The sequence below is a fragment of the Vigna radiata genome, chromosome 8 (assembly GCF_000741045.1).
Source record: "Vigna radiata var. radiata cultivar VC1973A chromosome 8, Vradiata_ver6, whole genome shotgun sequence".
NCBI lineage: Eukaryota > Viridiplantae > Streptophyta > Magnoliopsida > Fabales > Fabaceae > Vigna > Vigna radiata.
In genome coordinates, this window is record NC_028358.1 from 14,139,898 (window position 1) to 14,211,986 (window position 72,089).

At 32.7% G+C, this 72,089-nt stretch overlaps 2 protein-coding genes across 3 annotated transcripts; both read left to right on the forward strand.

Annotated features, from left to right (window-relative positions):
* The first annotated feature begins 2,437 nt into the window (after nt 1–2,437).
* Nucleotides 2,438–13,418, forward strand: LOC106772542 (myosin-11). 2 transcript variants are annotated; one of them, XM_022784657.1, is made up of 10 exons: nt 2,756–2,802; nt 3,442–3,553; nt 3,645–3,842; nt 3,963–4,085; nt 5,053–5,090; nt 5,173–5,332; nt 5,792–8,698; nt 8,776–8,859; nt 9,035–9,168; nt 12,578–13,418. In XM_022784657.1, exons 2-10 carry the CDS (start codon nt 3,524–3,526, stop codon nt 12,810–12,812), a joined length of 3,909 nt encoding a protein of 1,302 aa, XP_022640378.1. In that variant the 5' UTR covers nt 2,756–2,802; nt 3,442–3,523; the 3' UTR covers nt 12,813–13,418. The 2 variants fall into 2 exon arrangements, with proteins under 2 accessions (XP_014514490.1, XP_022640378.1); XM_014659004.2 differs by lacking the exon at nt 3,442–3,553 and having other exon boundaries at nt 2,438–2,802.
* Nucleotides 13,419–54,395: 40,977 nt separating this feature from the next.
* On the forward strand, nt 54,396–65,066 carry LOC106772366. The gene is made up of 19 exons (XM_014658738.2): nt 54,396–54,934; nt 55,662–55,739; nt 55,864–56,068; nt 56,225–56,333; nt 59,711–59,809; nt 60,197–60,289; nt 60,398–60,479; nt 60,548–60,607; nt 60,705–60,757; nt 60,893–61,059; nt 61,671–61,881; nt 62,074–62,131; nt 62,319–62,375; nt 62,469–62,714; nt 63,633–63,697; nt 63,784–63,840; nt 63,924–64,017; nt 64,449–64,589; nt 64,777–65,066. Exons 1-19 carry the CDS (start codon nt 54,569–54,571, stop codon nt 64,879–64,881), a joined length of 2,346 nt encoding a protein of 781 aa, XP_014514224.1. The 5' UTR covers nt 54,396–54,568; the 3' UTR covers nt 64,882–65,066.
* Nucleotides 65,067–72,089: the final 7,023 nt, after the last annotated feature.

Sequence of the window (72,089 nt, forward strand, 5' to 3'; positions counted from 1 at the left end):
CTTTCGTAGCAGTGATTTTATTAGAATTTTTTAATTCTATTTATTTACTAAATCAATAAATGAAAGAATAAGAAATAAAATAATCAATTAATGTATAAATTATTTAATAATATAATGAATTATTTATTCACGAACATTTCTTTTATCCTTTGATATATGCATGTATAAAATTGTATTGAACCATAATCGTATTATTGAAAGAATGTTAACAGTAAGCGTTGGTCTAAGCGATTGTTTACCTTATATCACACTAATTAATTAAGTATACACAAAATTTAAAATTTGTTTTAAATACCATTTTCCAAAAGTTAAACGACAGCTTCCATAAACGAAAAATAAAAGCATTTTATAAACAAATAAATGGTAGACTAGTCGAGAAAATACCTGATACTCTAACAGTGCCGTTTTTTTTACAGCCAACTTTCTTTATTTGATAGTTTTTCTTACTTTTAATTAAAATAAGTTTTAGAACAATAAAAAAAAACTTACAAAGATAGCGTTGCTTAAATTTCATATAAATGTTTAAATTAAATTTAATGTTACCCTCATATTACTTTTTTATTTTTTATTTTTTTTTCCTTATTTTCGTAATTTTCTGTCTCTCAACTCCATCTTCAAATATAAATAAAGAAATAACAATCTTGCCTTAACAAAAGTAGTAGCTAGTTACGAAAGATAAATAGAAAAAATAATTAATATAACAAAAAGTAAAAATAATAGCTTGAGTGTTATTTAATTTGATTAAAAAGCAATTCATAATACGTCCAAGGAGCATTTCACAAACTGAATTTTCAACGAACGCAGACACCAAAACTTCTCAAAAGTTCATCATTATTTATCGACAGATTAGTTTGGTGGACATTTTCAAAATGAAGAATTGGGTTGAATGAAGAAGGACTTGACTAAAATATTTGGTAGATCTGATAAATTGCCTTGCGTTTCACTTCATTTGGGTACAAATACACAGTATTAACCCTAATCGTGTAAACACATCATAAACAGTACAATGAATTCAACCAACGAAATTTAAAATCTGAAACTGTGTCTTAATAGTAACTAAAAGTTAGGAGAATAAAAAAGTTCCCTGTTACTCATTTAGGGAAGAGTTGGTGATGATCTGCCGAAAACGAACCGTTTCACCTAATGCAAACCTACCACATAATGTGCCGTAAACTCTTGCTTAATTTCATAAATCAATCTCAATTTTTAAAATATGAAGAATATACTCGTAAGTCCGTCCGTACGAGACTTACAAAGACTAACTTGTGTAAAAAAATTTAAATATTACACGATGCTTTTTCTTATTCCCTCAAAAAGTGTTAATCCCTATGCCCATCTATGTCACCAGATCACGATGCGACCAAGTCATTGCTTAAATCCATAATCTTAGTCGACAATAATTGAGATAAACACATAAAAAAAATAATCAAGTATTTTTATTACGAGGTTGAGTCATTTCAAACATTTTTATAATTTTTTTAGGTCGTCTAGTTTTCTTTTTTTGTCTTTTTTTTTTACTTATGTATTTCTCAAAGGTTCTTTTATATCTCAGTTGATTGTTAGTAGAGAGTTCAATACAGTATATATGTGTAATAAATACAAATTATCTATCTCTTACTTTTAACCTATATTTATATTTTTTTATTATGAGTTTGAGATTAGCGAAATCTTAATCATAGTTCAATTTCGATCCAATGCTTCTAATTACTTCTTACCTTAATCCTGATAGAAATACTTGATAATGGATTCTGGTTGACCATTTATCTTCTACCGTCCGACCAGGTTGGTTATTGGGTAGTTATATGAATGTCCGATATATTGTATAATAAAAAAGAAAATTGTTTAATACAAAATATAAAAATGAAATAGTCATGAGAATGTAAACTTTATTTTTTTTAAAAAAAATAAAAATAAAAAAATAATATCAAATTAATATAAAAAATTTATTTCTCTGAACAATATTTTTATTTATTAATAACAGATATTTTTTAAATACCTTGAATTTCAAATTATTCTATATTAACCTCCTAGGCAACACAGGCTGTAATATTTTTGTTTGCTACTGCCTCTTTGCTTCTGGTGGTTGCAGCGGTAATATAAGTTGCAACGCCTGCCAACCATCGTGTGCCACGTCAGCGAATAGAATCATTAGAAAAAGAAAGAGCAGAAAAAAGAAGAAAAAGGAAAAGATCCGATCGTAACCGTTTTCTCGCTGTTTCACTACACTGGATGTTACTCACATGGGCATGAATGAATATAAATTTATGGATATGGCTAATTTTTAAAGGATTTACATAAATGAATAAATTGTGCTTTGAATTTGACATGTATGATTTGTTTTATTCTAATTTATGTATTTTTCTTTTAAATTTAGTTTTTATCCGGAAATTTTACCAGTATGATAAAAAACAAGCCAAAGCGCTTCTGTCAGTTGGTTGTTTGTTTTCTGTGGGTTTCTTTTCCGTTTCTCTCTATGCGCGATGGTTTGAAGGAACAATAAAATAACACCCTTCACAACAATGACAACTGAGCTAACGCTCTTTCTCTCCCTCTCTTTCTTCGTCTCTTTCGCAGGTTGGTGACGGTGGTTGCGGAGAAGCTGATGAAATCATGAATATAGCGATATTTGGTAGTTGTCGAGAGTGAGTTAGTGATTGAGAAAGAACGTGCTACTACACACTCGCACACAGAAACATAGTGAGGTGAGAAAGAGAAAAGAGAATGTTTAGGTTGCATAAGCAGAGGGCGGCGAAATCAGGGGATAAAATTGACTTCAGAATCTCTCACCTCAAGGCGCTCCAGGTTCCTATGTCTTCGCTATTTTCTCTTCTTCTATTTCGTGTTTTATCTCTCGTTTCGTTTTACCACGATCAATGTGACTACTGTAGTGTCTATCTGTGTTTCGCTTTTGCTTAATGTGCTCCGTCTTCGAAATTATTGATCCGCATTGATAGGTGCAATGCATTATGCAACTGTAAATCCTTGATCCTAATTTGGAAATGCTAGCAGGCTTTGATGTGGAGATGTGATTTTATTTTAAAATAGAGTTTTGTTATATGAAGTGCTTCGTGTTTTGGAAAGAGAATCACCGAGCGGACTCAGAACATGTCTGAGAGTTAATGAAGTCCAGCTGTAGGTGGTTAGATAAGAAGTGAGATCTCACAGTTTTATATTTTCTAGTAAATTTCAGCTAATGACAAAGGGTATCACTAGCTTTTTGTCTTGTTATAAATAATAGCTAGCTGCGTTAGGTTTGTGGTTTTTGATAAAACTTGGATATATTTTCTTCGGTAATGTTTGTGTAGTTCTTTATTCAGAAGTAGTCTTACTAAAGGTTTACCTTAAAACATTTTTTCAAATTATCAAAACAAAATTTCAATTCTAATTAGATAAAAGTGTCACGGGTATCTACAGAAGTATAGCCAAATTTTTTTCTTGTAGTTTCTGCTCTCGTGGAATGTAGAACAGTACTACAGGTATGTTTTGCCACGAGGATAAATCAAGAGCCAAATCATAAAATGAAATGACTTGTGCTAATTTTAAAGATCAGGAGGTACTATCAGTATTACATCATTCCAATAATTGTTGCAAAAATTATTTTTAGAATTATATACAATAACGAAAGGTGAATCGCATGTTAACAGGTACCCAAAGGGTGGGACAAGCTGTTTGTTTCTGTTGTCTCCGCAGAAAATGGCAAAACAATTGCAAAGTCGAGCAAAGTCCCAGTGCGTAATGGAGGTTGTCAATGGTCAGATAGCTTTTCAGAATCTATATGGGTTTCGAGAGATAATTCCTCGAAGGAGATTGATGATTTTGTCCTCAAGCTTATTGTTGCAATGGTATTATCTCTATTACTGCTATGCACACCGTTTTGTTGTTCTTCTGTTTCTTTATTTTTATCGGTTTGAAATTTCTGTTAGGAATAGATTACTATATAAATAATCCTCGTCACCTAACAGGGGTCATCAAGATCTGGCATCCTGGGGGACGCCACTGTTAGTTTGACTAGCTATATGAGTTCAGATGCTGCTATTCCACTTTCAATCCCACTGAATAAGTGCAACCATGGGACAACTTTGCAAGTGAGTCATACAACTGAAGTTATATCTCTCTTGACTGGTTGTAGAAAGCAAGAAGGGGTGTCTTTTTTATTTCATGATGTGTCATTTTGGATTAAATTCATAGTTGATTTTTCTGAAATTAAGGGGACAAATAGAACTAGAAATCTGGATTTTTTTTTTTTTTGAATTGAATGAACAAATAAAACTTTTGATGCTTATAAATATAACAAATTGTCCTTTTCACATTTTTATTTTCTCGGTATAGTGTAATTTAACTATTTCACTTAATGTAGTCTTGGACAAACAGTATATCAAAGGGATTATTCCTTTGTGACAAATTTCTTTTTCATTTTCCTTACACATGATGATGGTATTGCTTTTGAGCCTTTTTAAGAACTTAATTTTCATTCCACTTTTCTTAATCGATTGAGTGGTGCACGACACTTGAATCTTATTTATGAAGATTTTGGCCCCATAAGAGTACTGCTATCACATTTTTTTTTTTTTTTTCATTTTATTCCTCTTACAAGACAACCGCCCAGTTCTTCACTTCGAAGACACGTGGTTTAATTTTTCGTTGGAACCACCAGTATGACAAAAAATAATTTACCCATTGCCCTACATTGTCGAGGACCCGTTTTCTTTGGTTCATCGTTTGCTCGTTCAAGCAGAACTCATTGTGATTCCTCTCTGCCAACAGGGAGAGAAACTGTGGGCTATTGTCACGAGAAAGAGTAATTTTATATTGATATCTTTTAAAAAAAAACAACTTATGAACTCCTTCTTTTACATATAAAATATATATATATATATATATATATAAATTAAATTCTTTTGTTATTATTATTATATGAATAAAAGAAGTATTTAGTTATTGTATTTTAAAAAAAGAACGTGTAAAATTATATTCTTCCTATTACAATAAAGCTGTTACAGAGAAAAGTTATTGAACTTAGAATTGGGAATTCAGTGGCTGTGCATTTTGCAGGTAACTGTGCAGTGCCTGACACCAAGAACGAAACATAGGTTTGTATTGGAGGCTAGTATTTTCATGTGTATTATAATGTCAATTATTCTAGACAGTATTTATCTCCTACACATTTTTCAGGGATCAAGATACAAATTTCCATTTGAAGGCCAGCAATGAAAATAATTATGATCTGCCTATCAAGTCCAATGAATCTGATTATTCAAATATCCAGAGTGTTGAATCTTCCTCTGTTGAAGATTTTGATTCTATCTTATCCCCCGGAGAAATTGAGACAAGGGTAAAAACAACATTTTCCGTCCATAAACATATCTGTTCTGATGTCTAAATGGTTAATAGATTTCTTCCCAGACATGCATATAGGTTAAAAATAAGTCTGTTCTTAATAATCAATTTTCAGGATGAGTTTTTCATACTCGAATAGTTCTCTAGTTTAGCTGTGTAGGTTTAGGTTATCTGGAGTACCAGGAACCAGGTACTATTCACGAGGTTTATTCATGGAACTTTTTAACCAAAAGACATTGCTAATCTCCACCGATTCCAATTTGAACTGGCGTTTTTAACATAGTAATTTAGTGAGAATTTTACGTGGAGATGGTTACTGTATTTCATCTTAACGGGTATGTTAAAGGCTATGCAGTGGAGCCATCGGCTTGCTTAAGTTTGAGTTGTGGCGTAATTTACTATTGGCCTGCCATTATCATGATAATGATGCCTTGCACTGGCACTTTGTCTGCAGGCAACAAGCTTCTCCGGATCTGTATCAAACTGCAGCCATTACTCAACTGAGGGTTCCACAGGAAGGGAAAATATTTCCTCTAGTATCAGTGACGGGCAGAGCCCGACTGGAATACAAGGTTCTGCCAGCTCCCAGAAAAGTGTATCCCATCACGATTACCCTGTAAATTCTTCTCAGTCAAATGATTCGTCATTTGTTTCCCAGAATATACAAGAGATTGGGTCATTGTATTCTAAAACGACAAATGCTTCCAATAATCGTCTGGAACCTGCAGAAGACACAACTGAAGAGCTACGGGCAGAAGCGAAGATGTGGGAAATGAATGCCCGAAAGCTAATGGGTGATTTAGACGTGTTGAGGAAAGAATTCTCAGATCAATACGAAAATCTGGCAGGTATAAAAACTGAACTTTCAGCGGCCCAGGCTGAGCGTGATAGTTTGAAAAAAGAAGTTGAAAAGTTAAAATTGTCGAGTGAGGATCCAAGAGCGAGAAAGCGAGCATCGGATGATTCACTATGTGAAGGTGAATGTTTTTCAGAAGTTGAGAATGCTCTAAAGGAGGAATTGAAGTTCGAAAAAGAATCAAATGCCAACTGGTCTTTGCAACTGAAGAGGAGCCAAGAAGCAAATCTGGAGCTCGTTTCTGTTCTTCAGGAGCTGGAAGAGACCATTGAACAGCAGAAAATTGAGATAGAAACCCTTTCATCATTACCCTCCAAATTCAGTGATCTGGACCAATCTTTCCAAGTAAGTACACAAGAAAACAAGCAGTTAATGCAACAGCTAGAACAACTGGAGGAGTCGAAGAAAAATCTGCTAGTCAAGGTGCAAGAGCTGGAAGATGCCTTGGAGGACAAAATGCGAGATACTGCACATTTGAAGATTCAAAATAACAAAACCCTTTCAGATATTGAAATGGAATATGAAGGACAATTAGTCGCTAAAGATGAAGAAATATTAAGTTTGAAAGCAAAGCTATCTGAATCTGTCCCAGAAAGTTGTAATGTGGAGACTGTGTCCAAAAATTTAGGTGATGCAGACCTTTTAAGAGAAATTGAATTACTGAAAGAGAAAGTTCAGGAACTTGAGGTGGACTGCAATGAACTGACAGAAGAAAACCTTGACCTCTTATTCAAGCTAAAAGAAGCAAACAAAAGTTTGAAAGATGGTGGAGCATCTCAAGACCTTTTGTCAGACAAGGTCAAAGATCAATGTTCTACTAGCTTTGGATCTGAGATAAGCAACAATTTATTTCGAATATTCCGTTCAGGAGACATGGTCCAAGGGGAAAATAACATCAAGATTAGTGATAATGATCACGTTTCGATTCAAGAGCTTGAGACTTCAAAATTAGCTCTAGAAGTCCGAATCACAGATTTGAATACGGAACTTACTAATAAATCATCTGAGATAGGAAATCTTGAGGCTAATTTATCAAACAAAGAAAAGGAGATCGGGGTTCTGCAAAAGCTACTGGATGAGCTAGAAGCCAAGGTTTATCATCTTGAACAAGAACATAGTCAACATGAGAAAGACATGGAAGCCATGAAAAAAGAAAATAAGCATGAACTGGAGCTCATCATATCAGAAATAGAACAGGAAAGGCAACAGTTGTCAACGCGCATTTCTGTTTTAGAAGCTCAGTTGAGAGATTTGACAAATGAAAGAGAGTTTCATTTAACAGAACTAGAGAACTCCAGATCTAAAGCTGCAAGGCTTCAAGAGAAGATTATGGAGATGCAGACTCAGATAGATTCTTCAACAGAAGACTTAGAGCAAAAATTAAAGGTTACACAATTTCGCTGGTCAGAAGCACAAGAAGAATGTGAATATCTAAGAGTGGCAAACCGGAATTTACAAAATGCCATAGAAAATCTTACAGAAGAATGTAGTTTTTTCAAGAAGATAAATGGAGATTTGAGGCAGGAAAAGTTGAAGGAACAGGAAAATTGCTCCCTTATGGGAGCCAGATTAAGGGAATCAGATGAAAGATTCGCTAAGTGCTCTGAAAGAGTTGAGCACCTGGAACAGAGCTTCACTTTAATGCAGGAAGATATTGCATCAGAAATGAAACATCTAATTTCAGATTTAGATGTTCTTTTTGATGAAAATAGGAAACAGATGGAACAGGGTGAAGTATTACTGAATCAGATGCAAATGGAGAAGATGGTAGAAACTCAAAACCTAGAACTAGAAGTTGAGAACCTCCGTTTGAAACTTTCGGCAGCATATGATGAAAAAGAGAGAATAGCTTCTAACGCTTTACTTGAAGTATCCACATTACGCGCTGATAAAGCCAAACTGGAATCTGCTTCTGAAGAAGCTCAATCTAAAGTGATTTTGGCTCAGAACGAGGTTGATGCGCTGCAGTCTCAATATGAACAAAAGCTGAAAGACGTAACAAATCAACTTGCTGAATACAAAATTAAAGTGGAAATGCTGACAACTGAACATGAAAAGCTGTTGAAGCTGGTGGAAGACAGCAAATCAAGAGAGCTAAAATTCAAAAGTACTATAAATGCTCTTGAATTAAAACTTACAGTCACTGAATATGAAAGACAACAAATCATGGACGAATCTGGAAATTTAAAGGTTAAATTGCAGCAGAACCATCAACTTGAAAATGAGAATATAGCTCTAAAGAATGAGCTCAATGCTTCTAAATCTGAGAAAGAAAGACTCGAAGAAACAAGATGTGTCCAGGATACTGATCTCAGTAACAGCAGAAGAATAAACAGGCAGCACCAACAGACCATACAACTTCTTGAACAGGAAAAAGCTGAGTTCCAAACAAAAGCCCAAGCCCTTGAAGAAGAATTGAAGCTGATTAAGGAACAAAAGAGAAATCAGGTTTCGAAGCTAAACAGGAAATCTTCACCTGTTCACGATGATCTGAAGTCATCAAAAGTTAGTGCTCTTTTTCATTAATGGTGTGATAACGTTGTGATGACAGGACTATTAATTTTTTTTCTTTGATTTAGCAGAATCTTGGGGTGAAGAATAACAATCAACATCGCATTAATAGGAAAAAGTCATTAAAGAATGACAGCATCAAACATTATAGTGAGGTGATATGTTTTGAACTTTGACTACATTGTAATTTACCTCCGTGTCAAAGGTTACAGAGTATATTTTATAATTACGTTTGTGTGGATGGCACCTAGTGATAATATCAAATAAGTGTAGTCTCACTGCAAATGGCACCTTACTTTCGATATTTCTGTTTCATGTCTCCTTATATAGGTAGAAACTGAACTTGGACTTGATGAAAATGTTCATGCTGTTGAAGTAGATCCACTATCGAAGACTCAATTGTGTGATAATGAACTAGCAAAAGCAAACGAAGCCAATAATAATTATGAAGCTCGATTTCACAGGTTAGAGGAACATATTTCAATGCTTATAGGAAAAAGTTTTTAATTTATTTGTATGACCCCCTTTGCTGATTCTTTTATTTGTTTTGAGCTTTCTCTTCTATTTAGAACAATCCATTAACAACAAAAGTTGTCTCTCACTATGTGGTTTATCCGAACAGGATAATTCCTGTTTTAAAAAAATTGTTTCAACATTGAATATATTCATGAGAATGAGTGTTCTACAAATTAGGATTGAGCAAATGACTCAAAACTAGACCGTCTAAAGAAGAGCTCAGGAAGATCGTCTACTAGACTCTGTTCATTAGACCATCTAGTAGTGTTGTGAGCTAAACAGTCTATTGATGCATAGACACTAGATGATGTAATGTTTTTATGGTTTTCTGTTACACTTGATCCATGCATATAGTCTTGTTTGACACTCTATGTATGTTTTGATACATGATCTTAGTGCGTACAACCTAATACTATTATTCAATATAATAGTATTCTCTTTACATGGAGAAATTGAAGAGGAGATTTACATGGAATTGCCCCCCGGATATAAGGGAAAAACAGCTTCCAACACTGTTTGCAAGCTAAAAAAGGCTTTGTATGGGTTGAAACAATCACCATGAGCATGACTTGGGAGGTTTACTAAAGTTATGATGGGTCTGGGCTTTAAACAAAGTCAAGTAGACCACACTCTGTTTATTAAACACTCTAAGTCAAGGGGAATAACCATGTTACTAGTTTATGTGGGTGATATTATAATGACAGGTGATGATGGGGAGGAGCAAAAGCTATTAGGCTAACATCTAGCCAAGGAATTTGAAATTAAGGCCTTTGGAAAATTGAAGTACTTTTTGGGAATTAAAGTGGCTCATTCTAAAAAGGGAATATTCATATCTCAACAGAAATACATCATTGATTTGTTGAAAGAAACTGGTAAGACAACATGCAAGCTTGCAAGTACACTAATTGATCCTATCATGAAATTGGGAAATGCAGAAGAAGATACTGTAGTTGACAAGGAAATGTATCAAAGGCTAGTTGGTAGATTGATTTATTTATCTCACACTAGACCTGATGTTGCATTTTCCGTGAGTCTAGTTACCCAATTCATGCACCAACCAAAGGAGGTTCACTTACAAGTTGCACTAAGAATTGTACCCTATTTGAAAGGAACCCCAAGCAGGGGAATTTTGTTTGAACAAAATGGGAATGTAAGTCTAGAAGCATATACAGATACAGACTATGCAAGGTCAATTGTGGATAGGAGGTCAACTACGGGATATTGCACTTTCCTTGGAGGGAATCTCGTGACTTGGAAGAGTAAAAAACAAAATGTGGTAGCCAGATCCTATGCTGAAGCAGAATTCAGGACAATGGCACAAGGGATATGTTAACTACTTTGGATGAAGATAATCTTGGCAGACTTAGGAATAAAATTGAATGAACCAATGAGACTCTATTGTGATAACAAATATGCTATTAGCATAGCTCATAATCGAGTGCAACATGATAGAACCAAACATATTGAGGTTGACAGACATTTTATCAAAGAAAAATTAGACAGTGGTCTCTAATGAAGGGGCTAAACAAAAACAACTTTGACAGTATTATTTCCAAGTTGGGAATGGAAAATACTTATTCACCAACTTGAGGAGAAGTATTAGAATCTGTTTTATTTTTGTCAGAATCTATTATATATATTATATATTTATCTTTTATCTTTAATTAGGTTGTTATTTTTTCTTATTTGTATTTTGGGCTTAGTCCATATTGTTTTTTTATTAGTTATATTTTTTTCCCTTATTTAACATATTATAATTATTGTGAATAATGGGAATATCCCTAAATCATAGGGATCTGGTTGTCTAGGAGTTATTATTATGCTTCCTAAAATAGCTTCCTAGCCTTGTATATATGGATTGTATTCTCAGCATAATAATATAAGATTCTACCCTAAATTGTGAGAATAATATTATAAAAGGCTAGTTGGGAAATTGATTTACTTGTCTAACACTATATTTGACATTGCCTGGGGTTGTAAGTCATTTCATGCATAATCCAAAGAAGACTCTCTTAGGGTTATTTATTGCATATTGCACTACTTGAAAGGAACTCCCTAAAAAGGAATTCTATTTACAAAGGGGAATGAGATGATCTTTAGAAGCCTACACAGATGCTGACTATGTAGGTTCTATAGACAATGAAAGATCTACCTATGTATATTGCACTTTTCTTAGAGGAAATTTAGTCACTTGGAGGAGCAAGAAACAAAATGCTGTCACGGACCAAGTGCAGAGGTAGAGTTAAGAGCCATGGCCTTAGGGATTTGTGAAATACTATGGTTAAAGATAATTTTACAAGACTTGAAGATTGAATAGAAAAAGTTAGTGAGACTATATTAGGATGACAACTCAAAATAAATATTGCGCATAATCCAGCACAATGGTAGAACTAAGTATGTTGAAGTAGACAGGCACTTCATAAAGGAGAAATTGGATAATGGTACAATATGTACTGTATTTGTATCCTCTGAAAATCAACTTGGAGATGTATTGACAAAGGGTTAAGTGGTGCTACATTTCTTGTTAGCAAGTTGGGAATGGATGACATCAACTCACCAACCTGGGGAATGAGAATTCCTTGATTTATGCTGCAGTTAATGTTTCCTTATATAGTTTTAATTACATAGCCCTAGATGTAGGTCCGTTGGCCTGGGGTCTTCCCTCACATAATCATAATCTCAAACCAAGTTGGGAAGGGAGGATATTTATTCCTGAGCTTGAGGGAGAGTGTTGAAATGAGTGTAAATATTGTACATTTACTCTACAGTAAGTATAGATTGATTTGTTTGTAAGAAATCCCTACAATTAAAGGATTGGGATTAAGAGTTTATTTGGTAGGTTTATGCCTGATTTAGAGTTTTATTTATGCAGATTTATTTCCTTCATTTAAGGAGGATGTTTATTTCCTTTTATTAGGATTTCATTTTTCGTTTAAATAGCTATTTTCTTTTTGAGATCAAGAAAAGTAATTCCATAATTATTGTTTACTAATTATAAGAGGAAAAATAGAAGAAAACAGTGTTTTCTTGCTTCCACTGATATGCACAATGAGTCCACATTACACATAATGTCAAATTCCTCAACAATTGATTATGTGTTCTTGATATGTAAGCAAAGGAGCCAATTTTCACTGGATTTCCTATTGAGGCTCATATTGTGTTCCTTTTGGTTAAACCCAAGTTTAAAACAGTTGAAGTCAAAATGAAATTGTCCATTTAGGGAGGCCGGAAGATTGGAACATTGTTGCAAAGATGTCGCAGTTACTCTGCTAGGAATTTGGAAGCCTTTTGTTTTAACGCTTGCATTATTGCTCGAAGTAATATTGTTACATAACCCGTTGTATATTTATTTTGCAGATCACCATCTAGAGGTCAAAAAATCCAGGCAAATGGCCCACTAAAATCAATGGCTGAAGAAGTAGTAACGAAAGAAAAATTTGAACGTATAAAATCTGTGCTAGAGGCAGATTTAAGAGATATTCAGGAGCGCTACTTCCACATGAGCCTTAAGTATGCTGAGGTCGAAGCTGAGCGTGAAGAACTTGTGATGAAGCTTAAGGCAACCAAGAACAAAAAAGGGTGGCTTTCATAGAACTATGGTTAATCCAATGACCCTTTCTTGGATTTGAGGCTGCCAATCTCGGGTAACTTTTCTAACGAAATTTAAGTGTCAGATTTTTCAATCAACTATAGGATGTACCATTTGAAAATGAATCATTCATTGAATAGTAGAATAGTAATAAAACTATAATGGTCATTGTACTTGTAAATATCAGAAATTTTGAAGGTAAAATTACACTTAGCAAGTGCTATTGTAATGGTTTTGGGTGGTCAACACTTGCTTTTTTCTTGTATACTACTCTTTTGTATCCCAAGGGTTTGAAGGTTCAATTTCCATACTCGCAAAATTCATTATTTGGGCTGCTATATGAGCTTGTATTATTCAATAAAGAATAAAGGAACACACAAAATTAAAAGATGTTTCTTCCATATATCCAGGTGACCAACTGACCATCCCACTAACACAGGAAAATAAGCAATTACATTTAGAAATACACCGTATGGGTCTACATCTCTACATTTACCTGACTTACTGGTAAATGCAGCCAAAGACTTTGCAATTTTAAACTATTGTAGTGTAGCCAAAGACAAAATTCCATTTGCATATTTGGAAGAGAAACAAATAGGACAAAACAAGTGCTAACTAGGGGTGGACAAATTGAACTCAAACATTACTAAAATCTGAATTAAAAACTAATTTTTCTATACTGAACTGTTTTTTTTTTTATCAAACTGAACTAAATTGAACTATACTAAATTGTACTAAACTATAAACTATAATATAAACTGAACTGGACTAATTTATTTTATTTATATTTCTTTTATTATTATATGTATATAGAAAGTATTACGTGAATATTCGAGTTGTTGCTCTCGTTAAAATTGGAATACAACTTTTAATACTTTTCCGTTTTCACAATAAAATATAGAAAATTTAGTAAATATAGAAAATTTAGTATATAAAAATAATTTAATCCGATTAGAAGTTATAAAATAAGTTATTATTATTATTATTATTATTATTATTATTATTATTATTATATACTAATTTTATATTATATTAAAGAATATGTTAAAGACTATAATATATTTAAAGTATTATTTTTTTATATAGTTTTTTTTCTTTTATGTCTATTACTTAATCATTTAATAAAATTAAATTTAAAAGAAATATATTTTACTTTTATTATTTTAAATAATATTATTTAAAAAGTAATATATGTTTATTGATAAAAAAAATATAAAAATTTGTGAAAAAAATTTTATCTTAAAAAATTAATTTTTTATGTGAACGGTTGCTTTTATTAATATTTTATTATTAAATAACATTTTCTTTGGTAAGATGAAACAGTGTTGAACTAGAGAAAAGGAAAGACTAGATACAATTTTCACAATTAACTAAATTGAAACTGTTATAACTTCAGTTTTTAAAAACTGAACCATAAAATAGTATACTGAATTTTTAGTAAAATGGATCAGTTTTTTTAGTATAACATATTATAGTTAATTATAGTACAATACAAATAAGTTATTTTTGCCCCGCAGTAGTGCTAACCCAAGAGATTTTGATCAAAAGAGTGCAAACCAAACTAAATCATACATAAATTACAACTTCCCAACATTCAATATTGTTGGTGAATAGTGAATGCCCTGTCACTGACCAAGTCTATTTATAACCATTTGAACGGTTAGGTTTTCTCTGTAACATTGTGTTAGATTCCTTTATTTAAGGAATCAAACAATAGCTTCTCTTCTCACTCACACACTCAACAATAGAAACGAAATTGTATGTATATGTATTTTTATTTCCTCTATAATGTGTAGAAAGAAAATACAAGTATAGATCTCCCCCAAGGAAGCTTCCCTTCCTCTACTGGCCAAGAGGTCCAGTCTAAACCCAAACAAAATATTTAATCCCCTTCTCAACAACTCAGCTTTTATTTTATACTATCTCTCTTCCCCTAACAAACTTTCCCGCTATTTACTTCCCTCCCCTTTTATTCCTTCTTACATAAACTTGTAACTTCCTAACATTGTCCGCTTCCTCAACATTTACCTTGTCCTCAAGGTTGAAATCTGGAAAATGTTTTTTGATATATTGCACTTCTTCCCAGGTAGCACCCTCCAATCCACCTTCCTACCATTGTATTAACACTTGGGGTAGCTCCTTTCCTTGGTGTTGTATGGTTCGTTTTTGGAGGACTTTCATTGGTCGATACACATGTTTATCAGCCTGCAACTCTACTGGTAGTGCGCCTTCAACATGATGTGCACCAATAGCCATTTTCAACTGTGAAACATGGAATAGTGGGTGTATTCTCTCTATTTCTGGTAGCTACAACTTGAAAGCCACTGGTCCTACTTATTTTTCCACTAAAAATGGTCCATAATAACGTGTTGACAACTTAGGATGTAATTTTGTAGCCATAGAAACTTGCCTATGGGGTCTGATTTTAAGGAAGACCTAATCCCCTTCCTTTATCATGGCTTCCTTTCTTTTCTTATTAGCATAATAAGTCATTTGATTCTGGGCCGTTGCGGGATGATACTGCAATTGTTTCAGTGCTTCGTCGCAGGTTTGCGGAATCCTGAGCGACTACTTCCGCTACTATCTCGCCTAGTATGTAGCCTGTGATGGTTGGTGTTGGTCTCCCATAAACGGACTCAAAAGGTGTGTATTTAGAGACACCTTGGTAACTGGTGTTGTATCAGTATTTTGCCCATGGCAGGACACTACTCTAAACCTTGGGTTGTTCAAAGCTAAAGTAGCGTAAATATGTCTCCAACACCCGGTTTAAGACCTCAGTTTGCCCATCTATTTCTGGATGGTAAGCGGTGCTCATACGGCGTTGTGTTCCTTGAAACTTGAAGAGTTCTTTCCATAATAGGATGATGAAAGTAAGGTCTCTATCACTCACAATAGATAGCGGAATCCCGTGAAATCTGATCACTTCACGAAAAATTTTTCTGTAAATTTGGTTGTGTAAGGGTGTTTGATGGGAATAAAATGGGCATATTTACTCAGTCTATCCACTACTACCAGTATCGCGTCATATCCTTGGGATTTTGGGAGTTTCACGACAAAATCCATGCTAATTTCCTCCCATATCACCTTAGGAATAGGGAGTGGCTGAAGAAGTCCTTGGGTAGAATATGATAAATACTTATGTTGTTGACAAACTAAGCAAGCAACCACATATTCTGTTACAGTCTTTTCCATGCCCACCCAATGGAGCGACTATGCCATCCTCTTGTAAGTTCTATAAACTCTCGAGTGCGCTCCCGTAAACGTTTTGTGAAATTCTGCTAACAGTTTAGGTATCCACTCAGACTGGGTAGAGAGGACTAGCTTTCCTTTATGGTGTAATCTCCCATTCTCCATTGTATAAGCCAAATGAGAGTTTGGATCAGCTTTTAATTCTTCCATAATTTTTTCAAACTAGCATCCCTCTCCACCTCCTCCATTAAATCTTAAAACTCTGGCCAAATCGGTCTGGATATCATTTGCAGCACTTTTTCTCCCTCCTCCAATTCCTCCCCTTTTCCTTGAGAGCCCATATGCCACCTTATTGGATGCCCCCATCCTATATACAATATCAAATTCATATCTCAGCAATTTAGCCAACCAATTTTGTTGGTTTTGGGTAGTAATACGTTGCTCCAACAAATATCTCAAATTCCTCTAGTCGGTATAAACAACAAACCTTTGGCCCAAAAGGTAGGGTCTCTAGTGTTGGATGTCTAACACCGAAGCCATCAATTCCTTCTCATAGATCGATTTGGTGAGTGACACTTCTAACAAAGCCTTGCTAAAATAAGCAATCGGTTTTCTATTGTAAGACAGAAATGCTCCTAAACTAGTGTCGAAAGCATCGCATTCCACCTGGAAGGTTTGGGCAAATACCAAAGTTGTGGTTACTACTGTTTTAAGCGTATGCATTGCCTCTGCCCCTACAGGGGACCAATCAAACTTCCCCTTTTTAAGCAGGTTGGTGAGAGGTCGAGCAATCTTCCCATAATCTCTGATGAATTTCCTGTAGTATCCAGTCAGCCCCAAGAACCCTCTCAGCTCTCTAATACTTTTGGGCTCGGGCCATGCTGTCATCGTAGAAACCTTCTCATCCATCTCAACTCATGCCTTTGAAATTTTGTGCCCCAAATAACGAATTTGCTCTCTCCCAAATTCACATTTGTTTTTATTAGCAAATAATTTTTGTTGTACTAACACCTCCAAAACTTGTTGTAAATGTTGCATATGTTCATCCTAAGACTTACTATATACTAATAAATCATAAAAAAAGAACTAACATGCACCTCCTCAAAAACGGCCTTAGGACATAATTCATCATATCTTGGAATGTGGCAAGGGCGTTTGTCAGCCCAAAAGGCATCATGAGAAATTCATAGTGTCCCTGATGCGTTCTAAAGGTTGTGTTAGGAATATCTTCAGTTTTCATCCTGATTTGATGATGTCCAGCCTTTAAATCAATCTTACAAAAATACGCTGCCCCTTGTAACTCATCCAGCAATTCTTCTATAACAGGTATTGGATATTTATCTGCCACTATGACCCTATTAAGTGTTCTGTAATCCACACAAAATCTCTAGCTCCCATCCTTCTTTTTCACTAATATTACTGGACTTGAGTATGGGCTATTATTGGGGCGAATAATGCCCAGATATAGCATTTCCTCAACTTGTCTCTCTATCTCCGTTTTCATAAGATGTGGGTAGGGTATGGCTTGACATTTATGGGTTCGAAGCCTTCCTTCAGGGGTGTTCAGTGGTCTACTTTCCTCTCAGGTGGCCGCCCCTAAGGTACTCGAAACACCCCCTCAAAGTCTGACATAATTTGTTTCAGCCCTGCCTCCTACGCTGGTGCCCATCTCTCTGCTTCCCCGTTTGCCTTTACCGCTTCTGTTAGACTTAAGCTCCACACGAGAGTCATGGCTTCTATCTTTTTTTTCTTTTTAGAGAACTTCAGGTGTCACCATTCTACGTGTCAAAGTAGGATCTCCTTTTATCTCCACTTTTTTCCCTTCCTACTCAACCTTCATAATGATTTGTCCCCAATGCACTTTAATCTCTCTTAGGGAAGCTAACCAAGTGACTCCCAATATCACATCCACATTACCTAACTCAAAGAAATACAATTTATCTCTGACTTCCAAACTGTCTAATTTCACAGGGACTCTTGTACAATACCCACTGGTCACTTTCTTTTGCCCATCCCCTAAGCACACTTTATAAGGACGTGTGTTAGTGCTTTTCAAACCCAACTCTTTCACCAATCTGGTGGATATAAAATTATGACTAGCTCCGCTGTCAATTAACACCAGAACTCTCCTCCCCTGCATCTAGCCTTGCAGCTTCATTGTATTAGATTGTGTGAGTCCTCTAGTATACTCATCGACACTCCCTTTCTGTCGCACAATAGCCAACTTCTAAAAAGCAGTGCCCCAGTTCAGTCCACCGAACCTTCCTGTCAGTGCCTCTGTAAACAGCTTTCAAGTTGGGTGTTTGGTTTTCTTCCGCTAGAAGCATAACAAATAGTTAAGGCCTTTCTCCATGCATATACAAACCAACTTCATCTTCTCCTTCTTCGTCACTCCCTGGGTGTCGAAAAACTTCTCAGCTTTTGCGATCCAACCCACGGGGTCGGTACCTTCAAAAGTTCGTAGCTCAACGCGCTTTATCTAGTTGCGTTGTACTTCGCCTCGGTCGTCTTCCAATTCCTCCTCCAAACTCTCCGATGATCGTCGCTCTCGATCGACATTGACAGAATTATGACTCTCCGATGAGCGTCGTCCGAAAGTTCGTCGGAACTCAAGAGTCATCATTCGAATTTCTGCCTTCAACTCTTCCACCGTCGACTCCATCGCCACCATTCGTCCCTCTATTCTTCTCCGTTAATGCTCACTCCTCTTTCCTACAAACAGATCTGGCAGGTCGGACCAAATCTGAGGTTCCTTTATTTAAGGAACCAAACAGTAGTTTCTCCTCTCACTCACACACTCAACAACAGAAAAGAAATTGTATATATATGTATTTTTATTTCCTCTATAATGTGTAGAAAGAAAATACAAGTATAAATCTCCCTTCACTTGAGTGGATTTGAGAGAAAGTAATTTAGAGGATTTGAAGGTAATTTTTGTTGTTGTTTATTTGAATAGATTTGGAGGTAAGTGAGAGTAGATTTGGAAGTCAAATTTATGAGAATTAGTGATTTTATTTATGTGACAGATTAAAAAAATTTACTTCCAAATTCACTTACTTACCTCCAAATCTATTCAAACAAACAACAATAAAAATTATCATCAAATCCTCTCAATTACTCTCTTCCAAATCCACTCAAGTGAATAAGACATAAGAAAGTCTCTCTTCCTCCATTGACCAAACAAAATATCTAATCCCCTCCTCAACAACTCAACTTTTATTTTATACTCTCTCTCCCTTAAAAAACTAACTTTCTCGCTATTTACTTCCCTCCCCTTTTATTCCTTATTATATAAACTTATAAACTTGTAACTTCCTATACCCAATTAATTTATTAGACAAACGAGTCAAATTCAAGTTTTGTCAAACTTTTTCTAATAAAATAAAGAAGAATGTTTTCTACGGCATCCACTTTTCATAGTTACATTTTTTTTTTCTGCATAATTATAGAAAGAAACCTTATATTCTGTCCATGATTTCTCCCACTGACACTGGTGGCTGTCTAGGCTCTCATTTCCAAGATATTCTATGATTCAAACAACTTTTTCTTTCAATATCCAAAATTATGAAAAAAAAAATTCCAACAGCAATTCAGGTAGAAGCATTATTCTGTTTCACTTTGGCATCAAATAATATTCTTTCTTTTGGTTGTTAAAGCATCCACTGATGCTAACCGGCGCATATGCTTTTCCCTATTACTATTGCTTTTTTTTTCTAAAACTGTAGTTTGGTGTTCGAAAGAATTCCTTCATTGTCGAAATGGTAAACCAATGCTTTGCTCAAACTGTGACATTCTCATATAAATGGCTTTATTATACCACTTGCTTTATTTTCTCTCCTTTCTTTACCTCAATTGGTGCGGTTAAAATTGAAGGGAAAAGTAAACCATTAGGACAAAAAATAAGGTTAGCGTAATGCCATCGATTATTCTGCAGTAAATTTCTCTTTGAAATGTATAAATAAAGATTAGATCTCTTATCAAACCATATTATGGACAATGGTTAAAAACTAAAATTTCTTATTGAAACTTGAAAAAGAAATATATTAGAAATTGCTATTAGACGCAATTAATATTTTCCTACGAATGTTTCTTCATTTTCTATTGTTCTATATCCACATGTTAGCATATTTTACAAAAGTATTGATTCTTAATTTGACTTAAAATAATTGTGATCACTAATCTTTAGAATCAATACGGTCTTATATTGATAAACTCATCAAAAGATGTAAAATATGAGGCTCTTCATTTTACGGAAAAAGTTTCTTTAATAACTTTTTTTTGATAATTTTTTTACAATGCATACATGGCAGTTTATGATTGGTCCGTTTCAAATATTTTTTATGAATAAATTCAAACAGACCAATAAAATGGTGACACGTGTCTTGTTATAAAAATGTTATAAAAAAGAGTTGTTAAAATATCATTATCTTTATTTTACCCCTCAAATTAAAGACATTAAGATTGGTCTCAAAACTCTCTTCAAATAATAAAGTCTTTAGAGAAGAATGCAAGTATTATGCAAAGAAATAAAGTTTTGATCTAAAAGAGGGCAACTCAAATAATAGTGACCATTTTGTCACTAAAAATATGTAATGTCGGCCCTATTATAAGAAAGAATAGCTATCTAATCTGAGTTGGAATGGCTAAAAGCGAAATATGAAGTTACTTAATGTATATGACCAAATTACCCCTGCACTAGCATATGCATCTCAGCTTAGTTATATTGATTCCTGTCATCGTATGCCACACAAGTTTACAATGATGCTATTTTGTGTTTGGTTCAAATTTTATGAACTCGATTTTAAAAATTAAATTCTTTTAACATTCTTATTGTGAAATTATCGTACAAATCCACTACAAGTTTTGTTTATCAATACAAATGTAATTACATAAAAAGAAAACGCACTTTATTAATAAAAGACAATTCTTAGAACAACGAAAAAGGATTAGCATGCATAAATAATATAGTTTGATTGAAATGTTAATGAATTTCAATTTACATTTATGATAAAATTAATTGAGTCAAAGTTGTCAAATAGTTGTTAAATACTAGATATACTACTGAAAACTATTCATCACTAGCAATACAAGAACCATATCACTAAACAATCTAGATAAAGACGGTTTTAAGAGCCTTGACAAGATTTTATTGAAGGAACCTTTACAAATTTCTACCTTAGCTTAACATAAATCTTTTTAGCAAGGTTCACTTGTCTGCACTAGTTATATGGGCATAATCATTTATCAGTTGGATGAAATCCAAGTAATGAAAAACCTAGTTACCTAATAGAACCTTTGTATTCATATAAGAGATTACGATCAATTGAAACCATATCACATTCACAAATTCTCAACTAACTCCTCTATTGTGAAGTGTAACTTGATGTTAATGTATTTTGTTCTCTTATGCTAGATTGACTTTATTTTTTTATTATTGTATAAAACCATTATTGTCATTGTGGATGGAGACAACCTAGTCTTACACTCTCAACTTTCTGACTGGATCCTCCAACCAGAAGGTTGTCTAATTCTTCGATCATTGTAATGTATTTTGTTTCAATACATGATATAGTCATTACCTTTTGTAGACCGACCTTAACGTTGATAATAGTACCATACACAATAAACACAGTTTGTGAGAAATTTAAACATCCAACAGAGTCTTAATCCACAATCATTCCATTGTAACATTTCTAACATACTATGTATCTCCTTCATAAACTAGAACTCTAGTAATGAGCCCTTCAAATATAGAAGAATCCACTTAAGAGATTTTGAAATGCATAAGAACTTTGAAGCATAACACAACAAAACTCAAAAATCAATGGAATAGCAAAACCACAAACAACAAAATAAATTAAGATCTTTTAAGATGGAAGATGAATTAAACAAAAAGAAAATTAAAGAACACTACTATGACATTGCACAAAGCAACTCAAAAAATAAACATTGTTTTAAGAAAAGACACAAGTAGTACCTCCTAAGTTGTCCCCTAATTTTTGGTGTGTGCAACCCTCTTTAAAAACATTATCTACCCTCACAACAAGATAGGGGAACATCCCCTTTAACTAACTCAAAAGTTTTCTAAAAAGTTGTTGAAAAAGGCTACTGAAAGTTATTTTTCCTTCTTATGAGTGTGAGTGTTGTGTTGCCATTTCAAAGATGTGATTTTGTTGTGTCTACTGACTAGGCATGAGTGCACAACCCTAACTCAGCTTCATTTGGACCATTCCTTATATGACTCATTAGCACGTCAGGTGGAGAAAGGAAGTTGCTCCAAGCTTTGCTAATTGCACTAGCTTTCAAAGAAAGGCTTAAATTGTCTTTGCCCATTGTAATTGCCTCCCACTTCCAACGTGAATTTCAACTAGATCAAAGCTCCAAACTTATGTTCTAGTATTTGAACTAAATATTTGAGTCTATAATCCAATGCAACAAGAATCAGCTCAATTGAACACCTGCAGAGAAAATTATGAGCAAAGCACATATATGAAAATACTACATTTTTAGTTGCACTAGGTGCCACATTTTTATGTGTTGGGTGCTAATAGAACAAGGTCTAACCCTTTCAGCTACACTAGGTGCCAATCAATTTGTGTTGCGCAAAACCAACACGGAGAGCATGGTTATAAAACACATCAGGTGTAAATTAAATGTTAGTCACGAGATCCTAAACTCCCTAAATGTTGATAAACCAAGCTTAACAAGAAAGATAAAAGAAATATGATCCTAATGGGACGTAATAAGCCTTAACATAAGAGTATAGAAATTGAGTTATCAAATACCCTCACACCTAGACTTTTGCACTCATGGGCAAAAACAATAACACAACACATTAATGTTTTTTTAAAATCACTTCATAAAACTGCATAAGACCTTTTCTACTTCATAGCTACAAAAACTATGAGCAAAACTAAAATTGACTAATAAATTATTTAATGAGGATAGATGCGAATGTTTTATCTTACAACAACAAATGTAAAACACCTTGCATGTATTCTTTGGTTTGACCACTAAGAGGATCTCATAAAAAATCTTAACATTAAAAGATCTCTCAAGTAGTGTATCAAAATTGTTTCACATCAATAACTTCACTAAAAAAACAATTTATCATTGTTGTATAGCTCTTTCTCCTCATTCAATCATAACTTTTATTGTTGTTGAGATTAAAGTAATATGATCTAGGCTTGATAAGCTCCACCGAGTATCATATGTCAAAGCGGTGCAGTAGAATGGTTAGCATGTTTAGACAAATATCAAGATGACAGGGAGAATTGATTTCTTGTGCTTTGAAAATAATTTTTCTTCTATCTTTATAAAATTTACTCAACAATAATATCATCAACAATAAAGAGTGTAGAGAAGGAGAGATTTGCACCAGTAATTTTATACTGGTTCAGATCCCAAGGATCCTATGTCTAGTGTTGCTAATCCTAAACATAGATTAACTATCCACTATCACAAAACCAATAAACTATTACAATCACATAGAAAGACAAGTTTAAGGGTTTAGAAACACCTATCTTATGACCCGAAGAGATTATACTCACTTCCTTTGAAAACCACAAGGGATGGACACCTCCTCTGAATGCTTCATGAAGGATGACCAACTCATTTGAATCTTCACAAAGGATGATAGGCTTTAACTCAGCAACAACAACAACAACAACAACACTCCATCACACTCCTAGTGAAAGTTCTTGCTCTATGCCAACACCAAGTTCTCAAAGCCAAAGCACAAGGGTTACACAAATCCTAGATCACACTTCACTCAGTTTCACAAGTGTAGTTGTGTGTGTTAAAATGAGAGACAAAAACATCTTTATAAAGACATCACTCAAGGACACCTCCAAAAATCTGTCGTCAGCTATTTAACGTGTGATAATCGATTATCTAAATGAGGTAATCGATTATGCATTTAATGTATGCACAACAGTCAAAAACATGAGCTTTACTCACTAAAGAAGGGTTACATATTTCGACATTTACAAGGATATGCACTCTCTTCTAATTTGCTAAAATAAACACAATAATGTTCTTTTAAAGCCATTTTAGGGTTTAGAATGATTTTGACAACTTTCTATCACTTTTGCAAATCAAATATCAGGAGAGGTCATATCAGGAGAGTAGTACAAAAGTCGCGTACAACGTCGAATATTTTGGACTATTAACGACGAATTCACAAACGACGTCATATCAGAAGACTTAAATTGATGTCGAATTTTAAAAATTCCGACGTCGTCAAATTTTGTCAACAAATTTGGTCAATATACAACGTTAACTTAATGTCAAATTTTGTCAATATACGATGTTAATCAATTTTTTTTAATTTTTTTGATTAATTGTGATCCTTTTTTACAACTCTACGAGATCTGAAAAGCAGAAAACAATAAATTTCAGTTTTTGGTATTTTATAAAGCATGAACTATGAACGTGTAGTGTAGAATCAACAACAAACAACAATAACCAACAACAAAGAAGTTTAATCAAACAATAGCAACAAACAAGTTCAATCAAACAACAACAACAAACAAGTTCAACCAAACAACAACAATAAAAAGTTCAACAAAAAAAAAACAACAAACAAGTTCAACAAATAAGTTCTTCAAAACAAAAACGAAACTAACCTTCAAAAGGTGGGTTCATATTAATAAAGTTTTGTCACTCGTGAGAGAGAAAGCAGAATGCGCCTATGAAGGACAAGAGCACGAAAAGAATCAGTCAAAACAAACAAAAATCATACATAAAGTAGTTAATTAACATGCATTTGCATCAAATGAAAGAAAGATTACCTGTAATGGTCGTCAAACTTCGTTCGAGAAAAGTTTGAGAAGAGAAGAAGATCTCGCGCGCTAAGATAAAGTGAATGAATTTTCAATCTCCCACTCAATTTTTTATTGAATTCACTAACCTTTTAACGTCTAATGTTGGCATTTTATATCCTTTTACATCGAATTATAATTATAAAACGAAATAATTGCATTTATTTAAGAAAATGTCACCTGTCATTTTTAACGTTGGCTATTCAGTGGTTGGACGTTGAACACGTGACGTTATACGTTGTTTTTGCACTAGTGATGGTTGAAAGAAGTTAATAATTAACAAATAGTTATCATCACCTAAAACCTACTAAACAAAACAATTAACTAATATTGGAAACTTATTAAGTTTTTCTTCTATAAATAGGGCAATATGTAAAGTTTTATTAGGTTTTTCTTCTATAATTAGGGCCATATGCATAAAATCTTATGTGGCTTTAGGAATATACACAAACTCTTATTCATCAATTTATTTTTTCCAAAAATCAATTAAATTACTGACTCTCAAATTTTATATCAAGATGCATGTTCTTTTCTAATTTTTATCCCTCCTTTGTATATATTTTTCTTCTTTTTATGATCCTTTTTTTTCTTTTGAGGACCGAATCCTTCTATTATTTTTGTTTCACTATTAGTAGGTTTCAAATTATTGCATTGCATTTTAAATCTAATGCAAAAAAATAAAATAATAAGGACTAGCTTCCAATCATTGTTTTGTCACGAGAATCCTTTAATGTATTTTTTGGTTTCAATCTCTCATTCTCATAAACTTTGATGATATAGTATATTGTAAAAGAGAACAAATTTTATTACACAAAGCATAAACTACCTATGAAATTTATAGAGCTTTGCCTATCACAAAATAATTGTTATAATACATTGTTGCAATTTTGTAGGATTACTATATCAAACTTTATGAACAATTCCAAAAATTGATTGACTAAATGGACCATATTTATGAAAATAATTGATTTAACATGAATATCTCATATTATATTAGATATTTTGGAAATTGTGAACATTATCTCACTTGGCCCATTTATCCATTATCAATTAATATAAAAATTAAATACAAGGACCACGATGATAGATCCTCCATAAAAAAGAATGAGTATTATTTCTCAGGTACCATAGTACAACAAGTCTCTCATCAAAGAATCTTAACCATAATGAATAAATCATATGTTTATTTTGGGTTAATTAAAATTTTTCAAAATAAACAAATATGTGCATAACAAAATGAGACAAAACTAAATAAGAGTTTTATCAAGGTAAAATTAATGATTGTCACAACATGGAACTAAGTCTCATTTGTAATAAAGGATCCTTAAAATACATTAATGGCATGGCTTTAATCAAAGGATCAACAATCATCAACTCTATAGGGAGGTTTAACACTCACATATATGTGCATAATGATAAGATATTGTCTGTTTTGGGTCAAGCCCTCACAGATTTGCTTTTGGTATTACTCCAAAAGGTCTCTTACCAATGGAGGTATCTTATATGTATATAAACCCATGTCCATATCTTGTTTTATCTGATGTGGGACTTTGTTTGTATCCTAACAATCCTCCCCTCAAACAAAGGATTATGATTCTCCACCTCCCTTACAGCGGAAGTCTTTTCGTATCCGAGTACACTACACAACCCATGGTCATGCCACTGAGCATTTTTTGCTTTCTACCTCCCATGATTCGTCTGGCTATCTGCCACCGACCACAAATCTCCCCTTCAAGGGTGATTCCCTTCCACATTGGTACACTCCCCCTCTAACGGAAGCATTCCCAACCATGAGTACCCCTTTTATATCGTCGTTCATCTTAACGAGACACGCTTACCTATAACCCTTCGCTAGAAAGACTTTCAATACAAGACCATTGTACACATCTGAGTTGGTCACCAAGACAAACCATTGGCTTTGATACCACTGTTGTAGGTGTTGGAAAAAGAACGGCTTAGTTTCAACACCAAGAGGGGGGCGGGAATTGGTGAAAATAAAAAATCAGAGTCTTTTCAAAGTCTTTTTCACAAAGTATAAACCTTTCAAAAGTTTCTTGAATCTCATATGAAAAAGATAAATCAGTGCAGCGGAAAATAGTTGACTATACTAAAATAAAGATATCAGTTTTTATCCTGGTTCGGCTAAACTGCCTACATCCAGTGTCCTCCTGTACCCTGAAGCAAATGCATTATAATGGTCAAGGTTTTTACAACAAGGTTTCTATAGAGACCTCCACGTCAAAATATAAAACATCTCTTTAACCCTCTAACCAAAATATAGGCATACAATACCCAAAGAATAACAGCAAGATATTCCTACTCCTGTAGTCTTTGTCAACTTTGAGTAATCCTCAAAGTTTCCCAGAACACAACACGTCCTCTTCCTGTAATCACAATAGGACAACCACAATCTTCTCAAGATTGAGAGAAGTAGATGATCATGTTTCTAGTACACCTCAAAGTGCAGTATGATCAAGCTTTTCTTTTAGCATAACCTTGCTCATCAAGCAACTACCCAAGAGAGATCTCCACGGTCTTCTTAATAAGTTCTTGGAGCTTTTCACAGATATCAAAATCTGAAATAATAGAATGAAATTGTTAGAAGAACCAAAGTCTCTGTGTAAAACATAATCATGTTTATTTATAGTTTTTTGTTAAACAGACGCTCTTATAGTCGACTTAGCTATAATACAGACGACTTCAGTCAAACAGTTAAGACAGTTAAAACATATTAGTAGCAATCAGATCAACCAAATGGATTACACATTTAATTCAGTTGGCTAGAAATTAATGCTTGGTCAAAAAGACAAAATATAGTTGTTATAGTTCACAAGCATCAACGAATATTCAAAACATAACTAACTAAGTCGAGTTTTCTGCGCATACAGTTGACTATGTCACTTCAATGCAGTTTTGGAAATCTTTTCTTTGCAAAATTACCCATAGCACTGTTTTTGAAAATTTGTGCAAAGTCACGAGTTTTAATCGACTTACTTCATAATGAAGTCAAATTAAAACTTGCAGTTTTACCACACAATATAAGTTCGACAAAGTGTATGTGGTTTTGTTTTCTAAACACATATGTAATGCAATCACAAATGAAATCTCATGTAAAGAGCAATGAATATGCACACATATAAAGAATTAACACAAACATGTTTGATGGGTATCACACCCCATGCAAAATTTAATGAGCATAAAAGAATGCAGTATAGACTAGGAAGTGACTCCTAGGTCGTCTCTCAAGGACCAAACTGTGGTTCGAGAATCAGGTCAAACACGAAGCAAGGGTTTGTAAAAGGTTTTGTGAATGCGGATAGACAAAATCAAAACACAGACGCAAACTGATAATTAAACACAGATATAAAAGACGGTTTCAGAGACAGACTGGAAACGGTTGGTCATTAACTTAATTACAATGCTTCCTATCACAGATCAACAAAATAAAGCAACGATTATAACCTCTAATCCAACACAACTAACCAACTAAGCAAAGGTTAATCATGTTTTCATAAAAACGAACTAAGAGAACGCAATGTTAACATCAAATCTAATTTACACCATGCAGTTTCATCAACTAAGAGAAGACTTAACACAACCTAGGTAACTAAGTGTATACCCAATTGCAAGTGCAATTACAGATTTCATATTAACCAAGTCAGAGTGGCAAATACAATTACAGTTCAAAAATCTCAAGGAAACATTATAATATCACTAATGACCAACCTAATTAATTTAGGCTATCATGACAATCAAATTAACACGACCAAAAATACTAGATAACATTAAAGTAAATGAAAATGCTAAACTTAACACTGCAATAGACAAATATCCAGACATAATTAAAGCGATTAACATTCAACACTCAATTAAATCTACCAAAAGAAATTAAAATTGCAAAAACTTCTAATTAAAAACCTCTTTAGTCGTGACATGTTAAGCTTCTAAGTGCTTCATTCAAAGGAAAATAAAAATGGAAAATGGTGCAAACCCCTTTGACCGAGAGGTGCATCTGTGCTGCTTCTCTCCCTGTGTGCACCGCCAAGCCAATTGAAAGCTTTCCTAAAATTGAAATCAACCTAAACTAAGAAAGTGGCAGCTGCTGCCTTCTCTCCCAACCAAAATAACGCACATCACTTGAATGCACTTGTAATTTAAATCAACCACCTTTATTTTCTAAAAGCAATGAAAGTAAAATAAAATTCCCATCCTGACAGCAATCACATGATGCCTCCTTCCTTCCATAATGAAATCCGCACCATTCTGTTCCAGCCCCCCAACTAAAGAAGCGTTCCAGCCCCTTCCAATCATAAAGCACTGCCTACCAATAGAAGAAGCATCCCAGCCGTGCACAATCTTCATCAAAATAAATAAAAATGTACTTATGAAATAAAAAAAAAAAAACCGTGACAGCATGTGAATAAAGCTCAAAGTGAATCAGCCCCTCCGTGAATAATTCTCTAATTGAAAAAAAGAGAAACGCTACAGCAAAGTAAATCATTCAAATAGAAACAAAAAAAATGTGCCTCCTTCATTCCATGAAAACCAGCGTCCATACCAAGCTTCCAAAATGTTCAAAGAAAAAAAAAAGCACCGTCAAAATGTATTCTTGGCAAGCAAAGAAAATGGTTCCAGCCCTTGTAAAATGAAAACGAAAAAGAGAGTTCTTTCTATCATTCAACCTATCCAAGAACCGTGTCAATACATCCCATTCAATGTTCTCCAAGAAAGAGTTCAAAACAAAGAAGAAAGTGGAGTGCCAATTAAAGTGGCGGCTGCCAGCAGCTTATTCATTCAACCAAAGTCACCAAGTAGCATAAACATGGTTCCCATCAAAAGCTAATAACAGAAGACATCCCCCCCCAAAGCTAAGTGCCGAGAGTGTGCCAATTTAAATATGAGTGGCGGCTGGTGACTCTAATCCCTAGGGCCAAGTGTCTCAAAAATAGGGTGGGGTCCACCCTAAAAGAAACCCTAGGGTAACAAGTGTCCTACAATCTTTGGGCCCCTCATATTTTTAATGGCCCAATACGCAAAAGTTTGTCCAAAAAGTTTAAACAATTACATTACAATCTAACTAAAATTTAAAATGTCTAATTGGAGAGTCTTGAATTTATTTGACAACACTTCAAATGTCCCAAATTGTATTTCCAAATTTTTCCCTGAAAATAATAATGCAAATAATTATCCCAAATAATTCAAATTAATTAAAATTAGAATTTCCGGTCAAATTAAGCACAATTAGCAAAAACGGGAAAATACCGGACAATTAAACACAATTCCCTGATTAAATTCGGTACAATAAACTAAGTGAAATCAATAAAATATCGACTCATCAATGTTCTTCAAGAATACATACACAATAAAGATTTTAAACATGTAACACATATCAATACATGTGTTATTAATAATATGTTGTCATCATAAAAAACTAGAACCACTGTGAGATTAAGGTTTAGCTAAATCATTGCTTCCCTTATCAACAATCTCAACAGTAGGGATGTTCAACACAAACATAGATCTCCACACTGGTAAGATATTGTCCACTTTGGGTCAAACCCTCACAGATTTGCTTTTGGTATTACTCCAAAGGACTTCTTACCAATGGAGGTATCTTATGTGTATATAAACTCATGTCCATATCTTGTTTTGTCTTATATGGGACTTTGTTTTAATCCTAACAAACTCAATGCTAATGTGTTCAATGACCACTTAACATGTTCTCTTAAGACTAAATATTTAATATTAATGTGCTTACTTTGACTTCCATTGTTATTATTCTTAGCCACAAATACCGCAATTGAGTTATCAAAATATAACTTCAATGGCGTAGCAATTGAATCCACAACTTTAAGCCTAGATATAAAACTCTTCAACCATACACCATGTGAGGTAGCTTCAAAACAAGAAACAAACTCAATCTCCATTGTGGAAGTAGCAATTAAGGTATGCTTTTTGTTGCTCCAAGTTAAAACTCCATTAGTTAGCATAAAAATATAACCAAATGTTAATTTCTTAGTATTAATGCAACCAACAAAGTTTGAATCGAAGTAGCCTATCACCTCCAAAGTATTAGTTTGTCTGTATATGAGCATGGAATCCTTTGATCCTTGAAGATATCTCATTACCTTCTTTATAGATTTCTAGTGGTCAACATTTGGATTACTCTGATATCTTCCCAAAACTCCAATTGTGAAATGTTAAATTTGGTGAAAACATGAGCATACATTAAACTTCCAACAACTGAAGCATATGGAACATTCTTTGTCTGTTCTCGTTCAAGATTATTTTCGGATCCAATGTTATAATCTAATTCTTGTAAATACATTTCATAATCATTAGAAATTATTGATCTTTTGATCCTTTTGGTTTTTTCTTAGTGTTGTTTTACTACCTTGATGAGAAAAATGTTGTTCAATCAGTTCCTCAACAACTTGATCTATCTCCAACAATTTTTGGAACTTGAATAACTAGTTGTCTAATGCACTTTTGAATTAAAGAGCATGAATGAATATCAGTTATCATTTGATTTAAAGGGTTGAACTTCATTATTATTATTTTGAATTAAATTACTCCCACTTATCAAGTCATTTACAAGAAACTTTACATTCATTGATTCAACAACTCTATTATTATGAGATAGACAATAAAAAACTATAACGCTTGGACATTTCAGTATATCCAATTAAATACAGAATAATAGTCTCAGGTTATAGTTTATTCTCTTATGGGATATAAAATTTCACTTCAGACGAACATCCCCAAATGTGTATATGTGGTAAATTGGGTTTTCAACCTTTGAATAACTCAAAAGATGTTCTTAAAATAGCCTTAGTTAGAACTCAGTTTACTATATACGCAATTGTTTTAAATTCTTTAATCCAATAAGAAATTAAAAATCTTTGCATGACTCCTCATGCATCTAACCATATCCATTAAAGTCTGATTTCTTTTTTCTGCCACACAATTATGATCCTAAGAACCAAAAATAGTGTATTGGACAACAATCTCATGTCTTTAAAGAAATTTTGCAAATGGACCAGGTTCTTGTTCACTCATAATGTATCTACCACAATGCTCTCCACCTTTATCCAATCTTACACTCTCAAGTTGTTTTTCTCATTGTAACTCTATTTCGTCCTTAAAAACTCTAAAGGTATTTAAAACTTCATTCTTAAAAGAAAGTAAGTACAGATACATATATTGTGAGTAATCATTTATAAAGGTGACGAAACGTCTTAGATTACTAGCATCCATACATATATGTATGAATTATTTCTACTAGGTTTGAACTCCTTTTAGCATCTTTTTTTTTACGTTTTAGTTTGCTTACCGTTAATACAATCCACACAAGTCTCAAAATCATCAAAATATAAAATACTAAGTACTTCATCATTTATTAATCGCTTGATTCCCTTAACGGAGATATGTTCTAAATTTCCGGTGCCATCACATAGAGAAAATCTCATTCATAACACATCATTTTAACCCAGTAGAAACATGCATTAAACTATAAGCAGTATAATTTGTAATTTAATGGAGTAAAGACCATCACACAGTTCACCAACAAGTTTTGATTTATTCAACAAAGTAAAATAATATTCCATAAAATTAAAGGAAACACCCAAAGGTTCCAGTTATGGGAAATTAAGTTTTTACCAAAACTAGGAACATAAAAGACCTTTACTAAATTGCATCTCCTAATAGCCTTCACATGTGAGCTCATCTTGCTTCAAGAATATATATGCAATGTTCACTTTCCGTTTATTTTCTTAGGTTTTTCAAACACTGTATGGTAGTACCAACATGGATTGAAGTTCCATAACCAATCCATCATGTGTTATGATTAATACTAGTCATATTAGATTCATAACAAACAAAGCAAAATAATTACCTTTCTTCTCTAGCCAATTCTTAAACTTTAGGAAATCCTTCTTCATGTATCCCTTTTTTTTTATAAAAGAAACACTTGGATTCCTTCTTTTTAACTGGCTTAGCAGACCTCTTTCACCTTCCTCCATTATTAATCTTTCTTCTTCTTGAATACACATGGTTAACAATGCATTAATAGACCACTTATCATTATTTGTGTTATAAGAAATTTTAAAAGGAACATATTTATGAGGTAAAGTACACAAAAAATAATATACTAGAAAGGAATCATACATGATAACCTCCAAGGCTTTTAGTTGAGCCACAATGTCCCTTATGCACATCATTTGATCACACACTCCCTTAATCTCAATGAACTTTAAAGATGAAAAATACATGATAATAGTTTTGGTAAGAGATTTATCAAATGTAATGGATTGTTCCTCAATAACCTTTAGTAAATCTCTCACATTATCATCTTGATCAACAAAATCCCAAATTCCAATAGAAAAGTTAGTCTTTATTAACGTCACAAAAAGATAATTTAACCTCTCTCGTTTATCATAAAGATCAACAACATGTGGAGTGTTGGTCTGAGTAGTAACGATGATTCTAGTTTTCTAATACCATGATCAATGTCCATCCAACCCAAATCGAGAAGAACTTTCTCCTTCCAAAACTTATAATTATATCCCCTTTTAGTTTGGGAATACCATAATAGATATAAAAATATTAACAAATTAAGAAACTACAAATTTTAAAATACATGTTCATCATCATAATTTGAGACTATAACAAACATAATATTTTATCATTGCAAACATGTATTACTGAATGAATCTAGTGGCATAAAACTTATCGGCTCTTACTCAGTTATACTTATATAACCAAATGATAAAACTATTATGTTTTACTAATGCAAACATGTCATAATGAGTGAATCTAGTAACATAAAACTTACATGTGGACTAAAATCCTACTTAATTAGACTTGTATATAACCAAATGATAAAACTATTATGTTTTACCGATGCAAAATTTCTTAATGAATGAATCTAGCAACATGAACTTACTTGTGGGCTAAATTCTTATTCAATTAGATCCATATAACCAAATGATAAAATTATTAGACTATTTTCCTTTTCTCATTTCCTATGTCTAGTTCAAGAAATATAATCCAATACTTCATCCTGATGAATTATATAGACATAAGAAAATTCCAATGGATAAAAGTTCATCATATTATATATAATTAATTACAAGGTTAAAACCATTTAGGCGTCCCTATTTTCGTAAGGTATTCCCAATTTGGTCCCCTTCTTTTAAACATTCCCAATTGAGTCCTTATAAGTGCTAATTTCAAACAAATTAGCCCCTGCCGTTAAAAATCGTTAACGGTGTTAAAATTGTGCAGAGGTGGGTAGATGACGTGGTTAAAATTCTCCTTTTGAGGTGTTAAAATTGTGTAGAGGTGGGTAGATGACGTGGTTAAAATTCTCCTTTTGAGGTGTTAAAATTGTGCAGAGGTGTTCAAATTTTTCCCATTCTCCTATGCACAATTTTAACACCTCTGCACAATTTTAACACTTCAAAAGGAGAATTTTAACCACGTCATCTACTCACCTCTGCACAATTTTAACACCGTCAACAATTTTTAACGGCAAGAGCTAATTTTTTTTAAATTAACACTTATAAGGACTCAATTGGGAAGGTTTAAAAGAAAGGAACCAAATTGGAAATACATTACGAAAATAAAGACGCCTAAATGATTTTAACCTTAATTACAATGAATGTTTATTATGTATTTATAAATATCAATCCATCCATCATAGATGCTATGACTACTTTCTAATTTGTGAAAATTATATCCACTTCCATACATTTCAAACAATATAAATAAATATTTGTATCAACATTAATCAAAATAAATAATAATATTCATATGTATAAATTAAATATACAACCTATAATTTATATAAACTCTATGGTGCAGTCAAGTAATGGGTTTGAAATGTTTTATATGAAGGAGTTCTTTTATTACATAAATTTAAAAAGAACAATCATATGTTAATAATTAATGAATCATAATGTAATAAAAAAAAAAACACTTGACCATCACACCAAAAAATATTTCACTTTAAAATATGGATATAAAACAAAATTATATACTTCTTATTATTTTAACAAAATAAATGTGCATTTTAATTCATCGTGAACCAAAAAATAATAAACACACCCATTGTCCAAAAGAAAATGGTGTGAATTATCATAAGCAAGTGGCAGCAGTACATGAGTATTCATAACATATTTCAAACTCCTTATAGCGATTAAACCTTGAAAGGTTACAGTGTCGATGCTTTAAGACCTTTTCTAGCCATAACAACAATGTCCAACACTGGGTTAACACCACCTCATCAATGGTGCACCTTTAATGCTGATTGTAGAAAACATAAACGCCACACACAAAAAATTAATTGTACTCTTCAATTTATCGTGATTATTTTCATAAAACTTTGAGAATCTTTAAATATATAGAATTAGGACCTTAGATTAAGTATAAATAATAAAACTAAAAATAAAATATAACTAATTCAAAATAAAAATAACTATTTAATTTATCTTTATTTTATAATAACAAAATAAAATAATACTGCATCTAAATAAATAAAAAATCAAAACTACCTATCTTTATTTTATCTCTATCAAAATCAAACTAAATATTACTATACTTAAACTAATAAAATAATATTCAAATAAAATTACTAATAAATTTTTAAAATTTAAATTTATCTCATCACTGACAATATTAGATCCGATATCAAATTTAAAAAATAAAAACACAAATAAAGAATCCAAGAGTAAAAACTAATGTAGAAAAAGAAATAAAAACTAACCTCCAACTATTGTTACTGTCACGAGAATCCTTTATTATGCTTTTCAGTTTCAAACTCTCACCCTTATAAACTTTGATGGTATAGTATAATGTAGAAGAAAACGGATTTAATGACCCAAAGCGTAAAGCACGTGTGAAATTTATAGAACTCTACCATCAGAAAGTAATTGTTATAATAAATTGTTACAAATTTTGTAGGATTACAATATCAAAATTCATGAAACCATTTCAAAAATTAATTGACTAAATGAATCATATTATGAAAATAATTAATTTAGCATGAATATCTCATATTATCCTGCATATTTAGAAAATTGCCAACATACATATATCTTATTAGGTAACATTGTTTTCTTTTGAAATCTTTGAAATCCTTAAAACAACACAACACTATATATATATATATATATATATATATATATATATATATATATATATATATATATATATATATATATATATATATATATATAATCAATCACAATTTTTTTTAATAATAGTAATATTTGACTCAATCAATTAATATTTTATAAATGAATAACTAATACAAATAGTTGTTAATCCATTTATCTTGCAAATTAATCTATTTTGAAAAACCAATTAAATAAGGCTTACTTAAGTCACTTGATGGACTTGAATGAAAGATAAAATTTTTATTGTGAATTTCTCTTATAGTTATTGGTATCTTTGCCTTACTTTATACTTAAAATCTTTGTGAATTGGTAATTCTATATTGTTTTCAAGTGTCTAGGTGGTTACGTTATACTTTGGCTATATAACGGACGGAACATGGCTACATGGATAGTGTGAGAACTACATTTTGGAAGGTCTAAATGAACTTAAAAGGAAACACGAACGTGGTGATTGTCTTTGGATGTTTTGGACTCACTTCTTCATTTTTAATATAACTTTGTCATCTTTGCACTTTGAAGATGTATGGAAATGGTTTAAAATTTCTTTTGAAGTTATTATGTTAGCTCTTCTACACTTTTTATTTTGTACCCAAGATAGACAATGATTCAGTACTCGTGTTCAATTTTTTATATTCCTTTATATATAGAACAATCTTATTTTTTTTTATAAAAGGGTTAGAACACCCTATAAGTGTTCTACTATATTAATTAATTAATTCTTTACTAAAAAAATAACACTTGCATTGGCACCTTTTAATATCTTTCATTGAACATAAGAAGTTTAAGGATACTTTTCCTTTTAATTTAGATTAGTAACTCAAAAGAAAACAAAAATAAAATAAAAATAAAATGAGAGAAAAAGAAACTATTTTAACCTAAAATCTTATAGTATAATGATATTTTTGACAACATTTTAATATCATTTACGTGTCATTCTATGGTTGGTCCATGTTTATGATTATTATTATTAATTGTAGAATAATTTTGGACCAATCATATAATGATACATAAATGATGTTAAAATATTATAAAAAAAATATTGTCAAAGTATCGTTATCTAATCTTATATTAATTGAGCGGAAAATAATTTATCCAAACATCTCTATTATTTAATGTAAAATGCATTGATGAAAATCAATTTCTATAAGATAATAATGACTCTCTCGGAGCTTCCAACATATAGAAGTTTTCCGATACAATTTCTTATAGACAACTTCAGGCACAAACTTTTACTTTCCTTTGATATCTATAATCGCATCTAATAGCTGCGTAGAGCTTGGGTTATCTGATAAGAACCAGCAAGAAATTGATTATGAACAACTGCTTAGTTAATTTTGCACTAAAAATTCATCTTCAAACGCACTCATACTAGCTGCTTGGAAATTAAACTCACATGCAAATTGCTGAGAAAGCATAGTATGATTAATTTGGACTTTATTTCAGTGTTACTCTTACCTTTCTCTCATATTATTGGGTTTGTGTTGTGTACTAATTTATAATTACAAATAACTCTTAATCTATTTCTCGACTAAGTCATAATTTAATACTATATATGTTTAATCTTTTAAGTTTTTAAAAGTAAAAAGAGTTAGACCTCACTATGAAGTTCACTCCAATAATGTCATGGTTGTAATATTCTCCATCACTTTATATTATTAATCCCAAATATTTAAACTTAGAAAATTATATAATATATTGTCTCCCTTTTACTTACAAGCCATATCTATTGATCCAAATACAAACATATCATATAATTAATATGGAATTTATGTGAGTAAACTTAGACTATATCCAAATTTGGACGTAATTGCAAAGACTATGAACTTACTTTGGGACCCGCTTTCTCTTGTAATTGACTAATAACTAACAACTAATGAAACATGGTTTTGTTATATAATCACCTTTGTTCATAAAACTGCCTTATGAATTCAATATCATTGACTAGCCTTTTGAATTCAGTATCATTAGCTATGTACCACTCAATACGATATAGACACCAAAAATTCAATACGTTTAATCTTCAAAATATATAGGATATGGAGACATGAATTTATATATTAAATTATTACCAATCTAGATTAATGTATTCAAAATTATCGCTAAACAAAAATAATCAAATATAATAATTCAAACATATTCACACTTAATATAGAAATGAATTTAACTTATTATCTAGCACTCAAAAAGTTAAAAAAGAATATAGTTTATTTAAGATATTTTATCTCTTTCTTGATTATCGTCATTGAAAAACACACTTTTTTGTTAAAATTCATTTAAAAACAACTTCACAATTTAAAAAATTCACGATAAAAAAAATTAAATAAAAATATTTTCAATAATATAAATGTAATCTAAATATTCCTAATAAAGTTTGTTCCTTTTATAATTATAACAAAAACTTGATTTTTAAAAATTTATTGTATTTATCTTTATTAACATTTTGAATCGATTCGAAATTATAGTAGAGAAAAAAAATATAGTTTAAACAGAACATTTTACCGATATACATATATCGGACATAGGAACACAGCATATAAAATGTGTGTCTGAGCTTCAATGATCATTATTAGCTAGCTACCATGTCACCTTGTCAGGAACACTGAAAATTCATATGATATTTTCTTTTTGAAGATATATTGAAGGGAGAAAAAGAGGAAAATGAAATTAGAAAAAAAAAATGTCCAAGAACTTGAAAATAAAAGCAAATAAAGGTAGAAAACATGAAGCACTAAAATCCAATAGATCACTGCGTACGAAGAGATAATATATGCTCCTTGGCTCCTAAGAAATGTTGCAGAACACGTTTACAACACTACATAGTGGGCAAATTCTTTATATGTACCATGTGATTACCACATGTCGCTAGTTTGGGCCATATATATATGTCTAATAAAATCACATGACATATATATATAATGTATCAAAAATATAAAAGAATAATCATAATAATGATGTAAGATGCAAAAGCACTAGAAAAGTAAGTCATATAATTTTACTCTTACACATTAACCACAACAATAATACACGTTGGCCAAAGGCCTATACAAACGTACATTTATTGGACAAATATATGGTATGGTAAGCATGATTATAGTGATAGACAAAGTTTGCAGTTGAAATCATCACAACACAAAGAAAGACTATAAAAACGACAAAACTTACATACAGTTTTCAAAGTGTTTCTGTATTATTTTCTTAATCAGGTTAAAGTTTTACTTTGAGAATCTATCTGATAAAGATTTGCAGTAAATGTTAGAGAAGATTACCAAGTAAAACTGTAACTCTGAGTGGAAAACAGTAGCAGAGTGTGAAGATAACTGTATGGAAGAACAGAAAATAAGAGAGGTGTTGCCATCCTCATCAAGGGTTGAAAAATGCCAAAGGATTGAAGTTGCCCTTTCCAAGAGAAAGAAACCACCATGAAGAAGGGTGGTTGAAAGACAGCACCAATGAGCATCCACATGGCCACCACCTGAAGTGGGAAATTGGTGGTGGTGGCATGGTGGGTGAGAAAAGGTTTGGAAGGGGTTTTACATGTTTGAGGGATGGTGCAGTTGAGAGAGGGTTTGAAGTTGAAGGGAGGATTTGGTGTTATAGGATTTGATTCTTGTTGGTCATAATGGCAATAAAGGAGTGAGATGACTTAAGTAGCTTGTGTGGTGTTGGGGTGACTTTTTCATTAAAGTGATAAAGAGTGAAATGGAGGTTCTTAATATCGCATCTTCCAAAGCATATGCCCTTACCCACCTCCTTTCTTCCACATATGACAAACACCTCTCCATTTTCTCCTCACGTGTCTTCTTTTTCGCTACACTTAGACTTTTATTATTATTCTACTTCTCATCAAACAGTTTTCGAATTCCTAATAGGAGGCCTTTCAAAAAGGATTTTAACTATGGGCTACCAAAACCAACCCACTCTCAAACCTTCAATTTCTGCTTCTCAAAATAAATTCCATCTTTGGGTATAAGGATACCAGAAAGGGATTGTTTTGATCTTCAACATACCTGGCCTAAATATCTCGACAGTTTTTATTATTCTAAATGTCTTTTAACATTCTGTTTCTAACAGTCACATTACTTATTTAAACCACACAAATAACATTAGATTCCCAGATCTTATACATATCCATACATTCTATGAGAGAACAACATTGAAAGTCATTCCTACTTTTCTTATATATAAAAATTTTTCAAACTTGAATGTTGGATAATCTTTTTCAAGGGAATCTCTCGTTACTTTTCGACCTTCCGAAGCATACATATGAATTTCTCCAACTTTCCGAAACTCATCTAAATTCTTCCTAAATCACATATTACTCTAAGGACATAAATAAGAAAGGACTATTGAACCCCTAGTTGGAGGCAGCCAGACCCATCAGACTAAGGACACATGACCTTAAAAGGGGCTCTTTCAAAGTCAGATTTTTTCATTTGCTATTTTTCCACCCTCTCTCTAAAACTCTTTTCACATAATTTGCTCTGTCTTCTCTCTAGAATCTCAGCTCATTGGATCGATTAAACTTTGATTTGAAGGTGCTCCAGCGTTCACTGCACCAAGGACTCCATTTTGAACCGATCATTTTTTCCATCCTCACCGGTAAGTAGTTCTCTACTGTTTCTCCACTTCCTTAAATCTAGGGCTTGTTGTCCTACGAATTGCATGTGCTTTGTGTCTGTCCCTTTCTATTCCTTACGTTGTTCTAGCTCTAAGAAGCTGTCTTCATCACCAATTTGGTGATCTGTAGGTTCTGTCAACTCCGCTCTGTGTGGAGGGTACTGTTAGGGCATCTATTGTGAACTGTATTGAGCAACCCAAAAGAATAAGGTAAGGGGAGCTAATTATTTTCTTGAACCTGTTTTGGAAATGTGTATGCATGTTAAACTCTGAAATACTGTTTCATGTTGACTGTTCTGTGGCACTAGTGCAGAAACGTTGTTTAACGTCGGCTAATTTGGACTTTTAGCGTCACTTACACAACAGACGTCTATAAGGGTGACGTCCATGGGACGTCAGAAATCCTCTTAACCGACGTCAATATAAACATCGGTTAATGATATACACCAACGTCCATATAGACGTCTACTTATACCCACACTGACATCTAATTTCTCTATATAGACGTCCACCTATGCATAAAATCGACGTTTACATGAATATATAGAGGTTTAAAATGACACTAACCGACGTTTATGTTCCTTATAGACGTCAGACCTGCCACTAACCGACGTCTAACAAAGGCATTATGTTTTAGTGCAGTTTTGATCCAGACTTTCGGTAGCATAGTGCAACACTCTCCTCTCGCTAGTTTCCCCACAAAAAAAGCTTGCGTCTTTTGAATCTTCTATGACATNTCAACCCAAAACCGAANCTNGGTCCATGACTACTTCCCATTATTCAACCGCAAAAGAAAAAAATTACGGTGACACGAGAACTAGACAAGGACCCAAGTTCCATTTTGGGTCGAGAAGCCATAGAAAACTCAAAAGATCGTCATTCTTCTTGTGAGGAAACCAGCAAAGGGAGAATGTTGTACTATGTTACCCAAAGAGAGGATCAAAACTGCACTAAAACACAACACAAAGAAAGCAAATTTTAATCAGTTCAACCACAAGATAATAGATGAAAGACTAAATAAAGTTTAAACTGTAAGCATAAAAAAAAAAACAAAAAAACCACGCACCTGGGAAGCAAGAGAGAAAAAGGAGAGGAGGAAGATGAGAAACAACAATAGAATGCCGAAAAGAGAGAAAAAGAAGAGGTGTGACAAGAGAAAAAGGAGAAGAGGAAGACGATCAATATCAGAAACTGAATGCTGCAAAGAGTTGCGGTGTATTTAAAATGGAATTGGGCGTCAGTTGTTCTCCAGAAACTGACGTCTATAGACGTCGGTTTTTGTACTAATGTGATGTCCAAGTGAACATTTAAAACTGACTTTTTGAATACCGATTAGACGTCGGTTTCTGTCAGGGGGAACCGATGTCTAGGAAGCTGAACCGATTGACGTTTGATATCCTGTCAGGGATGTTCACGACTATTGGTATGGGTCACCGACGTCTATAATAACATACACGTCGGGGCCCTAAATAGCCGACGTCTCAGGCCCTCGAGTTTTGTAAACATAATCATTACAGGTATTATAGACGTCGCGTAGCCTAAAACTCTGACGTCAAAATTGAAGTTTTTTTGTCTTTCCCGCCTTCCAGACATGTCTTAGACATCGGATTTGGACTACGTGACGTCTAAGCGCCTGAGAATTTGGTGAAAAGCATTAAATGCAGCCTAGTAGACGTCGGGGTGCTATAGTGCTAACGTCTTGAAATTAGTAGACGTCTGTTTTGGATAAAACCGACATCTAGTTTACCAGGCTATTTAAGATAATGCCACTGTAGGCTCCTATATGTCGGATTACACGCAAACCGACGTCTTATGGGTGACGTTAAACAGTGTTTTTGCACTAGTGTGGATATTGTGGATCATATGAGACTGTGATAGACTGCTTGTAAATTGATCTGTATGGAATTGGTGACTTGACTGTAAACTTGTATCAAATGTTATGGTATGAAATATGATGTGTTGTGGTTTGGCTAGTACAGTGATTGTGTAGTGAGGTGTTGAAACTAGAAAGTTGAGGTCTAGAGACCAATGGAACAGTTTGGATAATTAGAACAAAACGTTTGTAACTTGTTGACAGCAAGGTTGTCAAACTCGAGAGTTTATGTAAACTCGTGAGAGTCCAGTAAACTCGACTCGTAAACTCGTAAGAGTTTACTTTGCATGAAAAAAAATATAAATAACATCCTAATAAAATAGCAAAATTATATAAATTGAAATACATAAGTTCATAGAAATATTACTCATAAAAATATAATGTAAAATATAAATTAAAATTATTTTTTTAATTAAAAGTAGGTTGTATTCTATAACAGCTTTAAAATTCAAAAACATTTTTTAATGAAAAAGTATGGCAGAATAGCAGTATGGTATGGCAGCGGATGCAGCTTTAAAATTCAAAACGCACCTTCTTTTAATAAAAAGAATGCAGAGCGGTAACAGCTCCAAATAAAAAAAAAACATTTTTTAATAAAAGACATGAAAGTGCTGAGGATTGTAATGTTTAAAAGAAAGAAAACGGGGTTGGGGAGATTGTAACGTTTAAAATGAAAAAAATACGAAGAGTGAAAACCGGAAGGAGCGAGACCGAAGCTGTGAGACCAGAAGCTACGACAGCAACACGAAGGCGACTGGACGGAGAGTGCGACCCAGGTGATTGGAGCGCGACCACGGTGATCACGAACCGGAGCGGACGAAATGCGACCACCAACGACGGTCGGATGGAGCGCGAAAGTTAGGAGATGAAACCCGATCAGAAACGGAAATTGGAGAGTGAAGCACGGTGAGAACGTTGAGGAACCCTAACAAGGTATTCAATCGCCAGAATCAAAACTTTCGTTTTTCGTTTCTACCCGTTTTAAACTCGTCAAATTGCGGCAAATCGCGATTTCATACGTTTTTACCGAGTTCATAAACGAGTTCACTACCGAGTTAACTCGGCAACCTTAACTAAACACTCAAACTCGTCCGAGTTAGCGAGTTAACTCGCGAGATTGATAACCATGGTTGAGAGCATCTTTGTTGGTAGAATAGAGGAGTCTTAAAAACTTGAGTTGGCACATCCCTGATCATAGAACAGTCCTGGCCTGGTCTAGTACGTTGTGACTAGTCATATGTGCTGGCGTCGAAGGTGAGTCTGATGCCTTCAAACATATTACCCCGCTCCGATGACCAATTGGGTTGGCAAGGAGTGGTAGGGAGTTAAGAATTCTGGGTAGTCTAGCAATTGGGAAAAACGATTGAGGTTGTTGAAGGGAAGTGAGGGAGTGATTTTGAGTCTTTGGGGTTATGGACGTACTTGGTCTGCTTATGCAATTTAGGTAAGTCTATTTAGACTTGTTAAGCATATAAAACGGAACCAAAACCTGCTAGAATTGGTGGATTTGAAATAGAGTCCCTAAGTTATGGAAATTGGGAAATTAGAGTTAGATTCAAGCCTAAATCACTTTAAGATCACTATAGGAATTTGTAAAACCAGTTAGACCAGTTTAAATAGGTTTGTATCACGTGTTTGGGGTGTTAGAAGTTAGGTTGGAGGGTTGGATTTGGTTGGAGGGGCATGAGTTGCATGATTTTACATAATTGGCGTTCTGCAAATCATACATACTCGCTATGCAGATATTCTCGCATAGCGAGTCGCTCCAGGAAGGAGCTATATGCCCCGTCTCTCGCTATGCGGCATGTGTGCGATATGCGAGAGACCCAAAGTTTGATGCCTTGGCGAATTAATTCGCAAGGCAAAATTGTGTGTGTGCGCTATGCGAATCAACCTGGATTCACTGTGCGAGTGTTGTGCACCTTACGAAAAGTGTTGTTCCTGGTTCACTATTTTTGGGTTTGCTTTGTTATTTTAAGTTGAACTTGTTCGGTTTGAGAAGCATGATTTGGAGAGTATTATGGTTATGTTGTTGATGACTATAGTAATATATTGTGACGCCCAAACATGTATGTTGATCATGATTCAAAAATGGTAGGTTCAAAGGTAAAGAGGTATGACTTCAAGGTGGTTGTAATATATTTCAAAGTGTAGAGTCTCTCGGTGAGATTCTTAGTGTTTTAGAATGAAATTAGGAGCTTAGTCTTGGGAGTCTTCCTGACGCTCCAATGGTCTTTCTTCTCACATAAAGAGGATTGAACCATGTGGTGAGGAGTAGTAGAAGGTCTTAGTCTTGGTAGAATTGGGCATAAATTAACTAAATTATACTGAACTATAGATTATCTATACTATTTTGTACTATAAAAACTTAACTACTTTTTATAAAAATTGAATTATACTTATTTGCAATTCAGTTAAAAAAAATGAATTTCTTTTTTTAACAGTATAGTTAACTACTTCAAACTATTCAATTTGCAGCAATACAAACATAAGAAATAAACGCACGGGTGTATATATATATATATATATATATATATATATATATATATATATATATATATATATATATATATATATATAGATAAATAAATAAATGTTTTTCAAATCTCTTAAAAAGTTAACTATTATTATAATAATTATTAAAATAAAATAATATTATTAAATTTATACTAAAATAATTATATATTTTAAAAAACTAAATTTTATTATATTGTGATTATATTTCAAGAACTGGTAATTATTTTTATAACTTAATAAAATTAATTATAATTGTAAAAATAAAATTATATAGATTTATAATTAAATTTTTTTAAATGCAATATTAATTTATTTGTTTGTTATTATTAAAAAAATTCAAATTAAACTAATTCTTTTAATTCTATCCATGATTAGCCATTGACAGCGTAGTTGCACTGGTGCAAAATTACATTTATTCATTGGAAAGCATAATGGATGAGATAGAGAAGAAAAGAGGTTGTCGGCATAACTACATAGAGAATGTGCTTCCTTTGAGTTTAAAGAAGTACAATACATTACATAACAATTTAATAGAAAAAAAAAAGTAGTTTAGTTCAGTTTAATTGAATTAACTTTTAGTTTCATATAGTTTTTAAGAGTACAGTACAGTACAATTTATTTTTCCCACCCCTAAGTCTTGGGGGTTTCCAGTATGCCTCAAGGCCCGGAACAGGCTAATCTCGTGAGTGTGGCAGGGTGGGGAACCCAATTATCATAAGCTACCACGGGTGCATGACTCGTCATAACTCGACTATCATTCTAAAGTCCGGATAAGTCTAGTGTTCAACATGATAGGATGTATGCTTTATCTTGCTTTAATTGGAGTTAACTCTTATATATTCTATGCTTGACATGATGCATGCTTTCTATATAATTATTTCACCCTTGCTTTCTTGCTTGTTTGTGTTGTGTCATGTATGCGTTTGTTTTCTTTTGCGGTGATCATCTATTTGGGTGGGAGCAGATGGTGAGGAGGATACTTTGGAAACAGCTCTGGATGGGGACGACAATGCTGCTGCCTAGTTCACTGGGCTTTATTTCCCTTGTTCTAGGATATTTTGAAGAACTTCATCATGTTCTAAGTTTTTAAATTCTCTGTATTTTAAGGGAGAAACACTAGTACTCCTCTTTAAATTTTTAGCTATTTTAAGGATGATCGTATTCCTATATACTTTAAGTTACATCTATAACTGTTTTCCTTTATCGTAATGGATGACGTCTAAATTATATATGCATGTCGTATATTATTGGAATGCCACAACTACTACTTATCAAATGATTACACCCAAAATTTTGATAAGAACATTTCTCTTTCTCACTATTATAAGGATAACTCATTCACTCTTTTATCTCTTTTTCATATTCTTTTGATCCGATTTTAGTTTGGTTAATGGAAGTGGAAGTCCAAAACAACTGTGGCTTTCATATTTATCATTATTTATTTTTGTATAAACTATTAAATTCTGTTTAATAAATTATATTAATTTGTGTTTGGCAAGGTCGATTATTTCTACCATGATTCTGAATTCCATAGCGTCTGGAAAAGTCACACATTTTCTCCTTAAAACTTTTATGTAATTCACATATTTCTTTATTTAGTACCCTATTAACAATCATTATAACTTATACAATCATTTACAAAAGCCAAAGGTATAAAAAAAAGGTGATACTAATTAGTTGATGATGTTAAATTTCTGGCGCATATAAAAGAAGCTAACCTTATATAAGCTAACTCATTAGGATTATTTTTTAAAAAAAGACTTTAAATAGTATTGACTTTTGAAAGATAATCAGCGTTGCTAAACCAGCATTATTCTGATGTTATTTTGTCACTAAATTTTAAATTAAAACCATTGATACCTAACTCTGTAATCTCGTGTAACCAAAATATGTTAAATGTCTTATCAATTATAATATATGAAAAAAATAATTTTCGTTAAGGCAAGTACTTAAATTTAAAATTACATATTAAGATAAAATAGTACTAACTGCTTTATAAGTTGTGTTAAGTGTTTGAGATATATTTGGATTATTTTATATTTTATGTTAACTACAATATAATTATTCTTTGGTTGGCTACGTATTACTAATCAAACAGGTTCAGATGGTGTAGAAGCTATCCATTGAGTTGGATGGTAGGGTGTTAAACTATGCTGATATCTCCCCCTTTAGAGATAAAGAGAAGGTCTTGTATCACACATAATCACTTGTTGTGTAGAAAGTCATCACGTTGACAAACATTCTCATATGCCTGTCTGGATCAGTTGATCTGATGTACTTCTCAAACGTTGGAGGCGTCCACCGCTCAAACATGGAAATCTCCATGATTACTGGAGTAAAAGGTACTAGATCGGTCGTGTGAACTGTCTGTACCATGAGAGTTCCCTTCCTTGCTCCTATGCTTCCTTCGTGGATTGTCTTGGTCACTCCCTCCACCTGCTTGTTCACGTTTGATAGGGCCAAGATTGCCCGACACTGAATCTTGTGTCATCCGCTCCTGGCGTGCAGTCACGTTATTGGTCCTCAACGTCTCTAACTCTGCCTCATGTCTCCTCTGCATCTCTTGCATTTAGTATTACATCTCCCTGATCAACTCCATGGGAGCTTATTTCTTGCCCAACTCTTCTGGCGTAGTTGTGCTCATGTTCCTAGTGGTCATCATTGGGTTGTTGATGACGGTAAATCTTACCATTATCTTTGATGCAATTTTGTTACCAAATCAACTCTCTTTGAGCTTGAAGCTTGCTTAAATTCTCGCTTTTATCTAAATTGTGTGAATAAGTTAGTCGAGGTTGTACTTAATGATTTTCATTACTAATTCCCTCAATTTTGTAGGTTATTGGTATGTTTTGGAAGATGATCAAATTATGAAGGAGTTGGAACCCAGGGAGAACAACAAAAGCACCAAAATAGAAGGTTGAAGAAGGTGCAGGCACGTCTGGGCGCCCTCTTCTGGGGCGCTCAGGGGCACTTGTCACGCAACAACACTTAGGCGCCCACTCAAGGGGCGTTGAGCGTCGTTCACCATGCAGCCATGCCTAAGCGCCACATGCAGGGGCGTTGAGGGCCAATCACCATGTATTCACGCCTGAGCGTCACATCCAAGGGCGTTGAGTGCCACTCTTCGCGCAGTCATGCCTGGGCGCCCCTGCCAGGTTGCTGAGTGTCAGCCAGTTTAGCCTAAGTCACGTTGGGCCCTCCTGTCTGGGCCCTGAGCGTGGCACTTGCTGACGTGGCACTATTGACCTATTTAAGGGCTTTTGAGCGAGAGGGTTCACATCTTTTGATGACTGAAGCATAGAAACCCTAATTTCGACTTCTTGGAGTAAGATTGGGTGAGTGGAAGCTCTCTTTTTCTCTTATTGGTGTTTCCATCTCTTCCATATTCTTCCATTGTAAGCCAAGGTTCTCCATGACAATGGAGAGCTAAATTCATTTGTTGTTGGGGAAAGATGTAACCTCTGAACTTCATGTATTTGAACACGTTTTGAATATGTTATGCTTCTTCTATTGAATGCTAGTGATTTTCTCCTATTCTTAATGCTTGTTATGTTTTTGGCCATTCATAACTTGATGTTTGGATTTGTTTGTCATTGGAAAATAGCTTATAAATCATGACTTGGAGTAATCTACCTAAAGAAAATATTATTTAGAAATAGAGATAGGACCTTTAGTTGTCGTAAACTTATTTTCTTAATGCAGAATTGATTATTAGGGTTTTTCAAGAGATTGATGTCCAATAATCAAGTCTAAGCTTTTTTACATCAAGGAATTGGGTTTGAAGTAATCTAGAAAGTTGGCATTAGCATTTTAATGAAGAAGATGAGTTCTAATATGCATGAAAGTGAAGTAGCTAAAATCTAACCCCAACATCATCATCTCATATCATCAATTTCATCCATTCATTCTTGTTTTAGCTACAAAAGATCAATTTTATTTTTAAAGCATTGCATTTACTTTCATTGCATTTAAATTTCATTCAATGGAATCGTTCTTTAGTCTTCATTAGTTAAGTAATTATACAATTGTTTAGTGTTACACGAGTCTCTTGGGATATGATATTCAGTCTTACCGTTTTATTACTTGATACGATATGGTAAACTTGCCAAGGTCTTAACAGTTGTCTTCTACTTTTTTTGAGCCCCTTGGTGGGCACTAAAATGTTTTGGTTATATGGTCGAGGTTATCTATTTACTAAGTTTTGTGTGTCTTGATGCTCATTTTCATTATCGTTCGCCCTTCAAGTTGTTTAGTCAAAATTGAGAGATTACTTGCAAAAGGTATTCTGATGCCAAAGTCAATAAAGATTCGGTGAGTTCAGCAGTTAATGCGTAAAAATTTCAATCACCTACCTCTTTACTTCAAACTTGTATTTATATATATTGGGATGGACTTTGGATTACTGACGACCTAATCGTGACTCAATTGGTGTTAATCATGTATTGCTACAAACAAATCTTCATCAACTTTAATTGTTATTTAAGGGAGACTGTTTGATCTATCTAGTACAACTGCTCGGTCTTTGGGTGGTCTGTTTGACCTTCCTGACTATGTGGACCGTCCAGTCCTAAGTTAACCGAATGACCATGTAGTACAATTGTGATAGTAAACTAACATAGTGTGGTAGAGCACATTGATGCATGTTCCTTATTTTAGAAAGAGATGAAACTAAACATCAAGAATAACGCTTGGTGGGAAGGAAATTTTCTTATTGGTGGGAGAGGAACTCCCATCTTTTGTTAAGAAAGAAAATTAATGAGGGACATATGAGTGTGAGAAAATTTATATACAGAATCACACTACATTTTTCATATTTCACTATGTCAAAAAAGTTTCTTTATACCGGTTAAAAAAGGCTTTTTATACTAGTTTTTGAACCAGTATAGAAGTAAGGGTATAAAAAGTATTTTCTTTTTATACTATTCTAGAAAAAATATAAAAAGTCCAATTTTTATATCACTTCTAAAATCGATATAGAAAGTTCGATAGGAGATAGATAAATTTGTATATTATCCAAACATTTAATACTAGTTGGAGCTATAAACGGTATAAAAAGTCTTACTTTTATACCGATTATGGCTTGAACCAATATAAAATGTCAGACTTATTATAACTGGTATAAATGGTCGTTTTCTATACCTATTCTAGTATTAACCGGTATAAAAAGTCACTTTCTATACTGTTTCTAGTATTATCAAGTGTAAAAAGTGACATTTTTTTTTTCTATACTAAATTTTTATGTGCTATAATCTACATGTAGACTTGCACAAAATTCAATAACAGAATACAATTCATATATATATATATATATATATATATATATATATATATATATATATATATATATATATATATATATATATAACGACAAAAATAATCAATATTGTTTCTACTATTTACAAATTAAACAATAGTTCCTAAACTCAATGTATAATGATTACATATAATATTTACCTAATATCAACTATAAACACTTAAAAGAAATCCAACCCACTGCTCTTGAATATCTTTAATGACTTCTTGCTCCATTGAAGACGTGTTACCGAATATCTACACAAGGAACAATTTGAGTCAAGTTATAATGAAAATAGCTTAAGATGTTAGTTATAAAATGTTTTACGTTGCCAAATTCCATGAATCAACGACATTTGAGGATATGATTTTGTGCATGTGCCTTATGACATAATATTCACACTCAAAGCTCCCTGGTTGATGCAAGCACTATAACATCCCAAAAATATAGTATAAATACTATAAAAGAGTTATCACAATTTTAATAAAATAGATCAGTTGACAAGACATGAAAATAAAGTTATTACAGTCATCAAAAAAACCATAAAGAAACTTTATATACAAACTGGTTAAACAAAATTTTATACATGATGACTAACTAAAGGTATTAAACATTCGCAACACCTTCATCTAATGCTTGCTCCAAAGAAACTCTATCACCTTCTGCTCACACCCACAAGATGATCATAGCCAACAAAGAAACATACAAACACAATCACAAATAAAAGGGTAAGCTAGATACAAAACAAATAATCATAAACTTAAAACAATTAATACATGAATCAAATACAATATAAATTAGACCAAACATCTTAACATGCAATGACCTAGACTAGATTGTCTAGACTTAGAATGAATGTTGAGCTATGGCGGGTTATGCACTTATGTAGGCCTCTACTGCTTTACGAAGTCATTGCTAAATGGGTTTCACCCTACCACTCTCATAAGATTAGTTTGTACCGCATCTTAGGTCATATTGGAAGCACCTAGACTAAGACCTTCTGGTACTCTCACCACATGTGTCAATCTTCTGTAGTTGACAATGAAAGACAATTAGAGTCTCAAGATAACCCCCAAAACTGAGCTCTCTACATTCATACTAGTGATACTTGAAACCAACACCAAGAAGTTCCACCTTAGAACTCTTTTCCAAACCTTTTCCATTCCATAAACAAGTAAACTTACACTGCATACATCATCAATTATTTCATGATAAACTATCACACATGCATCATAGAAACAAAAACAGTACATCCCAAAACACAAAACAACCTAAAAAATGAAAACCCAAAATCTGACTCAATAACGCTCAGGAGCCAGACCCCTGCAACAGGGGCGGTCAAGGGGTGCCTGGGCACTTAGGCAAGTTTCTCTTGCAAAAAGGCTGCCCAAGGGGCACTTGGGTGTGAAGCTCTCGGCAAAAGGGCGCTTGGAGGGCACCCAACGCCGCACAAGGTTCTAAAACACTCCTATTTTGACTTTGGTGACCCTCTAAAACGCTTTTACTCCTTATACTACTTCCTACACCAATTTCAGTAAATTAAAGACCTAGACAAGTCCTAAATTACTCAATTTTAGGCCCCAAACTCTCCACTTTAACCCAGACTCTCCAATTCACAATCTCACTACTCCAAACCTCCACTTTCAACAATCCAAAACATCACAAATGAATTATCCGTTAGTTCTAGATCAAATATGCTCTCATTTAAACTTCTAACCAGTCTCCAACAAAACTAAACCAACCTTAGAAAATCATATTACTCAACCCAACCCTAATCTCACATAATTGCACCTTGAAACCTCCATTTTTAACCATAACACCTATGTTTTGACAACTTATCACCTTTTGGCATAATATCCCATTTCCAATTATCTAATACCATCAAATTCCAATCATCGCAACAACAACCAATTCATAATCACACAATATGAACATCGAATTATCATATGTTTAAATCATCATCTTAACACAATGCCTGTTAGAGCAATTTTTCAAAATTTCAACTGCATGATATAATTAAGCATGAAAGTACTAAACATACAAAATAAACATAACCTAAGAACAATGCTACCTTCCCTTACCTCACAAAGAACTATCAAACTCTAAGAACGTCTCATCGATTGCTTAAAATGCAAGGAATTTCTAGAAACACCTATGAAACATTAAATTGAGAATGGAATGACTCGATAATACCTCAGGTTACCAAGAATTAAGAGGAGCAACCTTAAAGCACATGCAACAAAGGATCGCTACGCATGATTTCAGATTAAGAATGAAAGAGAAAAAGGATTCAAAACTTACTTGCTCTATGTCAGAATTTGATCGGATGAAAGTGGAGACAACTCAGTTGTAATCTCCTAGAAACTTCTTGGTCGTCAATCAAATGATCAAGGAGTGAGAGATCTTAGAGAGAGTTGGGAGAAAACTAAGAGAGAGAGTTTTAGAGAGATGAATTGTATTTTAAGTAATGAGACAAGTTTAAAAAATTTTATTTATATTATCGACATATTTTTAAAATAAAAAATACTCGTTATCATTATTATAAAACACCTATCAATTCTAATACTCTATTTTTTCTGTTCTTACAAGCACTACAAGTTAAATTCATAAAGTATCATAAACTTTATAAATAAATTTCAATAGTTTGAAAGATTAACTACTTATGGTTAATGGAATGAAATACAACTTCTTTCTTTCTTAGAGAGCAAAGAATTTAAGAATTCATCTATTTTCTTTTTAATTCAAGAGATTAGTTCCTCCTCCCTCAATTGATTTTTTTGAAGAATATTTATTTATATAACTTACAGTTTTAAATATAATTGTGTAATAATTAATTATAAATTTTGAAATTAAATTAGTAATTAATAAATTTAGAAGTTACTTTGTTATCTTATTAATTTTAATAGCCACCTTAACTTACCATTATAATTTAGGGGTTTAATTGGTATTTACCAAAAATAAATATAAAAAAAACATTAAAAACCTAGAAGTACACCACCACCCTATTTCACAATAAAAAATTAAGAAAAAAAAATTGAGAGATGACAAAATAACAAAAAAAAAATATCTTTAAATTTTTTTGAATTAATTTTTTAATACTATTATATTTTTTATTTACTTTCAAATAAATTACATATTTTATATTTACAATAGACAAAACTATTGTATCCATTTAGAATATGTTTTTTTAAGTGAAATATTAATGTGTAACATATATTCTTAATTAGTATAAGAAAAATATTAAATTATGAATATCTTTTGGGATGAAAGAGTAATTTTCATATCATTTTCTGTTTAAAAAGTATCTCTAATTTTATTATCTTTAAGAAATTATGTTAAAATTATTTAAAAATAATGTAATTATTATTATTATTATTTCAATCTTTGTAAAAAACCTTAAATTATTGTAACAATAATAATAATAATATTATTATTATTATTATTATCACTATAATTATTATTATTATTATTATTATTATTTTTGGAATACTAGCAATCCTCTCCTAATAATATATTTATTATACAGATAACTTCGCAACCAATAAAATAATTTCAGTTCTTTTCATTAATTAAAAGAAGTAAAATTATAAAAAAAACTTAATTTTAACTATAGTTTTTATATTTTATAAAATTCACAATTTTAATCACTAATTCTTTTACAATTTTAATATTGTAAGTTTTAATCATTATTTTGGCTATGATGTCTTATAAATCAATAATTTCTATTTTTATTTTTTTCTGCAATTTCATTAATCGTTTTACACAATTGTAATACCTATTTTTAATTTGCATGCTAAAGTAAAAAAAAGAAGAAGAAGCAAAGAATAAGAGAAAAAATTTCAAATCTCAATATATGATATCCCAAAATAATAATAAAAAATTAATATTAAACAAAATTGCGTCTAATTAAAAATTTAAGAATTAAAATTTGCATTAAAAAAATTCAAAAGCTAATATTACAATTTTTTTTTTAACATCCAGAACAGAAATTTGCAATCCCATACATGAGGCACTTCGTAATTATATATATATATATACATTTTTTTTTAATTATTTTTTTTGAGGTGATGGTCACTCGTTTCACTTGAGTAGAAGTAGAGGTATAGTGACTAGGTGAGTCAAATTCGTGGACCCCTCATCTCCAACCTTCTCCCATTCATCTTCCCAATCCATATCACTGCTATCTCCAAAACCCTACCCTTCCTCTTCTCTCTCCGATCGATTCCATGTTTTCTCCATTTTAATTCCTTCCATTTCTCTCCCTTTCCGCCATGGATTCTGCTCCAAATCTTTCTTCCCATTCTCAAGACCACACCTCCACTCCGCACTGCCGTGTTAAGGGCTTTCTCGTCTACACTCGCCGCAAGCGTTCTCTTCATTCCACCAATGATGCAGTCAAAAGACTCAAAACTGAAGAAATTAAAACCGAAGAATCTCATCACGAGGACTCCGTTTTCAAGCTCCCCAAAATGGAGTCTCGAGAGGACCCCAATTCTGCCGAGGAATTAACCGAGACTGAATTGAATACTCCACAGAAGAAGATTGTGGTGGTCAGTAAGAAACCCGTCACCGTCAAGGAGCTCTTTGAAACTGGTTTGCTAGAGGGCGTTCCGGTCGTTTATGTTGGTTGCAAGAAGGTCCATTTCTGCACTGCATTGCATTTTTTATTATTTTATTTGTATTCTCTCTTAACAATATAAGAGCTTGTAGCAGCGACCAATGTGGCTTAGGACTAACTAATTTTAGTTTATCGATATGGTTTGTTAGGAGACAAAATCTAATCTGGTGTGACACCTCTAAAAAATCTAGGACATCTGATTTGGTTTGGTCGAGGTTAATATTGTCAATGTGATTAAGATTTGATATATTATAATTATCCTTTTTTCTGTGAATTGGAAAAAAAAATATAAGGTGAAATAAGATGAGGGACAAAATTAGAAAGACAGCCATAAAAGATAAATTATTATAGATTAAATTCCTGGTTTTATTATTATATATGCACTAATTTTAAGTTTTAGTTCTTATATTTTGAATTTATTTGTACTGGGACAATATCATTAATCTCTATACTTTTTAAAAACATGGAGTATCCAAATCTAGGAATCAGACTAAAGATTATGTAAAATAGAAATCTAATGGGAATTAAAGAGTAAATAAACTATATTATAGTCACACTTAAAAAGTGTCAATAATCCTCCAATCAAATTTTTTTCTTAATATGTTTATGTAAAGGTTTGAGATAATGCAATTTTATTTCAAAAATTATTATCTGTATTTTTTATTTTGGCCAGTGGGCGACTAGTGGTCTTTTTGGAAGTACAACTTTTGAGAATAAATAGTCTCAATTTAATGTCAATATGACAGGATTCAACTTCGGAATTGAAGGGTGTAATTACTGATGGTGGGATCTTGTGCTCGTGCCGTCTGTGCAATGGATGTAGGGTAAGTTATCATTGTGATCTCTTATCTTTGGGTCATGAAGTCATGGATACCCACTACCCAATGGTTCCTTTGGGTTGAGACTATCCTTTCATTTGTCTTTCTTGTTTGTTTTCCCACCCCATAGGTTATTCCACCTTCCCAATTTGAGATTCATGCATGCAACATATATAAGAGGGCAGCACAATATATTTGCCTTGAAAATGGGAAGAGCCTGCTTGAACTATTGAGAGCATGCAGGGCAGCCCCACTACATACTTTGGAGACGACCATTCAAAATTTTGTTAGTTCTCCACCTGAGGAAAAATATTTTACGTGCAAAAGTTGCAGAGGTGAGAGCTTTGCTTTTATTATGCTTGTTGCTCAGTTGTCACCCAGATCATTGTTTGTGTTAAAATCATAAAACTAATGTTTATATAGTGTTTACTATATTTTAAGCCTTTTTGTTGATTGTGTTGAATGCTTATTGGTATTAATTAATTGCATAGGATGTTTTCCTGCTTCCAATGTGGAAAGAGTGGGCCTTTTGTGTCTATCATGTGTGGAATCAAGAAAATCTGAAAGCAGTTCTATTCATGCTGTAGGCAAAAGAGTCAGGTATTTGTTTTTCTGCCTGCTTACTAGGTTGAGATTTTGAAAAACCATGCAATATGATTATTTATTTACTTATTTATAAAGTTGGTAATAATTCGTGACTTACTACAACAATGGCTTTTGGAGAATAGAAGTTAGTGTTTATTGAAACTTTACATTGATGATTTTGGCCCTTAGTGTCTACTTTAAAAGTTGGAAACAGAAATTCAACGTTATAAATTCAAGAATTGTGTGATGCAATTGTCTCCTAAGAAGAGATCATGGGAGGAAGCTGTTTTGGAATCGAAAGGTAGTGTTAACCTTGTTTGGGATTATGGGATGTGGGGTGTGTAAGAATGTTAGAGAGGTTTGGTCAAATAGTATTGGTTCAATATCAAAGTTTGGGCTATGTTATGGATTTTGATGATGGAATTGAATGTGTGCAAGGTAATTTAGCCAAATCTCCCATCAATGCGAGATCTCCAACACATGAAAAATGCAAATTATAAGCTTTATGTGAATGGGGGAAGGGATCAATAGATTTGAATCAAATTAAAAATGATGGAAAGTTTTGGTTATAGATCAAGATATATGTAGAGAGATGAGAGGCTATTTTCCTACGTTTTTCATCGGAGTGCAAGAATTAACATAAAATATGGAAGGAATAAAAAATCAAAAGGAATAAAAAATCCAAGTGAAAAAGTAGAATTTGACTTACTACTGTGGAATTTGAGTCGGGGAGGTGAAATAATCCCTTTAAAGAGTGTAGATAATGGTACAATTTGATATAGCTTAAGTTGTCAACATATTTGGGATGTGAGTACTTTTGCATACCTGGCCTTTTGAAATATATAAGGTAAATTTGCTGGTCATGGTTGGTGATATTATTATTGAAGTTTGAAAATGTGTAGAATGATAGGGAATTATTTGGCTAAGTTATTCAATGAGATCTTGAGATTGAAGAAATTGTCATATTTGTAGAGGCACTTTGGTTCCTGTATATGATTAAGAACAGAGATATTCAAAGTTTATAAATTTTAGAGGGATAAAACCTATGAGTGACACCTTGAAATCATTGGAAGATGCAATAGAACATAAATTAAGAGAAATAGGATTCTAGATGTGATTGAGTGCAAAGAGAAGGTTTTGGAAGATTTTAAAAAGGTAACAAAATAAAGACAAATGATTTTTGCTGACCAGAAAAAAAGTATATATGATTGAGTGCTAAGAGAAGTGTTGTAGAAGGCTTTGAAAAAGTAGAACATACACTTATATCTGGGCTTTACAAGCCATGCAACATGAAATCATTATTAGTATGAGAACTTCAATAGGTGTGACTAGGAACTTTACCATAATAATAAGTTTACAGGCTTAACCTTGAAACTTGTTTAATCTAGTCTTGGATATGTTTACGACATTCTAAAGATTATCCTTAAATGTATGCCTGTTGCAAATGATATAGTTTTGATTAAGGTATCAAAAGAAGATAATAACACTAAACTTGAGCTTAAACATTGGAATCAAAGTGTTTTCACTTAAACATGGATAATTCAAAGTATATGCATTACTATTTTAATAAGAAACAAGGGAAATGACAATGGGGTAAAAATTGGGGACAGTGTCTTACCATATATTTTTTAAGTATATGAGATCAATATCGCAAGATGGTGAAGAAACTAACCAGTATGTTACATGTATGATACTTGCTAAGTGATTAAAATTGAGAAAGATGTCATGGGTTATTTCTGATTGTGAATTACCTATCAAGTTCAAAGGGAAGTTTTATCATACTCCTGTATGACTATGTATTCGATCTTCATGAATATTGGGTTTTAAAGGGACCAGAGAACAAGCTGGGAGTTGCAAAACTGAATTTGTTGAGATGAATGTATGACTGCACAAGAAATAGCAAGATAGATTGGGTATGTGGGGAAATATTATGACATCTATTGAGGAAAAGATGACAAAAAAATGGTTTAGATGATTTAGGTACAAGAAGAGGTCCCTGGAAACATTAGCAAGGAGAGTAGATTGTTACGTGGTTCTTAATCCTATGGAAAATGGTAAAGGGATATCGGAAAGAACATTATTAGGAAACTAATTTTAAACCATGCCTACAGAGGTTGATGTTTGTTTGTGTGTCTATGAAAAGAGATTTATAGGTTGAGGAAAGAAACAATAAATATTTTTAAGTTTATAATTAAGTTTTGAAGAACCAACATGAAAAATGATTTATAGGTTTAAAAGGTCAATATGTCTATAAAAATGTAAAGAGTAGATTTTGTAAAAATATAAAGGATAAAACATGTGCAAAAATATAAAGCAGACTCTTCCAAAGGATAGATTATGCAGAAACGTGTAGAGTAGACACAATAAAATTTTATTGAAAGGGACCTCGGGTTGAGTAATATTTCTGAGAATTTAGTTTTTTACTAATTTTTGTGATCCCTATGGCTGATTCACTTAGTGGGATTAAGCTATTGTTACAGTACAGAGTGTTCATTTTATAGTTTGGTTACAATTACAATTGCTACCAATCTGATATGACCGTTGCAAGAATTATTATAAAAGAAAATGAAGCATGTAACTTTTACAATGACAAATAAAGAAAAGAGAAAGCTCTCAAGTTGGTCCTCCAATTGTAGATGCATCACCACCACTGTATCTTCCAAAACTATGATGCAAAACACTAATTAGTTCCCCAAAGACTTAAAATATCATTATATTAATTTTCCAAAATATAATTTGCTATCAGATTGGTTACTCAAAAAATTTAAACTATCACTGTATTAATCTTTATGGTGAATTAAAGTAGTGATAAAGAGAATTCTCTGAAGGCTAATATAGTAACAGATTTAATCTTGGATTGACTAATTTGGCAAGAATCTTTTGATGACAAATTGTTGACAAAAGTGAAATTTATGGGAATAGGTTGACAACCTATTTTTGTGAAGACTAATGTAATGTGGGGACATAATTTCAGAACAATAAATTTAGTGTTTTCTCGAAAGAAGATAGGAGTCATCTCGCTGATGACTGTTTTTATTTATTTAATTTAGCTTTTCTTGAATGGATAAGGTTTTGCGAGACTGCTCACTTGTTTATTTTATTTTAACTGCTTAACAATCAGTCAAATAATTTCTTCTTATCATAAAACAGAAAAGTCATGCATTTTCTTGATTTTGGAAAGGCATGTTACAATTTTAGCATCCTGAAATTAATAGACACAGATTGGGACGGCTTAGAAACTTTACTACTTTTGTGGTTTAGAGTAGAACTAGATATATTTGCTAGCTTTAAATGAAAGCAAAATAGCTGCAAAATGTGGTGTTCTGCACTGTTAAGATTTTGATTCTCCCTCAGGCTTTCTTTTCTTTAATTATTGTAATACAATATTTCAGGTCCCCTCGGCCAGTATTATTCTCCCGTTCATGTTCTTGTTGTACTTCTGAACTATGTATTTCTCCTCAAACTAAGAGACACTGGAAGACAAGAACAAAGTTGGTATTTATATCTATTTCATTTGTACGGTATATGTCATAAATTTGAAAAGCTGTTCTGAAACAATTTTGCATGAACTCATAAACTCTGGTTACATAGTTTTGAACTTAAGGAATTTCATAAAAGAAATTAGTCAACTGTTTTCTTGCTGCTGTTTATATATTTTTAACTTACATGCTCTTGAATGTGCTACATGTTAATCAAAACTTAGAAGCTCAAAGTTTTCAAAGACTTCTTTTGTGCCTATTGTATTGCACAAGAAATGCTTGTTCAGGGTGGAGAGATTTTTAATCATCCTTGATATTAGTAGGATGACGTAGTTGCATGTTAAATTTTATAATCAAGGACGTTCTCTCATTTTTATTGTAATCACTTGTTATTACTAGATCATCAAAACTATCATTAAAATTGAAGACTGCTCCAATTACTTCAAAGTGTTTATCTCCACAACATAAAAATCAGTGGAGGATCTCTAAAAGGTTAGTTCCGTTCTGTCCCTTTTGTGTGTATATATTACCTGTACATTTTTTCAAATATTCCTTACTGATGGTAGTAAATGTCTTTTCATCCAATATATTATTCTTTAGGTATCAGCGAATACATAAATTGATTTTTGAAGAGGATGGATTGCCTAATGGGGCTGAAGTAGCTTATTATGCACGTGGACAGGTAGTTCATGTGTGAATTTCTTTATTGAAATTCTGTTGCCCTGTTAACTGTTTCATTCTGGTTGGCAGAAACTGCTTGAGGGTATCAAAACACGCTATGGAATTGTCTGTCGATGCTGCAACACTGAGGCATATTTTCTTGTCTTGTATCTTTGTGGGCACAGCTCAGTAATTTCTAATTTGTATAGATAATACTTTCAAATTTCATTTGTTAAATGTTATGCAGATCAGCCCCTCACAGTTTGAAGTCCATGCAGGCTGGGCTTCTCGCAGGAAACCGTGAGTTTTCTTCTTGTCAAGTTCTAGGAAGGGGTTATGTTTTGAATTTATTATTGTGTGGGATGAATATTCACAGGTTTTTTTGAATTGCTTGTACCTATGAATTTTAGTGGCAGTATAATTTTTTTTTGGCAGTTATGCATACATCTACACATCGAATGGGGTGTCACTCCATGAGTTAGCTATATTTCTCTCGAAAGATCACAAATGCACTACAAAGCAGAATGATTATGCATGTGTAGTTTGTTGGGATGGTGGAAACCTGTTGCTCTGTGATGGATGTCCAAGGGCATTTCATAAAGGTCAGATTTAAATGACAAAAAGAGTTGATGGAAAAATTATCTAGTTTTTATTGTTTGACATCATTCCCTCCTGCATTCCTCCAATTTTATATCCTCTTCCATTGTGGCAAGAAGTTCTATATCACACATACTAAAGTCATATTCCTATTCTCATGTGGAATTTGCTATTTGCATATTTCTTTAATGGAAGGTATAGTGACACTCTTCTAGAAAAGTTTTAGATTACTAAAATGAATGTTATGAACTAAAAGTAATGGTTTTAAATTTTGGAGGAACAAAAATAAAAGAATTTTTTTTTTATGAGAACTAAAATTAAAATTCATTCATTTTACAAGAATGATAATCAGTTATTTTAAATTTTAGGGAGACAATCTTTTGTAGGAAAAGAAATCAAAACTCTTATTTTGTAGGGACTAACCATATATAAGCCAATTACTGAACTTCAATTAAATACTAGATGAATTTTTGTGTTCGTTACTGCTTACATTTTTGTTTCTGTGATTTACTTATTTGTGAGCAGCATTTATGAAGAATATTATTTCTCTTTGATAAATTATCACAGCACCACATTGTATGTGCATTTATCTGTGATTATGTTTGGAAATGTACAGAATGTGCATCTGTATCAAGCATTCCCCGGGGTGAGTGGTACTGTCAAATTTGTCAACACACGTTTCTCAGAGAAAGGCCTGTGTTATACAATGCTGATGCTGTGGCAGCTGGAAGGGTAGAAGGTGTTGATCCCATCGAGGAGATTGCCAAGAGATGCATTCGCATAGTAAAAGACATAGGAGCTGAGATTGGTGGATGTGTTTTATGCAGGTGATACTTGTATAGTATTGAAATGGATTAGAACATAGAAGCAATATATGGAATTCACCTGGCTCTCACCTAACATTATATTTCTTAAAATTAGAAAGGGTCATCATACTTTTACTTTGGGATTCAAGTTCAATCATTACTTGCTGCAATAGATTCGTGATTTTCTGCCTTTTAAGAGAAAATTTTGTGCAGGAGTTCTGATTTCAGCAGATCAGGATTTGGTCCTCGTACAATTATAATCTGTGATCAGGTATGCATTGTAGTCCATTTTATTTTGATAACCCAGTCTTTTAAGGTGTAAAATCATGTTTTCAAGTTTGAAGAAGAGTACAATCAACATTGATTTATGCTGGGTTCTTCAAGTGGTTGATTTGATTATACTGAACTAACTTAATGTTGTTTTTAATAAAATCCCTTCCTCCCCTACTTTTTTGTAGTGTGAAAAGGAATATCATGTTGGTTGCTTGCGGGATCGTAAGATGGCATTTCTGAAGGTACTTAACACATTGCCATCTCTTTATGCGTGGATACATTAGTTTGGACACCAACTTTAGCCCTTCGGACTTAACACGTGTAACAAATCACAGGAGTTGCCAGAAGGGGATTGGCTTTGTTGCAACGATTGCACCAGAATACATACTACTTTGGAGAATCTCCTGGTTACGGGGGCTGAGAGACTCCCTGAATCTCTTTTGGATGTTATAAAGAAGAAGCATGTAGAAAGATGTTTAGAACCCCTTAATGAGATTGATGTAAGATGGAAACTTCTTAATGGAAAAGTTGCGTCTCCTGAAACTAGGCCATTGCTTTTGGAGGCAGTGGCCATGTTTAATGTAAGTTCTGTCTGTCTGTATGAGTTGCTTCATCACCATCATCATCATCATATCATTTGTAAGAGTTGCTTCACTATCATTGTCATGGTCATATCATTTTCTTCATCACTATTGTTATATCCTTCCACTTATTTGGGTTTATGAAGGTGATAAGTTGATGATCTTGTTTGTTCTCCAATTGGGTTGAGCTGCTTTGCATTTTTATTATTTATGGCATTTTCTTCTTTTACTAAATTGATTCTTCTTCATCACATGACTTCAGGGTGTGATTTAACAGTTGTTGATGCGTGTAAATCCGTTTGTAGGCAGGGTGGAAAAGTTTTGCCTTCAGCATAAATGCATATACATGAATTAATGAGTTTATAGTAATTTCCATCCTGCCAAAGTTTGACTGATTTGTTTATGATCGTGTCAGACTTGGCTCTCTTACACCATTTCAATCACTTTATCTAAAAATTGAATTTTTTATCAATTAAACAATTGAATCATGATTATATATTTATCATAACTGTTTGTATTAAATCTTGTAAAAAATAAAATATAATCAAACTGTTCTTGTTCTCGTAAATTTCAAAAAGGAAAAAAATTTAGGTTAAATTTTATATCTATCAGTAAGCTATCAAAAAATTTGTATTAATATGATTAAAAGATTTCACTCCACTAGTAGGTTTTAAAATAAATTTATCCAATTATAAATGTAGTTGTCCTAGTGGTGCTATGCAGTGCTTAGATACACAGGGGAGTGATTATGGAGCACTTTTCCGTCACAGTCTGCTGTCTCACTCCTTGTGAGAAACTCCAAAATAGGGCATCTTTATATTTCATTGGGGAAACCTGTTTTGAGTTTTTCATAAGATTATTAGAAAACTTAACACAGTTGTTGGAGTTTGATCTTTAGACGTCTCTTGCATGTTTCAGGAATGCTTTGATCCTATAGTTGATCCAGCTGCTGGACGTGACCTCATTCCTGCCATGGTTTATGGGTAAAATCATATTAGAACATTTGTTTACTTTTTAATGTTCTCTTCAATTTTTTTCCTCGTCTCACTAACTTCTCATTCACATACAGAAGGAATTTGCAGACTCAAGATTTTGGAGGAATGTATTGTGCATTATTGATCGTCAAGTAAGAAGTGGCTGTATTTAGAAGCTATTATTTCAAATGTTTCTTTTATAGCTGTTCATATTTTATTTCCTTTGACATTGAAGTTCATCGGTGGTATCTGCGGGCATGCTTCGAATTTTTGGTGAGGACATTGCCGAACTCCCCATAGTTGCAACAAGATATAAGAACCGTGGGAAGGTGCGAGACCATGCTACTAACTCGATTGGCATTTCTTGGGATACCATTATGTCTCACCAGCCCCCAACTTCATTTTCTTCTAAAATATTCCCGTGTGGATTTAAAAAGATACTGTTTCTGCAAATGTTTGATTTGCCAAGCCTCCAATTAGTGCTTCACAAACTGAGCTATATCTCACAAGTTCCCTTTTGATGTGTTAATTGACAATAGATGTAGTTCTGTGATCTGCACCACTGCGCATTTTTTCTAAACTAGGTTCTGTCTTGCTTCATAATTTCTTCTTGGAGCTGGGTCTGAAATTTGGATATATTGTTCTGTAATGATGATCTAATTAGTAGGATAACCAGATAATGCTTCTGTTTTGTTATTTTATGATCACTTTTGCCCATGTCTCGGTAGTGCACTACTTATAAATTAACTTACTCTTACAGGGCTACTTCCAAACACTTTTCTCGTGCATTGAGAGGCTGCTGGCTTTCTTGAAAGTGAAAAATCTTGTGCTACCAGCTGCTGAAGAAGCAGAATCTATATGGACAGAAAAATTCGGATTTAGCAAGATGAAACCTGATGAGGTATATGTTTCCTCAACTACATACAGGCTAGGAGCTAAGTTAACATTTTGCCACTTCATTTTTGCGTTTTTTTCTTGTTTTACTTTGATCTACAACTGTGTTTCTTGTGGTTGATAATTTAGCTAGCTGCATTAATGATGACAAGGCTCACCCCAGCTAATGATCGAAGTTTCATTTTATGTTGCAGCTTACCAACTATAGAATGAACTGCCATCAGATCATGGCATTTAAGGGGACTATGATGCTTCATAAAACGGTACCTGGATGTCGTGTCATCAATACTCAATCATGAGAAACCCATATTCAAGAAAGCCTATCGTGAAGAGGGAAAACCCTACCTTTCTCGTTTCCATTTTTTTTTCATTCACCTGTTATGTATATGTATCGACGTTAGGTTATTTGTAGCCATTCGTGAGCCTATACATCATATTCGTTTAACGTTTATAATGTCATTTTCCTATTTTTAAGTTTTAGTTACACTCTTGAGCATACTCGAATTCTTGATTTTGGACATGTGCTTTGCTGCGGGTATGATTCAATGCTGTTTTACATAAATGAGCTGTTGCTAGAAACATTTTCTTTGACAAACTCCTAACACTTAACGTGTTAGAATGTACAAGTATAAGGAAAGCAGTCTATAACATATTTTTTATTGAGTAATATTTATTTGAGATTGAAAATTTGAATTTTTTAGTTATTCAACAAAGTACACAATTTTTGTATTTTTTAACAAATAATTAAGTAATATCAGAAAAAAATGGGTCAAATCCAAAATTTCCCTGCGGATCAAGTCACCGCAAGAAAGTAAAAGGTCTAGACCAGGTTATTTATTTATTTTAAACTGGCAATATTTATTCTATTATTATTATATTAAACTAGGGAAAACACATTTATTTATAACTTAGAATCTTTTTGTTTAATATTTTCTGATTTTATTAGAAATAAAAAAATTCATTATTTTAATAAATAAAATAATATTGTCTATTGTCAATAATGCGAGTATTCAGGGAAGATTGTCTAAACAATTTTTATTTTGAAGTTTAATATTTTAAATATCCTAAACGTTATAAAGAACTTTAATCATACATCTAACTTAAATAGTATATTACAATAGATTAAACTCTTTAGGATAAGAGTAAAGAAAGCTAAATTTTACATATTAAAGTTATTTTAAATGGTTAAGTTACTTGAACAAACATCATTACATACTATGCCTAAATGTTTAGGATCTTTTAGTACTTTAATGTATGTATATTTTAGTATTTTTTTTTTTTTCTGTGTTGTGCTCTCTCTTTTTTTTACAGATCACTACCTTTAATCATACATCTAACTTAAATAATGTATTACAAAAGATTAAACTCTTTAGGATAACAACAAAGAAAGCTAAATTTTACATATTAAAGTTATTTTAAATGATTAAGTTACTTAAACAAGCAGCATTCAAACGATAGTATGCGTACTATGCCTAAATGCTTAGGATCGTTTAATACTTTAAAGTATGTATATTCTAGTACTTCTTTGTCTGTTGTGTTGTGTTCTCCTTTTTCGTACAGATCACTACCTTTAATCATACATCTAACTTAAATAGTGTATTACAAAAGATTAAACTCTTTAGGATAATAGCAAAGAAAGCTAAATTTTACATATTAAAGTTATTTTAAATGATTAAGTTACTTAAACAAGCAACATTCAAACGATAGCATACGTATTATGCCTAAATGCTTAGGATCGTTTAATACTTTCAAGTATGTATATTCTAGTACTTCTTTGTCTGTTGTGTTGTGCTCTCCTTTTTTTGTACAGATCACTACCTTTATTCAAAAGTATGCTCAAGAGTAGAATAACGTTTAAGAGATAGGAAGACATTCAAAGAATGCTTCCTTCATTTTTTTTGTTGGGTCTTTTTGTATATACTACACATTTACTCTACCAAGACACAAAATAACTTCTGACTCAGTACGATAAATGCTAAAATTCTAGAAGAAAATCAAAGCTTAAATTAACATCTTTTTCAAAGAAGTCTATATAAAGAAGATTACATAAAGACAAGAGAACAAGAACTATTATTGTTGAATACACTCTTGTTGGCTCTCTCTTTAAAGCTCTGTCTCTTAGACTTGTTCTTTGAAAAGAAAAGTTCTTTACAAGCTTTCCAAATTTTAATATATTGATTTTAAATCCTCTTTGCCAGAGTTACATATTTTGTTCTAGTAATATTAGCAAAACACTTTGATGTTTGTGTTTAGAAGTGAAGTAAAACACTTGTAAAGTTAACTGAGTGGAGTTAGACCATCTAGTCACTTAGACTGGCCGATACCATGAGTGGTTATAATCATTTTAACTAGTGGGTTAATTGTATACCAAGAGTGATTAAACTTATAGTAATCCTTTGTGATTAGTGAAACCATTTAAAGGTATTTAAGGGAAAACTAGACGTAGCTTAGTTTGGAGCGAATTAGTATAAAAATAAGTATGCCTTATTCCTTTTGTTTCTCAAGGGTTTCCCCTAAATGCTAGTTTATAAACTTAAGTGTTTAACAATTGTTGTAGACCATCTAACTCCTGCAAAGGAAATTAAATACCGATTTGAGAAAAATTTTAAAACTCTATTTAAGCCTCGTCCATCTTTCTAGAGTTTTCTTGTGTTACAATTAGCCTAGAATTTTTTTCTACTATGTAACAACAATTCCATTATTATAGTGCATTTAGTGAATAATACAAAAAAATATAATAGAAAACAAAATTTAAAATAATTAAGTAGTTCCTTTATGTTTGAGATAGGATACAATTTATATAAATATAATAAATATTACTTGGGATGTTTTAAATGTAGTTTTTCTTTTTTCCTTTCCACTTAGTATGGGGAAGAAGTAGACTATAGGATGCTAAAAATTTAGTTAAGGAATCAAAAAGTAACTTTTTTGTTTTCTATTTGATTTTTTTTATTTTGAAATTATTAATGAAATTATTCCATTTAAACTAATATTAATTGTATTGTATGATTGTCTTGTCAACTACAAACAGGATGTTTAACCTTTACTTTGATCCATGTGAGTCACTCCTAAGACCGGATAGTCACAGAAGCGAACTGGTTAGTCATGAGTCAGAACAATTAATCTTATTGTTGACCAATTTATAAATATAGTGTGATTACTCGCAATTATGTCGTAATTAGGCTAGTGTTAATCAAAAGTCCACTCCAAAACCTATAAATATAGATTTGATGTAAGGAATTAGGTAATTTTCATTTACTACGCTATTATTATTTGATCTATCATTGTTAATTTGACTTTGGCATAAGAGTACCTTTTGCAAGTATCTTTAGTATGATTTGGATGAATGGTTTGGACAAGCGGTAACATCATAACTTGAACTTCATGACAACTTTTAGACCCTAGATTACTCACTAGACCTTAGATTGTTGATCTCAACCTACATCCTAAAACATTAATTAATTGAGTTTGGATACAAAATCTATCTTAGTTCTATTATGTTATAGTAGTGTAAGCTTGTGTATCACTTTTATTAATGATAAAAATAATAAATTTGGATAGCATTTTTTTTGTAAGTAATTTTATTATAGATAATTTTTATTTATTTTATAGATAATTTTTATTTATTTTGTAGATAAATTTTTTTTAGTATAAACTGTTATTTCAATTTAAAAAACAAAAGGTTGTATAAGACCCAAGAAAATTCAATGTAATAAGAGGAGGATGTAACCTTGCTACGTGTTTTCTTAATAAGCAATAGTATATTATTCATAAGTATTGTGTAGCTTAGTTGGTGAGAGCCCCTTTGTTAGGTTGATGGTCATGTGTTTAAATATTAAAGGAGTAAGCAATAAAAATTGAATATCAAAAAGTTAATATTTGCCAAATCTTATTTAACCTAGCAAATATTTTTAGATCTTCACAACAATCAAATATATCTTGGAGGAAATTATATCTTCATAAAGAAGATTATATTAACAACAAAGCTCAAAACAAAGCCCAATCCAATTTCTTCTATCTCTTCTCTCATGTTCTCCACCTTCTCTTTTTCTATTTTTATGTTATTTCCACATTTCATGGAGTGCTAAGCCTCTAGGATAGATTCTTTTCTTAACTATTCTAAGGTTAGATGAATAAATTTTTTTGTTCTTTTGATTCTTGTTATTTATTTTTATCTATGTCCTTTGCTACTTAATCAAGTAAAAGTAATGGTTTTTACATTATAGCAAGTTAGTACGATGTTAAATCTACATAGCATATCAATCATATGCGTCTAAGAGTTTTTAATTTTAATTGAAAATTTACTTTGATTAAAGTTAAAAAATTTCATGTGATTGAATGGATTTTTACCAATAATTGATAATGTACTTTGGTTAAATGTGAAAACTTTAACAAGAATTAATCAAGAATGTACTTTGGTTAATTAGATTTTTACTTGATATAAGATGTAAAAGAATAGACATGATTAGACATAGTAATATTTAATTGAGTGTACTTTGGTTAAATTTACAATGATTAATCTACAAAGTTTTTGCTTTTAATCGAGAATGTACAGTGGTTCATAGTGAAAATGTCAATAAATTAATTGAGAATTTAAATTGATTAATTTGAAAATATAAGACAATAATTAAATGAATAATAATATTCAGATAATCAATGATGAATCTTATTTTGAAAAAGCAGTAAAATCAACCTATTTTCTTTATTTTTTTTTATTTTTTAAATCCTTTTATAAATTTATTTCTTTCTATATTTTTATTTTTTATTTAATCTTTTATTTATCTTTATCTTCTTTATTATTTTTTATTTTACTAACCATTTGCACAGTTTTTATAAGAATTAAGTTGTTAAGAATCAATTTTGTGTTCGTTTGAATACGATTTAAGGTTGAATTTATCATTTTTATTTTGTTGGCTATTATCTTAACAATTCTAAAATTGTTATAGTTTAGTAGTATTTATTTGATCGCGTCAACGATTGTTATCAAAGAGTTTTTAGGAAGACAAGGATATGTAAGCAATTAGGATTAGGCATGACAGGTCGTATTAATAAATTAAGGAGAGGTTTAGGCACCAAAAACCCTAGTACTATCGTGAGTGAAAGAGACCTTTATCCATTGCTTTATACTGTCAAAGAATGGGAGAGGAACGTGTGCTTAAAGATTGGCTGGAAAGAGTCTTGGTGTGCTGAGTTTTTAGAACCACGTTTGTAATCCTTGCTGGTTTAGAAGGTAAGGGGAGCTGGCCTTGCTGTGATTTGGGGTGTAACAATCATGAATGGTTGTATGTACATATGGTGTTGTGATAAGTGTATATTACGGTATTACGGTTGTTCCTGGATGTTTTCTTTGTTGGTGTTTTTTATTGTTTAGACATGATTTTATTGGAATATGATGATTAGTATTGTGAGCATGCATGATCTTTAGTATAAGATAAGATTTTTTGTTTTTGTTAGTAGTTTTCAATTTGAATATGCAAGAGTAGTAGGGTCCAGGTAAATACCCCATTAACTAAAGAGATTATGATCTTGTGATGCATCAAGGTGCTTGTAGGAATTGTTATATTGGGGGGGTTGACATTATGTTACTTGTTGTTATAGTATAAATCAATGGCTAAATGATGTCTGTCGTGCACTCATTAGAAGGATGCTTGTTGCCTCTAGTGTAGTATCAGTTCAGAGTATATCTATTAAGTTTAATATCTACTGTTATGCGGGGAATGGGATGGTTGTTATAAGGTCTAGGTGTGTGATCAATTGTTTGAAGTTAAAGTAGTATGGAAATTGAGGTTTCTAATAATTTGCATTGGTTGGAAAATAATTTGTAGAGTTGAGAATAATATATAGCATGAGGATTGTTTTGAGTTTAGCGGTGGATGTTTAAGTGATATGGTGATTGTAATTTTGTAATCCAGGTAGTGTTATTTGAAGTGTTAGCTGTCGGTGTAGTGTTTTATGTCTAGTGTGTGCAGTGTCTGTTTTGTGGTGTTAGCATTCGATTGAGTCAATTTTAGGTTAGGATTACTAGTCCAGTGGTTGTAACATAATGTAGTGGTCTAGTTGGGTGTATTTATAGGTATTGTCATATGGGAATGTGTTAAACATAGGTGGAGTGTCAGACTAGGTGGATTAGAGATTGGTCTGGGTATGCTATGTAGTAAACAAGTGTCATAGTAGATATTGGGAAGTGGTCATGAGATCAAGAGCTTAATTTGGTCTATAATGCTGAGTTTTTGATGCATAATATGTTAGTATGTACTGTGTATGCTTTACTTTTCATTTTGTGATAATACTATGATGTTACATGTTTAAATGCTTTATTTTTGCATTTTACTTGTTGAAGTAGTGTTGTCTAGGCTACGTTGACTCTTTAAGTTGTTTATGCCAAGGCTAGGTTGTCCAAGCTACATTGGTCACATTATCTAGGTTGGTTGTTTTGGGGTCGAGCTGTCTGGGCTGTGTTAGTCCAGCTGGGTTGGTCGTGTTGGGTTAACCGAGCTTCAGGGTGTTGGGATGGGTTGGTTGGGCTATTTGTGACTAGGCTGGCTGAGTTGTAAGGTGATTGGTCTAAACTACCTACTCGAGTTCTTTGGGACCTCAGTTTTAGGGTTCTTGAGTTCATTTGTGAATGTGTTTGAGGTTGATCTAGGTTTTTGACTCTAACCAAGCTACTAATGATATTGACAAAGTTGTTTGGGGTGTTGATCGAGCTGTTTATGAGTTGGTCAGGTTATCTGTCAAGTTGTTTAGGGACCTCAATTTCGGGGCTCTAGAGATCATTTCTAGGTAGTCTGTAGGTTGGCCTAAGGTTTTAGACCTTGATTGAGTTGTCGTTGGAGGTTGCTGAGCCATTTCTTGTGGTGGTTGAGCTTATGTGTGTAAGGATGAGTTGCCTGTTGTGTGTTTCTAAGTCCTATGAATGTTGGTTGAGGTGTTATAAGTGGTTGCCAAGTTGTGCGCCTTGTATGGGTATGTGTGTCTAGTTTTTTGGATGTGTGTGGTGATGTGTGGTTGTTGTGTCTCCTTATCATACTTTGTAAGTTTGGATATAGTTCTTTTCGTCTATAAGAGACGATAGAAGAGATGAGGTATGAGTGTTGTCTTTTCGTCTTTGGAGGTAGTAGAAAGGGAAGGATATCTCGTTTGTAGATTTTACTTATACGTCATTGAGGAACAGGGGAGATAGGCACAAAGCTGTAGTGGAGGGTGACTCGAACTACCCTGTTTTGGTGAACAAGTGTCTTGTTTTTGTGAATAAGTTTTGTACGGGAGAACAACACATGTTTTGAAATTGCATGGTTGTGGCATGTTTTGGGGTGACTTATGATGACTCTATTTGGTTTGTCATGTTGATAGTATTATTATGATGACTAATGGTTGTTGTTATGTTATTTTATTGGATGGTTATTCTAGTAACTCACCATTATTGTTTGTGTGTTATTATGATCGTATAACTTGTATTGTTTTATGAGAACAAATGTTCTTACAAATGTTTTAACTGATGGGTAGA

What these genes read in the sequence shown, in the direction of transcription:
- LOC106772542 (XM_014659004.2), top strand. Translation starts at nt 2,722, where the DNA reads ATGTTTAGGTTGCATAAGCAGAGGGCGGCGAAATCAGGGGATAAAATT. An exon ending in TCAAGCTTATTGTTGCAATG is followed by an intron (nt 3,843 to 3,962) that starts GTATTATCTCTA and finishes GTCACCTAACAG; the next exon opens with GGGTCATCAAGATCTGGCAT. An exon ending in CCGGAGAAATTGAGACAAGG is followed by an intron (nt 5,333 to 5,791) that starts GTAAAAACAACA and finishes CTTTGTCTGCAG; the next exon opens with GCAACAAGCTTCTCCGGATC.
- LOC106772366 (XM_014658738.2), top strand. Translation starts at nt 54,569, where the DNA reads ATGGATTCTGCTCCAAATCTTTCTTCCCATTCTCAAGACCACACCTCC. An exon ending in GTCTGTGCAATGGATGTAGG is followed by an intron (nt 55,740 to 55,863) that starts GTAAGTTATCAT and finishes CCCACCCCATAG; the next exon opens with GTTATTCCACCTTCCCAATT. An exon ending in GTAAGATGGCATTTCTGAAG is followed by an intron (nt 62,376 to 62,468) that starts GTACTTAACACA and finishes AACAAATCACAG; the next exon opens with GAGTTGCCAGAAGGGGATTG.